At 40.1% G+C, this 60,948-nt stretch overlaps 1 protein-coding gene across 3 annotated transcripts; it reads left to right on the forward strand.

The window, feature by feature from the left end:
• Positions 1–28,915: 28,915 nt before the first annotated feature.
• On the forward strand, positions 28,916–60,733 carry ZNF512 (zinc finger protein 512). Of its 3 annotated transcripts, none has more exons than XM_039238466.1 (14): positions 28,916–29,020; positions 29,571–29,629; positions 39,220–39,404; positions 39,844–39,939; positions 40,230–40,313; positions 40,974–41,098; positions 41,636–41,722; positions 42,107–42,205; positions 42,821–42,988; positions 46,155–46,349; positions 52,419–52,520; positions 53,462–53,524; positions 54,675–54,773; positions 58,723–60,733. In XM_039238466.1, exons 1-14 carry the CDS (start codon positions 28,991–28,993, stop codon positions 59,029–59,031), a joined length of 1,701 nt encoding a protein of 566 aa, XP_039094397.1. In that variant the 5' UTR covers positions 28,916–28,990; the 3' UTR covers positions 59,032–60,733. The 3 variants fall into 3 exon arrangements, with proteins under 3 accessions (XP_039094397.1, XP_039094398.1, XP_039094399.1); XM_039238467.1 differs by having other exon boundaries at positions 39,223–39,404; XM_039238468.1 differs by lacking the exon at positions 52,419–52,520.
• Positions 60,734–60,948: the final 215 nt, after the last annotated feature.

Consider the following 60,948-nt stretch of genomic DNA (forward strand, 5'->3'; position numbering starts at 1 on the left):
AGAATTAGAGCACAGAGGTAGGAGAGAGGTTCTGGATACATTCCTCAATGTACAAGGTGCTAATGTAGGCACAATGAGTACAGCAGTAAGTGGAAGGGGCAAAAATCTTTGCCCTCGGGGAGGTATTATGGTGAAAGTTTGGATGTGGAAAGTAAAGTAGAAAGAGAAGGAAGGGTGTAAGTCTTTTTTTCCTGATTGGACCTCAAATAAAAGTTAACTATCAATATTATCATTGTTTTCCTACAAGGACTTATTTATCTTTGTATCCCCTGTGCCTAGTATACTGCATGGCATTCAGTAATTGCTCCCTATATGTTTATGAAATGAATAAATGACTTCTTACTTTAACCCTGAATGAATGACAAGATGATGGCATTTAGAATGACGTAGAAAACAGAAGAAGTTGTGAGGGTGGTAGCAGACAGAAAATGAATTCTATTACATATGAAGTGCTTGTAAAATTTATGTGGAGCTACTCATCTAGCGGCTCAAATTAATGGTGTAGACCTGTGCTTTGCAATCTGGTATCCACTGACCACATGTTGCCGTTTAAATTTAAGTTAATCAAAATCACATACGATTTACAATTCAGTTCCTTAATTGTCCTGTTGACATCTCACTATCACATGTGGCTAGTGACTATCATATTGGACAGAACAAAAAGAGAATATGTCCATGATCAGAGAAAAAATTCTATTGGACAGCACTAGCCTACATTCCAGATCTCAGAGATAGATATAGTTGTCAAAGTTTTTGACCACCAAGTCTTTTCAGTTTTTTCTCAGAAGCATCCCTCAAATACAACCATCCAGATTATTACTGTCTTAACTAGGACTTCATCTATTTACAGTACGTTAGCTTGTCTCCTACAAACTTTGTCCAACCTAGGGCATAAAGAGACCCTGGCTTTACAAGACAAAAACCACCCACACAAAACTTCCCACAGCAGATTGCGTCACTCTGCCGAAAGTAACTAAATAAACAAACAAAATCTCTCGGCATCCCCTGCCTGCAGCAGCATTTTGCAACCTGTTTTGACCCTCAAACTTCTTTCATTGTCAAAAGTTTGTCAATCCTTTTGGAATTTAAACATCATTTTATCTCTTTTTCATCATATATGGTAAGTGAATTTAGGTAAATAATATTTTGTTTTAAAACAACATGGTTTTGGGGGGGAGGGGGGAGATGGGCATGGAGGAGGGCACTTGTGGGGATGAACACTGGGTGTTATATGGAAACCAATTTGACAATAAACTATTTGTAAAAAAAAATAAATCTCACAATGTGGAAAAAAAACCATGGTTTTTAAAATCACAAAGTTCACTTTAGTATCACCTTTAAGAGAAGAAGAAAAGACAAATGTCCACTTTTCCACCATATAACAAGTGATGCATGATATATAATTGACTTGAACAGGTATGAATTGTTCCACAACAATTAGGTATGAAAAAAGGCAAATATATTTCCTTGTCTATTATCAAGTGTAATCTAGTTTAAGCCTCCTATCACCTAAGTTGGCAAAAAAGTCCAATATCAGTTTTAACTCCACAACTTTTATACCATATAAGAACTTTGGAGTTTGTTTTCTTTTTCTTTTTTTTAATTTTTGTTTATTTAAACAATTTTTTAATGTTTATTTATTTTTGAGAGAGAAAGAGAGAGACAGAGACAGAGCACGAGTGAGGGAGTGGCAGAGAGGGAGACACAGAATCTGAAGCAGGCTTCAAGCTCTGAGCTGTCAGCACAGAGCCTGACACGGGGCTTGAACTCACAAACCATGAGATCATGACCTGAGCTGAAGTCTGACACTTAACAAACTGAGCCACCCAGGCACCCCAAGAACTCTGGAGTTTGTGCCGTTAACCCAAAATGGCAGAGGGTCAGGTGCTTAAACCATGGGAATAAGTGTTGCTTTTTTTCTTTGCCAACTGAAGACAAAAACTGTGGCTCAACTTCTGTGTGCCAAGCTTGGTCACAGAGACCTTGCTAAGGCCCCCCGTATACTACATCTGAGCTCTTAACACCAGAAGGGCTAAATCCCACCAGGCTCAGGGCCTCACTAGTCCAGTGTATTTGTAGCCTTAGTATTGTCTCCATTTCAAGGAGCCAGCTTCCTTTTCTTCTCAACCCTGAAAGCACTAAACACTAAGCCTCTGGCACAATTTAGCTTAAAATCCCCCACAGGTCTAGTCTTATACGAGGAGTGTCTCTTACATTCTTGCAAAAATTTTTTTCAGGATGTGAAATTTAACTCCGTGCCATGGATTAGGAGAACCAAGACCTTAAGAACAAAGGACTAGCTACCCTTCCCCTTTGGTGAAGGGAAACAGCAGTTTCTTTCCCAGAAGGATGTAGCAAGAAAACATAGTGTAAATTACTCAATATCACCTTGCTACGTAATTAATAAAATTTCTTAGTACATATGTATGTAAGAAAAGGCTTTTTTGTCAAATATACTTTTAATTCAGACATAACAATATGCAGCAAAATGCACAGAGTTTGATGAGTTTTGATAAATTTACATATGCATTAACTAGTACCCCAATCAAGCTTATAATATTGCCATAATCATGGAGAGTTCCTCCATGATCTTCTCTAGTCTGTTCTCCTCCCACTCAGAGGCAACCTCTATTCTGATGTCTATGGTCATGGATTAATTTGCCTCTTCTTTAACTTTGTAAAAATAGAATTATACATCTATTGGTAGATGAATGGATCAAGAACATGTGTAGATACACACACAGTGGAATATTATTCAGCCATAACCCGCCCCCCCCGCCCACATCTTGCCATTTGTAGCAATATGGATGGATCTAGAGAGTATAATACCAAGTAAAATAAGTCAGTGAGACTGAGGTGCCTGGGTGGCTCAGTCAGTTAGGCTTCTGACTTCAGCTCAAGTCATAATCTCATGGTCTGTGGGTTCAAGCCCCACCTTAGGCTCTGTGCTGACAGCTCAGAGCCTGGAGCTTGCTTTGGATTCTGTATCATCCTTTCTCTCCCTGCCCCACTCACACTCAGTCTCTCAAACATAAATAAAAACATTTAATAAAAACAAATTTAAAAAACAAGAGAAAATGAAATGGGCTAAAGACAGGAACAGACACTTCTCCAAAGACATCCAGATGGCCAACATCCACATGAAATGATGCTCAACATCACTCATCATCAGGGAAATACAAATCAAAACCACAATGAGACACTACCTCACACCCGTCAGAATGGCTAACATTAACAACTCAGACAACAACTGATGTTGGTGAGGATGCGGAGAAGGAGGATCTCTTTATATATATAAATACACCATGGAGTATTACTTGGCAAGCAAAAAGAATGAAACCTTTCAATCTGCAACTACGTGGATGGAACTAGAGGGTATCATGTTAAGCGAAATTAGTCACATAAAGACAAATATTATATGACTTCACTCATATGAGGACTTTAAGATACAAAACAGATGAACATAAGGGATGGGAAGCAAAAATAATATAAAAACAGGGAGGAGGACAAAACCAAAAGAGACTCTGAAATATGGAGAACAAACAGAAGGTTACTGGAGGGGTTGTGGCGGGGGGGATAGGCTAAATGGGTAAGGGGCTTTAAGGAATCTACTCCTGAAGATTCCTTGTTGCACTATATGCTAACTAACCTGGATGTAAATGTTAAAAATTTTTTAATTAAATAAAAATTTTAAAAAAACAAGAGAAAGACAAATGTCATATGATTTCATTCATAGGTGAAATTTAAGAAACAAAAAAAGTGAACCAAAAAAATGAGAAAGACAAACCAAAAAACAGACTCTTAACTATAGAGAACAAACCCCGAGGGGAGGTAGGGGGATGGGTGAAATAGATGAAGGGTATTAAAAGTATACTACCTTTTTTTTGTTTTAAGACTTTATTTATTTAATTTTAAAGTAATCTCTACACCCAACATGGGGCTTGAACCACAACCCCAAGATCAAGAGTTGTATAGTCAGCCTACAGAGCCAGCCATACACCCTAAGAGTATACTATCTTGATGAGCACTGAGTAATATATGGAAGTGTTGAATCTCTATATTGTACACCTGAAAGTAATATAACACTGTACATTAACTACACTGGACTAAAAATTTTTTAAATAAAAATAAAAAATAGAGTAATATAGTATATATTGTTTTATGTCTGGCTTCTTTTGTTGAACATAATGTTTTTGAGATTCACACATTGTTGACAACAAATTCTTTTTTTTTCTTTTTCTCTTCCTTTCTTCTTCTTTTTTTAATTTGAGAGAGAGAGATTGAGTATGCAAGCAGGGGAAGGGGACAGAGGGAGAGAGAGAGAATCTCAAGCAGGCCTGACACGGGACTAATCCCACAACCCTGGGATCATGACCTGAGCCGAAATCAAGAGTCAGATGCTCAACTGACTGAGTCATCCAGGCACCTCAGAGTTGACTACAAATTTTAAAGTGACATTATATCATGCTTGTTAGTTTGGGAACCCAATGTATAAATAAATGTAGAATGAAATTTAACTGCCTGTTGTGGCATAAAAAATAGACAAAAATTGCCTTTATGACCCAGTGGCTGGCATTCTTACATACTGCATTTCAAAAAGTCAGTTATTTTTTATAATTAAAAATGTATATACCTGTACGATAAGATTAAGTTTCAAGATATGAATTGTAAATGATATATTGTTGTGTGCAACCCTATTTCCAATAGGATAGGAATTGCTTGGCCATATGCTATGTTTAATTAATTAATGAATTTTTAAACTTTATTTATTTTGAGAGAGAGAGAGAGAGAGAGCATGAGCAGGGGAGGAGCAGAGACTCTTGATTTCAGCTCAGGTCACGATCTAGGGTTTGTTGGACTGAGCCCCACGTTGAGCCCCATGCTCTCAGCACAGAGCCCACTTCAGATTCTCTCCCTCCCTCTCTCTCTCTGCCCATCGCTTCCTCACACTGTCTCTCCCTCTCAAAAATAAATATATAAAAAAGTGTTCATATGGGGGCACTTGGGTGGCTCAGTCAGTTAAGTGAGTTATGATTTTGGCTCAGGACATCATCTTCCGGTTTGTGAGATGAAACTACAGGTTGAGCTGTGCTCTGACAGCAAGGAGCCTGCTTGGGATTCTCTCTCCCTCTCTCGCTCTGCCCCTTCTCCCCCCACCCCCCCTCTCTCTCTCAAAAATCAATAAACTTGAAAAAAAAAAAAGATGTTCACATTTGACAGGGAAAACCTGTTGTAAGATGGCCCACAGGACTGATAGGAAACACTTGTCCCTGATTAATGAGGAATGTGGAAGTAGTTGGCTATAAATTGTTCCCTCTGCTAATGCTCTGGGCTCAGAACTATGGAGAATGATCTCCTCTGAGTCCACTGGTGTAAAATAAACCTCCTCCCTTCCAAGATCTCCGAGTGCTGCTTGGTTCTTCTGCCAGGTAATCCAGACCAGATTCTGTAACAATATCGCTTTTTTTGTTTATGATATTAGAGTGATGAATTAAAATGAATTTTTAAAATATTAAGGCAACTGTGAATTCCTGAAATAAACATGACATGTTTGTGATATTGTTCATGATCCTTTATATATATATTGTTAGATTAAATTTTCTGATATTAAGTTTAGGATTTTTGCATCTGTGTTCTTGAAAGAGATTGGTCTGTAATTTTCCTGTCTAGTAATGTCTTTATCAGATTTTAGAATCAAGGTTATTTCAGTTTCCTAAAGTAAAGGGAGACATAACCCTTCTTTTCTACCTCATTAGTATAACCAAAGCATTCCTATCACTCGGGAAACTGTAAGGGTTTTTAAAGCTCTGTGTCAGGAATCTGGGACAAACACCAGATATATTCTTTATTATAACAGCGCGCGCACACACAGAGACACATATACACATGAGAGAAAGAGAGAAAAGAGAAAAGAAGATATTTTGAAGAATTGGCTGATATACTTGCGGGAGCTGACAAATCCAAAATTCTTGGAGCAAGCTAGAAACTCAGGCAGGGTTTCTATATTTTGGTCTTTAAAAAAATTAAATTATCCATCAACAGATGAATGGATCAAGAAGATGTGGTTTATCTATACCATGGAATACTACATGGCAATGAGAAACAATGAAATCTGGCCATGTGTAGCAACATGGATGGACCTTGAGGGTGTTATGCTGAGCGAAATAAGTCAGGCAGAGAAGGACAAATATCATATGTTTGCACGTATAGGAGGATTAGGAGGAACTTGACGGAGGAACAAGGGGGAGAAGAAGGGCGGAAATGGTGGGGGAAAGGGAGAGAGGCAAACCATGAGAGACTCTTGAATGCTGACAAAAACTGAGGACTGATGGATGTGGGGGGGAGGGGGGGATGGGCATGGAGGAGGGCACTTGGGATGAGCACTGAGTGTTATGTAGAAACTAATTTGACAATAAACTATTTGTAAAAAAAAAATTAAATTAAGTTAATTATTTTTAATTGAAATACAGTTGACGCACAGTGTAACATTAGTTTCAGGTGTATAGCATAGTGATTCAACATATGTTTCAATCTTGAGGCAGAATTCTTCCTTTTCAGAAAACCTCGCTGTCTGCTCGAAGACCAACAACTGATCGGAAGATCCTGCCTACATTATGGAGGGTAATCTGCTTTGCTTAAAGTCTACTGATTTTGAGGGTTATTCACATCTAGTGGCTCTTGGCTGGCTCAGTCGGTGGAGGATGTGACTCTTGATCTTGGGATTGTGATTCGAGCCCCATGTTGGGTGTAAAAGATTACTTAAAAATAAAATCTTTTTTTAAATGTTAATCACATCTAAAAATTACTTTCATAGCAACATCTAGACTAGTGTTTGGCCGCAACTGAATACCATAGCCTCGTACATAAAATTAACTACCACAATGTAAAATTAACATAAAACCAACCATCACAACCCTATGTTTTCTTCTCTATAAAACTATAGTTTTAGCTCTCTGGTTAGGTATTTGATACTTTGACTTAATTTTTGTATATAATGTGAAATTGGGTTCAAATTCATTTTTTCACATGTGGCTATTCAGATGTCCTAGCACCATTTGTTGAAAAGACTATTCTTTCCCCATTGAATGGTCTTGATACCCATGAAAGTCAATTGACTGCAAATATGAGGATTTATTTCTATATTCTCAAGTCTATTCCATTGATCTATATGTCTGTCCTTATGCTAGTACAACAATGTTTTGATTATTGTAGCTTTACAGAAAGTTTTAAAATCAGGAAGTATGAGTCCTCTAACTTTGTTCTTCTTTTTCGGGATTGTTTTGGCTATTCAGATTCCTTAGAGTTCCATGTGAATATTAAGAACAACTTTTCCATTTCTACAAAAGAGGACATTGGGATTTTGATAGGATTAAATTGAATCTATAAATTGCTTTAGGAATATTACTATCTGAACAACATTAAATCTTCTAATCCATTATTAAGAGATGTCTTTTCATTTATTTAGGTCTTTAATCTCTTCAATAATGCTTTATAGTTTTCAGCGTACAAGCCTTACATTTCTTGATTAAATTTACTTCTAAGTAAAAAAAAATTATTCCTAAGTATTTTATTCTTCTTGATACTAAAAATGGTATTATTTTCTTAGTTATTTTTCAGATTATCCACTTTTTGTGTATAGAAATACAACTGATTTTTGTGTGCTGATATTGTATTCTGTAACTTTGCTAAATTCATTTATTAGCTCCAGTTGGGGTGTGTGTGTGTGTGTGTGTGTGTGTGTGCGCGCGCTTATGTGTATTTTTTAGGATTTTCTGTAAATAAGATTATGTCATCTGTAAAGAGAGATTGTTGAACTTTTTCCTTTCCAATTTATTTTTTAAAAATTTTTAACGTTTATTTTATTTTTTAAAAAAATTTTTAATGTTTTATTTATTTCTAGGAGAGAGAGAGAGACAGCATGAGCAGGGGAGGGTCAGAGAGAGAGGGAGTCACAGACTCTGAGACAGGCTCCAGGCTCTGAGCTGGCAGTCAGCGCAGAGCCTGATGCGGGGCTCGAACCCACAAACCTCGAGATCATGACCTAAGCGAAAGTTGGACGCTTAACCGACTAAGCCACCCAGGCGCCCCTAACGTTTATTTTTGAGACAGAGACAGAGCACGAGCTGGGGAGGGGCAGAGAGAGAGGGAGACACAGAATCTGAAACAGGCTCCAAGCTCTGAGCTGTCAGCACAGAGCCCGATGCGAAACTCGAACTCACGGACCGCGAGATCATGACCTGAGCCAAAGTCGGAGGCTTAACTGACTGGGCCACCCAGGCGCCCTTTCCTTTCCAATTTAGATGGCTTTTATTTTTCTTATCTAATTGCTCTGGTTAGCTTCCAGTGCAATGTTAAGAAGAAGTAGTGAAAATGAGCATCCTTGTCTGTTCCCCACCTTGAAGGGAAACCTTTCAATCTTTTATTATTGAGAATGATATTAGCTGTGGGTTTTCATAAATGCCCTTTACTATACTGAGGAAGTTTTCTTCTATTCCTGGTTTTGTTGAGTGTTTTCATTTTTTTTTTTTTTTTAAATTTTTTTTAATGTTTTTATTTCTAGGAGAGAGAGAGAGACAGTGTGAGCAGGGGAGGGTCAGAGAGAGAGGGAGTCACAGACTGAAACAGGCTCCAGGCTCTGAGCTGGCAGTCAGCACAGAGCCAGACGCGGGGCACGAACCCACGAACCGCGAGATCATGACCTAAGCGAAAGTCGGACGCTTAACCGACTAAGCCACCCAGGCGCCCCAAGTGTGTTTTCATTTTTTAAAAATTACGAATGGGTGTTGGGTTTTGGCAATGCTTTTTCTCCATCAGTTGAGACTTATCATTCAGTCTCATCATTCAGTTTTCCCCCTTTGTCTTATTAATGTGGTATATCTCATTTATTTACTTTCTTATGTTGAACCACTCTAGAATTCTTGGAAGAAATCTTGCTTTCAACACGTTCATCCAACATTGCTTAGCTAAAAACATTTGGCAGCCCTATGAATAGCATTTTGTAGGCTCTTCTAATACACTCTCAGAGACTGATATCCTGATCGAAAAGGAAGAAATAAAATTTGTTTTATTTGAAATGGTAACAAATGTCATTTCTGCCTTTAAAATGACCTGGAACACCCTTGCAAAAAAACAAACCAAACCAAAACAGAACAACAACAACAAAAAACCCCAGGAGTTTACAAAGTACTGATTGGGAAATTTGGCCCTATAGGATAAAATTAAAATTCCACCATTTGACAAAATCTGGCCTCCACCTACATTTTCAGCTTTGTCTCTCACTACTTAGCAAAAGTGCACCTGACAATCATGACTTTATAATCTTGGTGATGTTCCCACTTGCTTGGAATGCTCTTTCTTTACCTAAACATCTTCTGCTGATTTTTCAAACTCCAGTACAAATGGCAACTTCTTGAGTAATTTCTCCCTTCTCTCCTAGCCAGTTAATCACTGTCCTCTTTATTCCCTAACACTTATATTTCTCTCTCTTTTTTTAGTATTTCTTTTTTGTTTTGTTTAATTATTTATTTTTAAAGAGAGAGAGCATGAACGTGCACACGCACGTGCGCGTACACACACACACACACACACACACACACACACGAAGGGGAGGGGCAGAGAGAGAGGAAGAGAATCCCAAGCAGGCTCTGTGGTGCTAGTGTGGAGCCTGCTGCATGGCTCAGTCTCATGAATCATGAGATCATGACCTGAGCTGAAATCAAGAGTCAGATGCTTAACCAACTGAACTACCCAGGTGCCCCTAACACTTATATTTCTGTTACAACATTTATCACACAATATTATAACTTGGCTGTTTAGATATCTGTTTTCCCTGTTAGCGTGAGTTCCCAGAATAAGGGATTATATTTATCTTTGTTGCCCCAGCACTGGACATAGCCCTAGAACTTAGTAAGTACTCATGAAATGATTCATGAATAAATGAATGGGGTCGTAACTGTTGCTGTGGTTATGGATACCCACTGTATTTGTGTCTATAAGATGGAACATGCTGTCAATAAACCCTCTAACCTAGAACATTTTCTGATTTTATTTTTTCTTTTTATGCCTCTCTAGACTTCAAAGCAGCATAAATTGAAAAAGATCAAGAAATTCACAGGTCAGAAAAATCCTATCCTTTATTATTCACCTCAAGCCTAATGACAAATCAACTATGCATCTGCTTTAAGACTCTAGCCTTTAATAGCAGGTAGAGAAGAAGAGGTTGAAAAGATTACATAAATGAAAGAAATGTGCCCATTCTTTCTAGCCTTTCCAAAGATGCTAGATTATTTCTAGCAATTTCCAAAGAGATATAAACAGCTTTATAATACTGTTTCCTTTCCCAATCGCCTTTTGTGTAAAACTCAAAGTATCAGGAAAGAAATTTGGTGAAATTAGAGAATACAGAAGGAGTAACTATCAAGAGTTTGGTGCAGGAGGTTACACTGGATAGAGACTCTCTTGGAGTAAAAGATATGTGTTACGAATTTTTTCTCCTACTCCAACTCCCTACTACCATGATTATTCATGCTCTTTCCAATGGCTTCCATCTACTACATGGTAAAAGCAGCCTAGTATAGTTTAAAAGAGAAAAACTTGAGACCTAGGTTAAGTCTGAACTCTACCACTAATTAATTTTATGATCCTGGACATGGTTTTACCATTGTCTCCTTATTTATAAAACAAGGGGGTTGAACAAGGTAGTATCAATAATTTTGATGCTGATAGATTCTTTACCCCTACTCCCAGCTTCCCAGTGGGAAGAAAATCTCAGGATGGGTTGCCCTGAAGCTAACCTGACATGGTGAGTAAAGCTGATCTTCAATATCTATTCTTTCTCTCTTCAGCCTACCCTACTGACAAACTCTGTAAAAGTTAGGAATAAGCTAGGACTATTTTACTTCACTCGCTATGATAGCTATTTCCTTTACAAGTTAGTCACTCTTCTTATTGGTTTCCTTACTAGTACCTTAATATCACTTCAACTACACTGATACACTCTGTTATATCCAGTTTTTCAGGACTCCCCATGGGATGCGGCCAGGAATATATACTCTGGTCAATGAATAGAAGTCTTCAACAGATCTTCCAACACCTGGAATGTGCAAGGTGAGGGAAAGTAGTAGTTTCTGGGTGGGGATTGAAGGTGGTATAACCTTTTTTTTTTTTTTTTTTTTTTTTTAAGTAAACTCTTTGGGGCTTGAATTCACAACCCTGAGATCAAGAGTCACATGCTCTACAGACTAAGCCAGCCAGGTGCCCCAAAGGTGGTAAAACTTTTAAGAGGGAGGAAGGAAGGAACTGAAGGAGGGAGGGTAGGAGAGAAGGAAGGAGGGAGGGAAAGAGACAGGGAAACGAGAGATTGCTAGTTGCTTGGTTGGTTAGTTAGTTGGTTGTGTGGTTTTGGCAGTGGGGATAAATTCTGGGTCTAAAGGACATTTAAGAACAACTGGTCTCTGGATAACTTCTGATTGGAATGGAGACAAATGCCTCCCCTTCCTCCTGATAGAGGCATTCTTTCCATAAGTAACTGATGTTAAGGAAAGCAACTTCTTTTGTTGTTGTAGTTCTCCTTCAGGCCAAAATATTTTGCATTGGAAATGGCCATTATTTTTCCCTTTTCCTACCCTTTTCTGCTTCAAAGCAAATGGAAACTTTTCTTTATTTCTTAGATCAAGTCTTTTGGAATTGTGTTTGCGTGAACCACAAGATATGATTTCTTCCTCCACCTCCTCTGTGTTTGTGGCTCAGGACCCTGTTCTACCCTGTTGTGGCTGTAAGAAGACAAAACATTCTACTAACTACAGCATCTCCTCTGGATCACTAAGCAACAACGCCAGCCTGTCACACCTTCCTGTCTTTTCTGAAGGAACAACCTGGCAACTCCGGAGCCATAGTTTACCTATTTTACCCAAGAAACAGCCTTCTGAGTTCAGGAACCAAGACACATCGCTGCCTACTTCTCAGCTCTCAGAGTTTGGGAAATCAAAACTTTTTCAGAATTTGGCAGCTCTTTCACCCTTAAGCTCTCAAAACTCTTCTACCAACTCTGTTTTTGAATCCCCAGCTCTCTGCCACCAAGAGAAAACAGAGAATGAGAGAAGGAGAAAGAGTCACTTGACATTGGATCATGGGCCAAATTCTGTTTCCAGGGAGAGACCAGGATTCTCAGCGTGGGCTCCAGTCCAGCTCTCTCCTTTGGCTAGGTGGGAATTAGAGGGACATATGGCTTGGAAGGTTTGTACTTTGAGAGAACAAACAGTACCTCTGTCTGTGAGGGAATCATGGGCAATGCTGAATGATTTAAGGGAGGCACAAGGAGGAGTTCCTGAACCAGAGAAACCTCAAATCCAGGTATCTAAGCCCATTCATCAAAGAAGTAAACAAAGTATCAGCAACAAATCCCCAAACTATCCATCATTTCAGCTCCATGTGAATATTGGAGTGGAATCTGGATCAAAGAGAACAGAAACAAAAATTTCACAGTCACTTTTCCCAGGTAAGCAGTCACAACCTGGGAATGGCCCCCAAATCCTTGAATCCAGGCCCTTAGTTACATCACTGGGCCCCTCACCTCCCAAAAGTTTAGGAGTTGACATAAATCAAGAGGAAACCACTGTATTGCAGAAGGAGCCAAAACATGTCCTAGAGCTTAGCATAGAGCAGAGAGTCATAGGTCTTCCAGAAAAAAGGATACACTATCATAAGACCCAACTGACTAATGTGGAATTGACCCCAAAGCCACAATATCAAGTTACAGACAGAGTAAAGGTAACTCCATTGGCATTACTTCAAGTCATGGATTCAATGGGGATGATCCCAGAATCACATTCAGAAGTGACAGAATCTGTGGGTTTGTTCCCACAGCCACCAGATGAAGTTGAGAAACCAATGGAAACCATGAAAAAAGTGAGTGTAAGCCCCAAATCATCATATCAAGTCACTGAATCAGTGGAGGTAACACCAAGTCCTCAGTATCAAATTATGGAATTAAAGATGATCTCAAGACCGCAGAATCAAGTCACATCACCAGGAAAGATGAGTCCAAAGGCACAACATGCAGTTGTGGAAACAGTGGAAATGACTATAGGGCCAGAACATGAAGTTACTGAATCAGTGGACATAACCTCAAAGCCACAAAGTCAAGTCATAGAACCACTGAAGTTTCCTCCAGAGCCAGTATGTCAAAAAACAAGATCATTGGAAAGGACCTCCAGTCCATCTCAACAAGTTATGGATTACATGAAAGTAACTCCAGTGGCACTATTACAAGCTATGGATTTCATGGGGATAATTCCACCAGCACAGCCACATGTTATACACTCTGGAGATTTGCAGTCTCAAATTCCAAATTTGACCCCAGGAGCAACTCAACCAGATGGTTTGACTTCTAGCTCTCCTACTACTATTGGTCCACCTGAAGTTGTAGAATCTGTGGGTTTACCCTCAGAGACACCACATAAAGTCACAGAATCAGTAGGGATAGTTCCAATGTCATCACATCAATCCATACATTCTCTAAAGGTAACTCCAGTAACACTGGAGTCACCCATTGGAATGATCATAGCACCACAATCACGAGTTGTAGAAACTCAGGATTTGACCTCAAGGCCAATACCTCAAGTCAAGGAACCTCTTGAGTTGACCCCTAGTTCACGAATTCAAGTGCGAGACCCTGTGGGGATGATTCCACAACCATATCATGAAGGCACAGAAACTATGGCATTAACCCCAGGGCCTCCTCATCAAGTCATGGAATCTTCAAGGTTGATTTCACGGCATCAAACCCTAGAATCTTCAGAGGTGAGCCCAAAGAAAAACCATCAAATTATAGAAAATATGAGGTTGGCCTCTGACACATGGCCACAAATGAAGAAATCTGTAGAGTTAAACCCATCACATCATCAAATAATAGGACCTTTAGGGACAGTCCCAAAGTCACTGGGTCAAAGTACAGTGAGCCAAAAGCCACTGCATCAAGTCACAGAATCTGCAGCAATGACTACCACATCACTACTTCCAAATGTAGACTATTTGGGGGCACAGCCAATGCCACAACTTAAGGTTGTAGATTCTATGAAGTTATCCTCAGGATTGCAAAATGTAAAATCTGAAAAACTAACATTGGGACAAAGATTGCAAAATATAAAATCTACAGATAGAACCACAGGTTTAATCCCACAAAGGGTAAAATATGGAGAGCTGATCCCAACAGTAAATTCTATAGAATTGGTCCCAGAACAGCAGATTGTAAAATCGGATGAGTTGGCCCCCATTCCACAGACAAAAAGTGGACATTCTGTGCAGATAGCCCCAGGGTCTCAGCTTCAAGGTGTGCAATCTATTCAGTTAACCCTAGGAACACAACAACAAAGTGAAAGATCCACTGAGTTAGCCCCAGCACCACAGTTGCAAAATGGGAAATTAAAAGATTTGACCTCCAGTTCACAGTTGCAAGGTCTGGAACATGTTAATTTGGCCCTACCACCAGAGTTTGCAGATATAAAAGGTGTGGAGTTGACCCTAAGACAACTACAGGAAGACAGGAAATCTATGGATTTGGCCCTCAAACCATGGTTACAAGATAAAAGATCTGAGGAGAGAGCCCCAGTACTATTGCTTAAAGATGTGAAAATTCCTCAAATGGTAGAATGTAGAAGGCTGATTCCTGAAACTCAGGTAGAAGATATGAAATATGAGGAGCCAATATCAGGGGCACACATTCAAGCAGTAAAATCTGTAGAGTTGAACCTCAAGCCAAAACATCAAGCCACAGAACCTGAAGGATTGACGCCATGGCATCAAGCTTTAGAATCTCTAGGAATGATTGCAGAGCCAAGATATCCAGGAACAGAAGCAGAGTTGACTTCTAACAATCGTCACTATAGGAAAGAATCTGTGGAGTTGAAACAGTCATCTTCAGGAAATACTCCAGGACCATTGAGTCAAAGTTCAGAATGTATGCAGATGAACTCAGTGGCATTACAAGGTACTCGTGAGACAATGCTCCAAGGTGTAAAGCCCTTGGAGACTCCAGTGTCTCAACACAAAATACAAGAATCTCCAGAGTTGGTACCAGGATCAGAGATGCAAGGTATGAACCCACAAATATTGAACCCAGAGTCCCAAGGTATAAAGTTTGTTCATTTGAATCTAGAACCATATTCAGAACTTATAAACTCTAAGGAGTTGATCTCAGAACCACAATTTCAAAGTGTGAAATATGTGCCATTGACCCCAGAACCACAGCCCAAAAGTACAAAACCTGAGAAGCTGACTCTAGGTCCATTAATGCATGGTAATAAATTTGTGGATTTAACTGTACCACTGGAAGAATCTAGGAGGTTAATTCCTGACACACACTTACATGCAGAATCAAGGAAACTGACCATGGAACCACACTTACAAGCAATGAAATCTGTGGGTCTAACTTCCAGACCATGGCATCAAGACATAGTATCTACAGAGTTAGCTTCTGAGATCTGGCCACATGAGGAGGAGTCTGTGAAGTTAACCCCACAGCAAGTCATAGAAACTGCTGAGATGATGCCCAGGCCATATTTAAAAAAAATTTCAGAGATGGTTCCAGGGCCAGGTTATCAAGACACAGAAGCCAGGAGTTTGACTTCTGAGCCTTTAACACAAAAACAAATAGGTCAAGTTATAGAATCTGCAGGAATGATTCTAAAACCACACCTTCAAGTTACTGAGCCTTCAGAGATACCCCTAAGGTCAGAAAACACAGAAACTATGGGGTTGGCATTGTTTCAAGTTGAAAACACCCAAGAGACAATGCCATATTCTGAAAAAGGATCTCTGGAATTTACTTTAGGACCAGGGATGCAATATGAGAAATCAGAGCCACCACCACAAAGTTTGAAATCTGTGAAGTTAACCCCTGAATCATCCCCATTAGTGGTAGGATCTAAACAGTTTATCACAGGACCAAAACCACATGTTATGGAGTTGACCCCAGGGCCACAGCTCCAGGGGGTAAAGTCTACGCAGTTGGATCCAGAGTCACAATTACAAGACATGAAACATGTTAATTTAATCCAAAAGCCAGCTACTACTAGAATGGTAGAATCTGAGAAGCTGGTACAAGAACCAGTACTACAAAGTATAGTATCAGAGGAATTGACTAAGGAGGCCCAGCCTCAAGGTGTGAAATTGACCCTAGGGCCACATTTGCAAAGTGTCAGATTTTCAGAGTTATCTCAAGGACCACGTCTTCGAGGAGAAAAACCTATATATTTCATTTCAGGGTCTCCACATCATGGTGTGAAAAGTGATGAACTCACCCCTGGCTCCCCAGTGCAAGAAATCAAATTGTCAGATTTTATCCCAGGGCCAAAGCATCAAAGTGTTGTACCCATAAAATTGACTCCAGAACCACAAACTCAAGGTGTGAAATTAGTGGAACAAAACTCAGGACCATGCTTACAAGATGTCAAATTTTCTGATTTGACTTCAGAACCAAGACATCAAGGTTTCAAACATTTGAGATGTATACCAGGAACACAGCTTCAAGATATGAAGTCTAAAGTATTTGTAACAGAATCGTCTTTGCAGTTAAGCCAAAGGTCCTTGGGTGAAAATACAAAATCTCTTCTGTCTACTGAAGGACCACAGTTTCCTAGCATGAAATCTATGAAATTAACCTCAGAACTACAGTTGCAAGGTGTGAAATCTCAGGAACTAAACCTAGGGCCAAGACAGCAAGATGTCAAATTTTCTGAATTGACTTCAGGGCCAAAGCTTCAAGGTGTCAAATTTCGGGAGCAAAGCCCAGGATCTAAGTTTCATGGTGTGAATTCTGTGGAGAAGACTCCAGAGTTAGGGCTTCAAGATTCTAAATTAGCAAAGATGTCGCCAGGGCTGCAGGGTGTAAAACAGGTGGGGCTTAACCCAGGGCCATGGCTACAAGATGTCAAATTTTGTGATCTGACATCAGGAACTCAACCTCAAGGTGTGAAATCTTCAGAGTTAAACTCAGGGCCACAATTACAGTGTGTGAATTTTTTTGAGTTGACCCCAAAGCCAAAAATACAAGGAGTAAGATCTATGAGGTTCACCCCAGGACCTGGAAAGCAAGTGGTCACACCTGAGATGTTAGTACCAGAGACATTACTTCAAGGTGTAAAACATTTAGTGATAGACCAAATGCCAAGATTTGAAGGTAACATTTCTTATAAATTAGTCTCAGAGCCACAGAAGCCATATGCAAAGCCTATGGAGTTGACTCCTGGGTCACAGTTGCCAAGTGTCAAATATTCTGAGTTGACTAGAATACCAGAGTTACAAGGTATAAAATCTCCTAAATTGATCCAAGGACCACAGTCACAAGATATAAAACCTGTGGAGTGGACCCCAATTTCAAAGCTTCGAGGTTTAAAATCTAAGGCACTAATCCCAGAACCAAAGCTAGAAGATGGGAAATCTGAGGACTTAACTCCAGGGCTGCTTTTGGGAGGTATGAAATCTATGCAAATACCAAAGCCCCAACTGGGAGATGTCAAATCTATGGTGTTAATCCCTGGGCCACAGGTGGGAGGTGTGAAGCCAATGGAGCTGACCCCAGGCTCAAAACTTGAAGGTTTAAAATCTGAGTTGTCAATCTCAGAGCCAAGAGATATGAAATCTGTGGCCTTAATTCCAGGACAGTGTCTAAAAGGTATGGAGTCTATATTGCTACCCCCCAGTCCACAGCTGGAAGGCGAGAAATCTGTGGAGATAACCTCAGGGCCCGGAATAGAAGATGCCAAATCTGTGAAAGATACCACAAATACCAAGCTTCAAGGTGAGAAATTTGAGTTGACTATGGGTGCAAGAATTCAAGAATTCAAAACTATGGAGTCAGTCCCAAGAACACAACTCCAAGATGTGAAAACCTTAGAGCTGAAATTTGGGTCAAAGATGCAAGGTGAGAAATCTGTGCCTTTTGTACCAGGGCCATTGCTCCAAGGATCTGAACTGCAAGGTGTGAAACCTGAGGAAGTGACTTTCGAGCAACAGATGCAAGATAAGGAACTTGTTAAGAGTACCCCATGTTTAAAGCATCAAAGTTTAAAATCTGTAGAGGAAACTCCAGATTCAGAGCTGCAATGTATAAAATCTGGGAAGCCGACCCCAAGGCCAAAGAAGTGGGAAGTAAAATCTGGGAATGTGACCAGAAGACCAAAGTTTCAAGGAATAAAATCTGTGGATTTAGTCCCAAGGCAACAGTTTCAAGGGATGGCACTTACAAATTTAACTTCTGGGCCAGAACAGGGTGGCGAGATACCTGTAATCTCACCAAAGCAGCAATGTGTGAATTCAGAGCAATTGAAGAGAGAGTCTAAGTCAGAGGGTGAGATGTCTTTAGAAGTAATTCCAGAGCTAAAATTTAAAGGTGGAAAATTAGTAGACCTCAATTTTGACTTACAATTTGAAGGTATGAAATCATTTGAATTGACTCCAGAATCAAATGTTCAAGGTTTAAAACCTAAAGGGTTCAAACTTGAACCACAGTTGCAAAGCATAGGATCTCCTAAGTTGATCCCAGGACCGCAGCTGCACCAAGTGAAACCCTCAGCATCATCTTCAGAGCCACAACTCTGTGTAAAACCTGTTGAGTTAAAACAAGAGCAAATGCTTGAAAGTATGAGATGTATTCAGTGGATACCAGGACCTAAGTTCCAAGCTGTGAAATCTGTAGAGTTAAATCTTGGGTCAGGATCTCAAGGTGCTAAATCCCCAGGGTTGAAGTCTTCAATACAGTTAAGAGATGTGAAGTCATCTGAATTGACTCTTGGGCCAAAAACTCAAGGTGCAACCTATGCAGAGTTCAACCTTGGACCACAGTTGCAGAATGTGAAAACTCCTGAGTTGCTCCCAGGATCACAGCTGCCAAAAGGGAAGGCTTTGGCATCAACCTCAGAGCCACAGCCTCAAGATATAAAAACTATTGATTTCAATCAAGAGCCACAGCTTGAAAATATGAGATGTGTTCAGTGGATACCAGGACCTAAATTCCAAGCTATGAAGTCTGTAGAGTTAAATCTTGGATTACAGTCTCAAGGTGTCAAGTCTGTAGAGTTGAAACCTTTAATACAGTTAAGAGACATAAAGTCATCTGTGTTAACTTCAAGGCCAAAGCTCCAAGATATACCATCTTTGGCATCACTCCAGGAGCATCAGCCTCAAGGTTTTGATTTGAAATCTTGTCTACAGGTTAGAAATATGAAGTCATGTGACCTGACATCAAGGTCAAAGCTCTGTGGTATAAAATCTATGACACTGAAATCTAGGCTTTCCTTGCATGATAGGAAATCTACTAAATTGACGGCAGGACCAAAGCTCCAAGAAGTGAAACCCTTGCAGTCATCACCAGGAGCACAACTTCAAGGTGTGAAGTCTCTAGTGCTTACACAAGAACCACAGCTTCCTGAGGTGAAATCTGGGGCATTAAGCCAAGGGTCACAGTTACAAAGTGAGAAAAATATAGAGCTGAACTCCCCACTGTGTTTGAAAAGTAAAAAGTCATCTGCATTGACTCTTCAGACAAAGCTTCAAGGTGTGAAATCTGACAATTTCAACTCCAGGTTACAGTGGCAGGGTCTAAAGTCTTCTAAGTTGTCACCTGGGATAAAGTCTCAAGATATGACATTTACTGAGTTAAATCCAAGCTCACAGTTGGAAGGTATAACATTTTCTAAACCGACTGCAGGGACAAAGATTCAAAGCACCAAATCTACAGATTCCAACCGTGGGCCATTGTTACAAGGTGTGAATTCCTCTGAAGGGACCTCAAAGAAAAAGCTTCAAAATGTAAAACATAAAGAAAGCAGCCCCAGTCCCCAGGTGCAAGTTGTGAAATCTTCTGACCTGATCCCCAGATCAAAGCCTCAAAATGTGAAATTGGTGTTCAACCCTGAGCCACAATTTCAAGAAGTGAATTGTTCTAAGTTACTCTCAAAAACAAAGTTCCAAGATGTGGAATCTGCGAAGTTCAAACCTGGGTCACAGCTGAGTGGTGTGAAATCTTCTGAATTGATACTAGGGACAAAGCTTCAAAAAGTGGAGTCAGTGGATTTCAAGTCAGGCCCAGATGTGGAATCTTCTAGGTTGATCATGGGTATAAAGCTTCAAGATGTAAAATCTATGAATTCCAGGTCTGGGCCACACTTGCAGGATGTGAAATCTTTTCAAGTGATCCCAAGGGAAAAGCTTCAAGGAGTGAAATCTGTAGAACTGAAACCTAGTCCAGAGTCACAAGGTGAGAAATCTTCTGATATGACCCTGGGGAGGAAGTTTTCAGGTGTGAAATCAGGCCCAAAGTTACAAGATATGAATTGTTCTGAGCTGATCATGGGTATAAAGTTTCGAGATACAAAATCTACAGGGTCCAGTTCTAGATCACACTTTCAAGGTATGAAATCTTGTGAAATGATCCCAGAGTCAAAGCTTCAAAAAGTGAAATCCTTTGAGTTCAACCATGGTCCAAAACTACAAGGTGGGAAATCTGACTTAACTCAGAAGAGGAAGCTTCCAGATGCGAAATCTGTGGAGTTCAACCCTAGAACACAGAAACAAGGTGAGAAATCTGATTTGATGGTAGAGTGGAGGCTTCAAGATTTGAAATCTGTGGAGTTAAAATCTGTTCCACAGTTACAAGGTGTGACATCTTCTGAGTTAACACCAGAAACAAAGCTTCAAAGTGGAGAATCTGTGGAATTCATCACCAGGCCCACGTGGCAAGATATGAAATCTCTTGAATTGAGTCTAGGTACAAAGGTAAAAGATGCAAAATCTTTGGGGTTCAAGTCAGCCCCACAGTTACAAAATAGGAAATTGTCTATGTTGACACCAGGGGCACACTTTCAAGGTATGAATTCTATGGCACTCAACCCTGGGGCAAAGTTGCAAGGTGTAAAACCTCCTGAGTCCATAAAGCTTCAAATAGTGAAAACTACAGAGGTCAACCATGACCCAGAATCTCAGGTTGCAAAGCCCTCTGAGTTAGCCTTGGAGTCAAAGATTCACAGTGTGGTATCTTCTGAGTTCAGTGCTGGGAAGCAGTGGCAAGAAGAGAAATCTTATAAGTTGAAACCATGGCCAGAACTTCAAAGTGTGAAATTTATGGTATACAATCCTGGACCACATTTGCAACATATAAAATCTTCAGAATTATGTAAAGGGACAAAGCTTCAAGATGTGAAATCTATGGAATTCAATCCTGAGCAACAGTTTCAAAATGTGAAAGCTTCTGAGCTGTGCCAGGGTACAAGGCTTCAAGGTATGCAGTCTTCCCAGTTCAATTCTGGGCCACAGTTACAAGAGATAAAATCTGAGTTGTGCACAGACATGAAGCTTCCATATGAGCAATTTCCAGGACATAAGCCTAAATTACCAGGTGGGAAATGCTCTGAATTGAATCCAGGGCCACAGCTTAAGTGTATAAATTTTATGACATTCAATACCAATTCACAATTGAAAGGTGTAAAATCTTCTGAGTTGAATCCTGGGCCAGAGCCTCAAGGTATAAAATCTAAGTTGTCCTGCTTTGGGCCACATTTGCAAGGTTTGAATTCTTCTGCATTTATTTCAAAACCAGACCTTCAGTGTGTAAATTCTATTGGATGCAACCCTGAGCTACCCTTACAAGGTGTAAACTCTTCTGAATTAACTTCAGTTTCAAAACTTCAAGATATGAAGTCCTCTGAGTTGAATTCAGGGACAGAGATTCCAAGTGAGACATCTGTAGTGTCCAACCCTGGAGCACATTTGCAAGATTTGAAATCTGAACTGATTCCAGGGTCAAAGCTTCTATGTGTAGCACCTATGGGATGCAACCCTGGGCCACAGATGAACTGTGTAAATTCTTCTGAGTTGAATCCAGAGCCAACATTACAATCTGTAAATTCTGTGGGATGCAATGGGCCATCTTTGCAAAGTATACAGTCTTTTGAGTTGACTTCAGGGAAAAAATGTCAAGGTATGGGATCTGAGGTGAATCCAGGGACCAAGAGTTACAGTGAGACATCTGTGGTGTTCAACCCTGAACCACATTTGCAATGTTTGAAATCTGAATTGATTCCAGGACCAAAGTTTCTAGGTGTAGCACCTATGGGATGCAACCTGGGGCCACAGATGAACTGTGTAAATTCTTCTGAGTTGAATTCAGAGGCAAAATTACAATGTGTAAATTCTACAGAGTACAAACTTGGGCCACCTTTGAAAGGTATACAATCTTTTGGGTTGGCTTCAGAGATAAAATGTCAAGGTATGGGATCTTTTGATTTGAATCTGGGATCAGAATTTCAAGGTATACAATCTGTTATGTTCAACCCTGTGCAACATTTACAAAATATGAAATGTGAATTGACTCCAGGGACAAAGTTTCAAGGTATAGCATCACGGGAGTTCAACTGTGGCCCACAGCTGCAAGGTGTGAATTTTTCTGATTTGAATTCGGGATCAGAATTTCAATGCATAAATTCTATAAAGTTTAATCCAGGGCCACAGACGCAAGGCATGAAACCCTCTGAATTGAACACTGGGTTAGAATCTCAAGGTACAAAGTCTATTCTATTCAACCCTGGACAGCATTTGCAAGGTATAAAGTCTGAGTTAATACAAGGGGCAAAGTTTCCAGAAATCCAGTTTTTGGAGAATCACTGTGGGTCACAGCAACAAGTGGTGCAATCAGTGTTCACTGTAGGCTCTCCATTAAATAGTATGAAATCTGTGTTATTTTTACCAGAACCACTGCTTGAAGATATAAAATCTATGAAGATGAGCAAAGAGCCATTGCTTTGTGGTACAAATTCTGTGAAAATGATTTCAGGATCTGAGCTGCAGGACTTGAAATGTGAGATGTTTGCACTAGAGCCATGTTTAAAAAAAATGAAATCTGTGGATTTAAATCCAGGGCCACATCCTAAAGGTATCCTCAATTCTGAGGAGTTGCCCTCACACCTCAGGCAGCATAGTGTGAGATCTGTGGTGTGTTCACCATGTTTTCAAGATGTGAAATCTTTGAGGTCAAACCCATTGCCACAGCCTCAAAGTGCTAATTCTTTAGGGTTGTCATCATGCCTCAGGTCACCACGTGTTAATTCTGAGGTCTTTGCATCAGAGTCATGTTTTCAAGATGTGAAATCTGTAAAGCTGACACCAGGGTCCCAACAGCAAGGTATGAATTACCATGAGTTGACTTCAGGATGGCAAGGTATGAAATCAGTGGTGTTGGCACCAGAGCCAATTAAGAAGTTCATACCAGGACCAATGTTGGCTACTGTTAAATTTTCAAGTTTGTCTCCAGAATCACAGCAACAAGGTGAGAAATCTTTGGAGTTTACTCCAGAACCAAAGTTGCAAAGTATCAAACATGTGAAATTGTCTTCAGCATCTCTGCAACAAGATACAAAGCCTGTAGAGTTACCACCAGGGTCACTGCTTCAAAGAACGAAATCTGAGGAGCTAACTCTAAAAAGAAGATATCCAATCATAGACCTCTCTGAGATAATCCCTAGGCCAGGGCATCAGTTTGTAGAACATGCAGAGATGATCCCAACACCAATGCATCAAGTCCCTACATCTGTGAATTTGATTCCAATACCAATTTATCACATCAGAGAATCTTCAGCAATGGCACAAAGGTTGGCACATCAAGGCAAAGAAACCACAGAAAAATCTGTGGGGTTGACCCCAAAAACAACAAGTAAAGCCATGAAATCTTCAGTAATGCCTCTAGGGCTAGATCTCCAAGTACCAGAATCTATTAATATGACTCCAGTGCTAAGAAATCAAGGTTCTAAATCCTTAGAATTAACCCTAAAGAAAAGCTACCAAATCCCAGAAACTCTAGACTTGCTCTCTCAGTCACGGCCTCAAGTTAAGGATTTGGAGGAATTACATACAAGGCCACTGCAGCAAGTTGTAGGATCTGAAGAGATGACCCCAGAGCCTAAGCATCACACTAAAGAAACTATGGGATTGACCTCCAAAGCAAGGCCAAAAGGGAAGGAATTCCTTGGAATGACCCCAAAGCCAATAAGTAAAACCACTGGATATGCAGAGAGAATTCCAAGGCCCTGTCCTCAAGCACTAGAATCTGTGGAGGTGATCTCTGAGAAAAGTCTGCAAAGGGAAGACTCTGAAGCATTGATTACAAAGTCATTACATCATGTCCCAGAATTTTCAGAGATGACACCAGGACTAGGATATCAAGTTCCTGAATCTATAAGTTTAACTTCTAAGCAATGGCTTCAAAGGGAGGAATCTTTAGAGTTTTCCCCAAAGCAAACAGATCAAGTTGCAGGACATGCAGAATCTGTAGAGCTCATACCTGAGATATGGCAGCAAGGGGATGCATCAATGGGACTAACATGGTCACAGAATCAAAGGATGAAATATTCAGAGATAGGTCCAGGACTACAGCATCGAATTACAGAATTTATGAGGATTAGCCCAAAGCCACTAGATCAAGTCACAGAATCTACAAAGACACAGCTTCAAGTTGCTCAATCAATAGGGGTAACCCCAGTAGTCCCCCCAAAAGTTATCGAATATGTGAAAGTGACTCCTGGGCCACCCCTTCAAGCTGTGAAGTCTGTAGCATTAACACCAGGGCCAATCTCTCAAGTGGTAGACTATCTTGAGTTGACTCCAAAACTGCAAGATGTGAGATCTTCTGAGTTTACCTCAGGGCTATGGTTGCAAAATGTGAAATCTAATAAATCAGCCACAGAGCCAACACACCAAAATTTGGAAACAATGAAGTTGACAGGGTTTCAAATTGTAAAGTCTGTGTTAATTCCAGGGCCGGCACTTCAAATTGTAAAATCAGAGGAATTAGCACCGGGACCAGTTCCTCAGGTTGTAGAACCAATAGGAGTAGCCTTAGGATCAGCAACTGAAGCAATGGATTGTTTGGATTTATTCCCAATGCCACATCTTCAAGGGATGGTAGAACCTGTAGAATTAACTCCAAGGCCAAATACCAAAGTGAAATCTGCAGAATTAATCTCACAGCCAACATCTCCATTTGAGGAACCTACAGTGTTCACTCATGAACAAGGGCTTCAGGCTATCAAATCAATAGGGATAAAAATAGGGCCTTCTCAAACCAGGGAATCTGAGGATTTGAATCTAAGACAGGTGTATCAGAATAGGGAATCTGAGGATTTTACATCAAGAGAGGAGTTACAAATAGGTAATTATTTCTCTAGATTTCTACACAACTCTTCAAACTCGCTTATCTCAAGCTCTGCCAAAACATCTGAATTGGGAAGCCTTTGGGATTTTGAAATGCCGGAAGTATCAAGGGCTTTGGATGTAAAAAACCTTGGAACAGATATTTTGGAGCCTGAAGAGTCCTTTATAGACTCTACTATGATACAATCTTCAATCCTTAGCTTGTCCCTTCATAATCAACCTTCTGATAAAATAACTAATATTATAGAAGCCCCACATTTTGAGATCCCAGGAGTGGGTGTCATATCTAAGGAGGGGACTAATAAGAAGCAGGTGGAAGGGCTAAAGAACTTACCCCAGGGCCTATCCCAACATCCACCACAAAGCTGGAGATCACCATCTAGGACCTTTCAGTCAGGATCAGGAACTCACAGAGGCCTTACCTGGTCTGTCCTGGGCAGACGACAGAATGTCTGGGAGAATCACTCCTGGAGACAGCGACTACCTAGAAAATATCTCTCTAATATGCTAACGCTGGGGAATGTCTTGGGAACCACTATGGAAAGGAAGATTTATTCTCGAACACGTTTAATGGAAAGAGCTACTGCAGATATCTGTCAGTCTATTCAGAATTTATTTGGGGTTCCAGCTGAACTGATGAAATTTTCCCAGAGTTTGCTAGGGAAGGGTCGAGGTACTATTTCTCAGACTTCAGTGCTCAAAAACTACATTCAGAGACATATTTCATGTCACGGTCATGAGCAAAGAATAGCTTTAAGGATGTGGACACGTGGCTCCATGGCCTCTATAATACAGCAGTACTCTGGGACTGGAATGAGAATAAAGAAAATAAATTCAAAGCTCAGTGATAGACCCAAGGAAGTCATTCAGCACATTCCTGCTTCACGTACAGGGGGCTGGCCTCCTGCCCCAGTAAAGTTAGAGTCTTCCCTCAATATAGTTTTCACTAGGAAAGATTCTGTTCCAGTGGAAGTGAGTGAGAACTCACAGAGTAATTCACAGACAAGGATTTTTGAGTCTCAGTACTCTCTCAAGCCAAGTTTTCTTCCCCAGGCCAAGACTGACTTCTCAGAACAGTTCCAGCTGCTACAAGATCTGCAGCTAAAAATAGCAGCAAAACTGTTAAGGAGTCAAATTCCCCCAAATGAACCTCCACCTCTAGCTTCAGGTCTCGTTTTAAAATACCCTATCTGCCTACAGTGTGGCCGATGTGCAGGATTTAGTTGCTGTCATAAATTACAGGGCACTTTTGGGCCTTACCTTCTTATCTATCCACAGCTCCACCTTGTAAGCACTCCTGAAGGCCATGGAGAGATTAGGTTGCATCTTGGCTTTAGGTTGCGAACTGGGAAAAGACCCCAAGTCCCAAAGTATCACAGAAGAGACAGATCTATCACACCAAGGAGTCCTGTGTCACCATCACTAAGGAAAGTTAATGTCTATACTCGAGCTTCCAAGAGTCCTACTTCTACAATAGGTTTCCAGTCTGGATCTTCCCAGGCTCTTGCTCCTCCTGTAAAAGTGCACATCAGGCGAAGGCAGTATAGGAGCCCTGACCAAGTAGGAAAGACAGAAATTAGAGACCCTGAACAATACGAATTTACTCAAGTTCACTCTTTACCAGATAGTGGCTCTGAAAGCGTTCAGGATGAAAAATGGGCTAAAGGAAGAACCCAAAAGATCCATGATTCAAAATATCCAATGAAAAGAACCAAGGGAGGCAGAACACAAAACACAAAGTTCTACACAAATGGTAGAGCCACAACACAGAGTACTTCTAGGGAATTACCAGTCCAGTTAAGAAGGAAGAGGAATGGAATATCTCAGACAGTTACCGCCTCATTAAAAAGACAACCTAAGACATCCTCCCAACCCAAATTTATTCAACTGATTTTTCAAGGCCTAAAGCAAACATTCCAGATGGCACACAGAATTATGACTTTTTTTGGGAAGAAGCCTGAGGACGGGTCAAGACCAGACCACTTGTGGTCAAGCAAAAACCAGCATCCAAAACGAAAAGCCAAAGATTATTGCTCATCAAGAGATATCAAAAGCAACGGGATGCCAGTTATCAAGCTAAAGCCAACAGACCTAACCACTAAGCAGGAGAGTATGTTAAGGGAAGAAACAGAGCAATTCAGATCAGTTCAACAACCAAAACGGGATAGCTCTTTCCAACCCAGACATACCCAACTGCCCAAGCGCATAGTTTCCCAAAGAAGCACCACTTTCAAAACCACTTCAAGCAGACAGCCTCTGGGTGTTGTTCAAAATGACAGTAGCAGCAGAGCTAAGAAAAACTTTGGCAGAAGTGAAATCACTAGCCAGGAAACCAAGAACTCCAAATCAGGAACCAGAGTTCAGGACCAAGGGAGAATTCTACATGATTCACTTAAGAAAAACTTACACAGTCACCTTAAAGAGAAACTCACACCCAAGAAACGAAACCACCAAATATTCTTAAGGCAAAGAACCCCACGTAATTTCTCTGAAAGGAGCCATGGCAGTCCCTCTCAGAGGAGCCATCGCAGTCTCTCTGAAAGAGGCCATCAGAGTCCCTCTGAGAGGAGCCATCGAAGTCCTTCTCAGAGCCATCGCAGTCTCTCCGGAAGAAGCCATCAGAGTCCCTCTGAGAGGAGCCATCGAAGTCCCTCTCAGAGGAGCCATCGCAGTCTGTCCGGAAGGAGCCGTCAGAGTCCGTCTGAGAGGAGCCATCGAAGTCCCTCTCAAAGGAGCCATCACAGTCTGCCTGGAAGGAGCCATCAGAGTCCCTCTGAGAGGAGAGGTTGCAGTCCTTCTCAGAAGAGCCATTGCAGTCTTTCTGAAAGGAACAATCAAAGTCCTTCTCAGAGGAGCCATTGTAGTCTCTCCAAAAGGAGCGATCAGAGTCCTTCTGAGAGGAGATGTCCCTTTCAGAAGATTCATCACAGTCCCTCAGGGAGGAGAGGACACAGACCTTTTGAGAAAAGACAGCACAGACCCTCTAAGAGGGATGGTCATGGTTCCTCAGACAGAACTCATTGCAGTCCTTCTGAGAGGAGCAGACACAGTCAATCTGAGCAGAGCAAACACAGTCATTCTAAGAGGGGTCAACACAGTTTGAGAAAACCCATCACAGTCCCCCTAAGGAGAGACTCAAGCGCAGCTCCCCTAGGGAGAGGCTCAGACATAGTGTGTCTAAAGAATTCAAGGATTGCTCAAACACACAAAACACCCCAAAGCGGGGCAAGTTTAGAGGCCTGAAGCTAACAGATGAGAAGAGATCCGCCCCCATTATTCACTGACCGGCTCAAGTCTTCACCAAGCTGCCCTTTCCTAGCTTTTTTCCTGCTCAGCCACTGCCTCCAATACCTGTGCCCTCAGCAATCAAAGAGCGTCTATGCCACTCTTCCTGGGGGAAGGGAGGGCGGGACTGGGTATGTAATTTCTCTAAGATAAATAAAGGGGCAATAATTGATCTCCATCTACAAAGTCCACTCGTCGTACTGCGTGGGGAATGGAAGGTGGAGGGGACATTGGGTGTCGCGCAGACGGATGGAACGAGAGGGAAGGGTTCTGAGGCCGTGTTGAGGCTCCAAAGCCCACCTACAGCCTCCCGGGGCGGGGTCTCAGAGGAGGGAGGCGCGTCATGTGACTCCGGTCGCAGCCCCCTCGGAAGCTGCCAGGCGGAAGTAGACGTTCAGACCTGGGCCCCGCGGCGCCGACTCCACATCCGGGAGAGAAGAGGAGAGCGGAAGTGGCGTTGGTCTGGCCGGAGCCCTTGGGTGGATTTGTTAGGCGTGGAGAGGGAGTGATGTCTTCCAGGCTCGGTGCAGTACCCGCCGTGAGTTTCTTGGTTTGACCGTTATGTTTTAGGGGTAGCGCTGTCGAGCCCGCAACTCGCGGTCCCTCGCTTTTGTCCCATGCTCAGAGTTGGTTTTATCAGAGTCCATCGTAGGCCCCACCCTTCTAGGGCAGCTCTACCTATCTCCCCTTCCCCCCCCCCCCCCCCCCCCCCCCCCCCCCCCCCCCCCAGTTACCGCTGACGGTTCCTCACCTCCTTGGACTCAGTTCCTCGCCAGATTGCCATTAGTTTCTATTCCTTTTATATCCAGTACCTCCCATATCCGTTGTCCCTCTTTTCGCCTCCCCTTTAGAGCCTCTATCTGGGACAGGGCTTTGAGAATGGGGGAGATGAAGGCTATGGTGTTGTTACCTGCCTTGGCTCGGTAGGAAAACAGGACGACACACTTTTCCAAATAAGTCTTGCTTCCTTCCGTTTGAGGTAGTTGCCCCGGGAGAGCTTCATTTCTTCTGGGCACAGGGGGATTCGTCTTTTTGTGGTCAAGGTTCAGAGGTCCCTAGCATTCACTCATGTGCTTGCGCTTTGCTAGACTCCGGAACCCACATCCTTTAAGCAGCAGAGGAGCACGAAGATCGTGGGAGCTAAGAAGTAAGTGAGGTTTTCTTGGGTCCATTTATAATTGTGTCGCCAGCGCTGTCCAGTGGAACTTGTGTGATGATGAAAATGTTCTGTATCCCCACCGTAAAGGACCATAGCCAAGTATGGCTTTTGAGCACTTGACATGCAGCCACTGTGATTGTGAAACTGCGTTTTAAATTGTATTTAATATTAACTTCAATTTAAATAGCCACCTGTAGCTAGTGGGCCTACCTTGATTGGACGATGCGGGTCTAAACTTAATGTAGGGGAGAAGAACTTAGCTTGCAAAGAAAATCACGAATTATATTAAAAATGGAAGGTATTGCCTGGTGTAGCCTTGCATGTCCTCATACGTCAAATATGTACTCATGAAAACATTGGTGAACGTGAGACGGACTGACAAAAATGCCTGCAAGAAATCCTTTTATTTTCAGACTGCTTGGCTTTAAGACTGGTTTATTATTTTGTAGACTGAATGTGCTAACCTTTTCCATATTTGTTAGTACAAAATAGATTCTTATTAATTAGATACTCACTGAAGGGGTTAATTCATTCAGATAACATTTACTAAGTATCTGTTATGTGCCAGCTGTGTAGTAGGTTTGATATACAGAAAGAAAAACACAGAACTAATCTAAAAGGGAAGATAGGCAAGTACATCAACATGATAGAGGGTAATTAGATATTTTTAAACAGGAATTTAATATAGCATTTGGGGAAGGGGTGATAGTTCAGAAGGGAAGAGTTGCCAGAGCAAATCATTTCCAAACAGACGTGAGAGTCAAGGAGTAGGAAGAAAGAAGGAAAGAAAGAATGAAAGAAAGAAAGAAAGAAAGAAAGAAAGAAAGAAAGGAAGAAAATCAAGGAATATTGCAGTTAGCTAGAAGAAAAAGGTATTTTTCATAGAGAACAGAATATGAATAGATAAAAGCATTTAATGGAATAGCAAGTGGGTAATTGTTAAGAAATATAAAGAATAATAGGGCCTCATCTATTAATCTGAATCAGAATCATAGGAGTTAGGGTGTAGGAATCCTTATTTTTAACCGACTTTCTAGGAGATTGTGAAGTTTGAGAACTGTTGGAGAGAAGTGAGCCTAGAAGAGACTACAGGATGAAGCCCTGAAGAATGTCAGCATTTAAGGATTGGGTAGAATGAATGGTGGCTGCAAAAGAAACTGAGATGAACTAAAATAATTTTCTAATGAAATCTAAGTATTTGCACTTAGAGAATGAACTACAGTCTCTTAAAAATTTTTGGCAGATCAGAGAGGAATTGAAAATAGGTTAAACTTTTCATCCTTGTAATTAGAAGCTGAGATTGAAAAGTAATGCCACAGACAACAAATTATAACGTCACTACAATTATGATCATATTGTTTGAACTTTTTCTTGCCATAGTTATAGTGAGGGAAGCTTGAGATTAATTGGGGTTTTTACAAATAATCAAATACCCTCATTTGACAAATATTGTGAAATACTTGATAACTGGTTTTGGTGAGTCCTTTAAAAGAGGCCTAGAGGGAGGGATCCCTTAACCATATTAACTTAATTCCCAAGATGTTAATCATGCTGATCATGTGAACCATAAATATTTTTTACTGTGCTTGTACTTATTCACGGGAGGGGATATGGGTATATCTGAGTCCTATACTGACAGTAAAGAAATTCCTATGAGGACAGTTTACTAAGAGGAGTCACCTGGGACTTGACTCCTAATGGCTTGTTGATACTATCAAGTCTTTCTAGTAGATATTGTTCCCATTTTTTGGATGGTGGGTTTTAGCCCTAGAGGACTGCCATTTCCTATAAAAAATTTTTTTAATACTTTTATTGGGGTATAATAGAAATATGATATACTGTATATTTAGTTTACATATTTAAAGTATACAGTATGATTAACTTTGACATTTATAAGTAATCATAACGCTGTCACCACAATCAAGATAACATTTCCATTTCTCCCAAAAGTTTTTTTGGGGTCCCTTTGTAATCCAGTCCTTCCTCTACTGCTGTTCCAGACACCACTGACCTTTTTTTCTATCACCATACAGTGGTTTGCATGTTCTAGAATTTTATAGATATGAAATCATACAGTGTGTTTTCTTTTTGCATGATTTCTTTAACTCAAAATAATGATTTTTGAATGAAAACTAGTTTTTATTGCTGAATAGAATTCCATTATGGATATACCATGATTTGTTTAGCCATCTATGTTGATGGACATTTGGCTTATTTTATTTTGGAGATATTAAAATAAAGCTGCTATGAACATCCACGTGCAAGTGTCTGTGTAGAAAAATGTTTTTTCAATCTTGATAAATGCCTAAGATAGAATTTGTTTACTAAGATATACCATTTTAGGTTGGTTGGGCCATATGTCAGGATTATGTTTACCTTTTTAAGAAATTACCTGTTTTCTAAATTGGTGGTATTATTTTATATTCCTGCCAGCAGTGTATGGGAATAAGTCTTAAATTTTGGCCAATTTTATGGGAGTATAGTGGTGTTTCATTGTGATTTTAATTTGCATTTTCCTAATGAATAATGATGTAGAACATCTCTTCATGTGCTTACTAGCCATTCATGTATCTTTTGGGAAGTGCCTGTTCATATGTTTTGCCCACTTAAAAAAGTTGAGCTGTTTGTCTTACTATGGAGTTGTAGTATTTTTAAAAATTCTGTTCTGAATACAGTTGCTTTATCTGATAGATGTGTCTTGAATATTTCCTTCCAGTGTCTTGTTTGCATTTCATTTTTTAATGGTGTCTTTTGAAGACCAAAAAATTTAAATTTATCATTAAAAATGATTAAATGTTACTGTTTTTTCCTTTATGTGTCATGCTTTTTGTATTCTATTGAGAAACTTTGGCATCCCTAATTGCGAAGATTTTCTCGTTTGTTTTTTCTAGAAGTTTTCCAGGTTTTACATTTAGATCTATGACATATTTAGAGTTAATTTTTTGTGCATGATGTGTCATAAGAGTCAATGTTAATTTCTTTTCATTATTTATCCTGTTGTTAAGACTTCCCTTTCCTTGTTCAATTACATTGGCACCTTTGTCAGAAATTATTTGAATATGTATATGTGTGGATCTGTTTCTGGACTCCTTATTCTGTTCCATTGATATACATATCTTTCTTTTTGCCAATACTAAACTGTCTTGATACTATAGGATTAGAGTAAATCTTGAAATCAGATAGGATAAGTCATCAAACTTTATTGTTCTTTTTCAAAAGATTTTTAGCTATTTTAAGTTCTTTGTCTTTTTATATAAATTCTAGAGTCCGTTGGTCAATTTCAGTAAAAAGAAGCATGCTAAAGTATTGATTGGTATTATATTGAATTAGTAGGTCAATTTGGGGAGAATTGCCATTTTCAATATTGAGATTTCTGATTTATGAAGATGGCATATTTTACCATTTATTTAGATCTTTAACTTCTCTCACCAGCATGCTGTAGTTTTCATTACAAAAGTCTTGGTTATCTTTTGTTAGATTTGTTCTTAGGTATCTTATGTGTTTTTTGTGTTAAATGATACTATTTTATAAGTTCATTTCTAGGTGGTTGTTGTTAGTATCTAAGAATATGGTTGATTTTGTGTGTTAACCTTGTGTCCTGCTGCTTGCTTAATTCATTTTTAGTTCTAGAAGTTTTTCTGTCTATTATTTGAGATTTTCTTTGTAAACAAACCTATAATCGCAAGGAGGGACAGTTTTACTTTTCTCCTTTTTGATCTTTATGCCTCCTCCTCCCCTTTAAAAAGGTTAAAAGGGCACCCGGGTGTCTCAGTCGATTAAGCGTCCAACTAGTGATTTCCACTCAGGTCGTGAGCTCACAGGTTCCGGGTACCCAGCCCCAAGTTGGGCTCTGTGCTGACAGCATGAGCCTGCTTGGGATCCTCTCTCTTGCTCTCTCTCTCTCTCTCTCTCTCTCCCTCTCTCCCTGTGCCACCCCTCCCCCCACCCCTTAAAATAAATAAACTTTAACAAATAAAAAATATATATAAAGGGAAAACCCTTATTGTAGTGGTGTTCAGCAGTGGAACCAACCATTCTGGGCTTAGGGTTTTCTTTCTGGGAAATTCTGATGATAAATTAAATTTCTCTAATAGACCTAGAGCTTTTTAGAGTTCCAGTTTCATGTTATGTCAGCCTCGATGTGGGGCTTGACCTCCCAAACTGATATCATGACCTGAGCCAAAATCGAGAGTTGGGTGTTTAACTGGCTGAGCCACCCAGGTGCCACAACAATCTGACTTTAATTGGAGTGTTGAGACCGTAAACATTTATTTGTTTATCCATCTATTTGCCTACTTTTAAAGTTTATTTATTTATTTATTTGAGCAATCTCTACTTCCAACAGCTTGAACTCACAACTCCAAGATCAAGACTGAGCCAGCCAGGTGTCCTGAGACCATAAACATTTAAATTAATTATTGATATGGTTGGATTTAGGTTTGCTATTTTATTATTTGTTCTCTGTATCTTTTTTTTTGTTCCTTTATACCTTATTTACTCTCTGATTTTAGTTTATATATTTGATTTTTGCTGTTTTCTCTATTTTTTTCCTTTCTTTCTCTTATGTGTAGTACTTGCTTTATGATTTACAATATGCATGCCTGTCATTTCATAGGCTATTTAGAGTTAATATACTACTACTTTGTTTAAATGCAGAAGCCTCACAGCCATGTAAATTCCTTAAGCCGCTGTCTGCTGACCATTAAGTTATAGCTGTCATACGTATTACATCTACCTATGTTCAAAACTTTGCCAGCTAATGTTAAACTTTAGTTTTAAAGAGGGTTTTTTTGTTTTTTAAATATGTTTACCCATTTCTTTTGTTCTTTCTTCATTCTTAAAAACTAGATTTCTCTGTAGTATTATTTTCCTTCAGCTGGAATAATTTCCTTTAGCATTTCTCGTAGAGCAAGTCTGCTGACAACAAATTCCCTTTTTTTTTCATCTGAATAAGTATGCCTAAAGACTATTTTCATTGAATATAGAATTTCAGATTAAGACATTTTTTCTCTGAAGATTTTAAGGATGTTACACTGTTTTCTGTTCTCTTTGGTTTCTTTTTTAAGTTTTTAAAAAAATCTTTTTAATGTTTATTTATTTTTGAGAGAGAGAGAGAGAGAGTATGTGTGTGTGTGCACAAGCAGGGGAGAGACAGGGGGAGGTGGCAGAGAATCAGAAGCAGGCTTTGTGCTGACAAGCAGAGAGCCTGATGCAGGGCTCAAGCTCATGAATCATGAGATCATGACCTGAGCTGAAATTTGACGCTTAACTGACTGAGCCACCCGGGCCAGGCGCACCTGTTCTCTTTGGTTTCTATTGAAAGTTCTTTGATCATTCAAATCGTTGTTATATACACACATACACACATATGTATACATATGTATATATACGTATTCAGAAATATGTGTTATTTCTTTCTAGCTGCTTTCTAGATTTTTTTTTTTCAACAGTCGCTTTTGAACATTTTCATTAAAATGTTTCTAGGTGTCTTTTTCTTTGAGTTTATCCTCTTGAGTGTTTATTGAGCTTCTAGAATCTGTAAATTAATGTCTCATTAATTTTGGGTGATTTTCCATCATTATTTTTTTTAAAATGTATTTTTGTGCCACAACCTCTTTTTCCTTTCCTTCTAGGATTATGGCTAGACTTAAGTTAGACCATTTGATGTTCACCCACAGTTTGTTGGGACTCTGTTGACTGTTTTTCAGTCTTTTTTCTCTATGTTCTTCAGGTTGGTTAATTTCTATGGATCTGTCTACAGGTTCACAGGCTCTTTTCTTTGTCATCTCCATTCTATTATTGAGCCTATTTTTAAATTTCAAATATTAAATTTTTAGTTCTAAAATTTCAGTTCTTTTTATTTTATTTTATTATTATTTTTTGGTTTCTGCTTTTCTGCTGATAATTCCTATCTTTTCCTTCACTTCAAGTGTGTTTTCTTTTATTTCATGGAACATACTTATAATAGCTTCTTTAAATCTTTGGTAGTTTTGACATAGATCATTTGGGGTTGGCATTTGTTTGTTACCTGTTCCTTTCAGAATTATTCACATTTTACTGTCTCTTTGTGTATTGAATAATTTTGGAATTTATTCCCAATATTGTAAATATTATTTGTATAGACCTTGGGTCTTTTTAGAATCTTCTGGGGGATTGTTGCTGTTTTTCTTAAAACATTTTTTTTGTGGGGCGCCTGGGTGGCTTAGTCGGTTAAGCGTCCGACTTTCGCTTAGGTCATGATCTCGCGGTTCATGGGTTCGGGCCCCGCGTCGGGCTCTGTGCTGACTGCCAGCTCAGAGCCTGGAGCCTGTTTCAGTCTGTGACTCCCTCTCTCTCTGACCCTCCCCTGCTCACGCTCTCTCTCTCTCCTAGAAATAAATAAAAAAATATTTAAAAAAAAAAAAAAACAAAAACCATTTTTTTTGTGTTTATTTATTTTTGAGAGAGAGACAGAATACAAACGGAGAAGAGGCAGAGAGAAAAAGAGACAGAATCCAAAGCAGGCTCCAGGCTCTGAGCTATTGGCACAGAACCTGATGTGGGGCTTGAACCCACGAACTGTGAGATCATGACCTGAGCTGAAATCGTAAACCTGACTGAGTCATCCAGGCACCCCATCGTTGTTGTTTTCATTTTAGCAAGTAACCTGTTTACCGTTCAGACCATCAGTTCTGTTTTGCTTCTGAGGGCATTGGTTCAATCTTAGTTCCATTCTTTTTTTCTTTTTTAAATTTTTTAATGTTTATTTATTTTTGGGGGGGGAGGGGCAGAGAGAGAGGGAGACACAGAATCTGAAGCAGATTCCAGGCTCTGAGCTGTCAGCACAGGGCCTGATGCGGGGCTTGAATTTATGAACTGTGAGATCATAACCTGAGCCTAGGTTGAACGCTCAACCTACTCAGCTACCCAGGCGCCCCTTAGTTCGGTTCTTCTGAGTCTTTGCTATGATAGTTGAAGTCTGTTTTGAATAGTTCAGGGGTTTGGTGGAGACTTTTTCAGGTGTTTCAAGTCTTGTTTCATTTCTCCAAGTTTTTGATACACTGGTTTGGGTCAGTCTTTTACTAGTAGCTCAGCAGTTGGACTGAGGCTTGTGCAGTTTGTTAAAATCTTATTTCACTTTTTGAGACCTTTGCTAAGCTGATTTGGGTATGCGCCACACATACATGGCTCAGATTAAGCTGTTATTTGTATGAATTCAGACAGAATTATGGAATCACCTTCTTTGCCTATCTCTTTTCCACAGGTCCCTCACACTTTTTAGTCTATAGAGACTCCTTTTCCTGGTTTCTCTTGGAATGTAGGTTGCCCATGCTGCTCTGCACATTGGGCCCACCCTTATTGCAGAGCCACATGTGAGGGAAAAAAAAAAAAAAAAAGAGGAAACACACCCCATGTGAGTCATTTCTCCCAGTTTTGACTCCTCTCCACAACCCACCTGCTTGTCTTTTCAGAATCTAGGATTTTCAGTTGTAATCAGCAGGAGGGATGGGTTGTAGTGGGCTTATGCAGCACGGCAGAATCAGGACTTTGCTGTGTTAAATTTGTAATTTTGGATCTTATGTTCAGAGAAGTGAAAATAATTCTTCCCTGCTCATGGTATACTGACATCATCAACCCCTATTATTTTTGTGTTTTCCTGGTTTCCATTTTCATCTCCTTCCAGAGGCAACCATGTTAGCAAGTTTGACATTTGTCCTTAAATATTTATGAATCTCTGTAAACTAGTACTGTTTACACGTATATTTGTTTTTCTATTAAAATTTTTTTAATGTTTTATTTATTTCTGGGAGAGAGAGAGAGAGAGAGAGCGAGCAGGGGAGGGTCAGAGAGAGAGGGAGACACAGAATCTGAAACAGGCTTCAGGCTCTGAGCTGGCTGTCAGTCCAGAGCCCGACGTGGGGCTCGAACCCAAGAACCGTGAGATCATGACCTGAGCCAGAGTTGGACGCTTAACCGACTGAGCCACCCAGGCACCCCTGGTTTTGTTTTGTTCTGTTTTGTTTTTTGATGTTTATTTATTTTTGAGAGAGAGTGTGAGCAGGGGAATGGCAGAGAGAGATGGTGACATAGAATCCGAAGGAGGCTCTAGGCTCTGAGCCATCAGCACAGAGCCCGATGTGGGGCTTGAACCCACAGGCTCTCGAGATCATGACCTGAGCCAAAGTTAGATACTCAACCGACTGAGCCACCCAGGTGCCCCTTTCGTATATTTGTTTTTAATTTACTGAATTACATTAGATCTTGTTCTGTTTCTGTTTTCATTCAACAGTATGCTTTTCGGTTATGTTCATGTCTGTATGTGTAGAAGTGGTTTATTGCTTTGAATAACTGTGTAGTATTCCATTGTAGGCATATATCACATTTTACTTATATACTTTTTTAAGAATGGTCACCTAGGGGCACCTGGGTGACTCAGTAGGTTAAGTGGCAAACTCTTGATTTCGGCTGAGGTCATGATCTCACGATTCATGAGATTAAGCTCCACATCGGACTCTGCGCTGACAGCACACCTGCGTGGTATTCTCTCTCTCCTTCTCCCTCTCTCTGCCCTTCCTAGGACCTCTTGTATGCCTGTGTGCTCGCTCTTTCTTTCAAAGTAAATAAGTAAACATTTAAAGTGTTATATTGAATCTGCCAACTTATCCCTATTACAAAGCCTTAGTTCAAGTCCTTATCATCTCTTATGTATGCCATTACAATAAACTGCTAACTCTTCTCTTCTCCCTTTATTCACTTTTCCTCCATGGGTCATCTTCTGTATAGCATCCGGAGTGATCTTTGTAAACCATAAACCTAACACATGCCTCACACAGATCTTTAGCTGGAAAAGGATGTTGCAGAGGTTCTTGGACCACAGTTTGAGAACTGCTGCTCCTCTGTGCATTATGAGCCTCCTAAAAGATACTTTGTAATTACTCAGTAATCTTTGTTAACCACATCATGACTGGCTTTGGATTTGGGAACTTGGATCCCAGTATATATCGGGCTTCTCTGGCCAGCCTATCTCAGACAAGACAGCACCTTTTCTTTAACCATGGGAACTAAGAATCATGTTGCCTAAATTAAGACAGGACAGCCCTTACACCAGCTTTAGGGAGGAGGCTAAGGGAGAGGGATGATGGATCAGACTAGAGCCCTATAAACTATTCTTTTCCTCCTTTATTCTCAGAGATACTAGTTACTGTCCCTCTGTCAGAGAAATAGAGATGCCTGGTTATAGGTTTGTTGGATCTTCTGAAGGGTCATAGAACACCCTATTACTTTGACTACTTTCATTTCTTTGATCAATCTAGGAAAGAATGCCTACTTGGAGTGCAGAGTGACCATTAATGTGTACTGCTTTCTCTTATATACTTTTCTCTTACATAGTTTTCTCTTATTATACTGCAATGAAGTATAATAATTTATATGTTGCATTTGGTCAACCGTTGTAATTGTTAGATTACAGTCTAAATCCTGTTTTTATTATCAGGCTTCTTAGTTTTTGCATTGGTAACCAACTTATCTTCTAATGATATAAAATAACCAATAGGCACTTTAATCTATTTGTGGTATATATATTTGTGTCATATTAACAGCAGGACCCAGTGCTCCATAAAGGATAATAGTTTCCAGTACACTATCCCTCACGAGGACTCCTTAAGCGGCTCATCGTCTGCTTCTTCATGTGAGCCAGTGAGTGATTTTCCAGCATCCTTCCGAAAATCTACCTACTGGATGAAGATGAGAAGGGTCAAGCCAGCTGCTGCTTCACGTGTTGAAGGTATCAGTATCTCTGCCTTATTTCAAAGACAGCATTCTCGAGTTAACTGCTGTAAATGGTTCTTAAAGTATTATCATATACGTTTCTCACATCTGTGTCACACACTGTTAAGCTTTGCAAACTGTCCTTTTATTTTAGAGTGAAATTCTTTCTCCTCTAGGTTATATGGGTATCAGCCTTTCCTCTTCAAATGATTTGAACATCTTTCCCATTATACCAATTTCATCCACTGTTGAAGTTTAGAGGCATTTACTATTCATAGGGAGCAATTGATCACTTGGGATGGAGAACAGTTAAAAAAATGAAATAGGGAGGTCAAATGAGGTTTTTTCTTTTCTTTCTTTCTTTTTTTTTTTTTTTTGTGATGACGTTTTGAAGGCCTAGATGTTCACTTGTAAGCCATACTGAGGGTTTTGTTTGTTTTTCTGTGGTATTTCAGGGTCAGGTGGAGTGTCAACCAAAGGAAAAAGGAAACCCAGGCAGGAAGAAGATGAAGACTATCGAGAATTTCCTCAGAAGAAGCATAAGCTTTATGGTAAGGGAGTAACTTTGCTAATTCTTTTCCCTTGGGTGCCTCGGCTTTATTTAGAGGTAAAGGGGAGAGAGCTGAGGTTTTGGCCCTTGGAGCACTGCTGAGCCCTTTGTTTTTTTTTTTTTTTTTTTTGGCAAGGAATGGCTTCCATAATGCCTTTTATTTTTCCTGTCATAACTTAAGGGAGATGGTGGTTGAAGGAGTGGGCCGTAGGGCGTAGAAAAGAGGAGGGAATAGGAACAGATCAAGTAGCTAAGGTGATATGTTGGGCTTCAAGTCTCTGTCTTGTGTAGGGAGGAAGCAACGGCCTAAAACTCAACCTAATCCTAAATCCCAGGCTCGTCGTATTCGGAAGGAACCACCAGCATATGCAGCAGGTATGTTTTCTGTTGGAACCTTTGGGGTATCAAGGTGTCTTACTCTGTTTTTTGTTGTTGGTGGTGGTCATGGAATGATGTAGCAAAGAGTTTCTTTAAGGAGGCAGTTATTAAGGCATGGGTTTGGAGGCCAGTTCAGACCCTCCTTTAAGTTTTGGCTCTTAATTCGTTTTCTGGTCTGCCTTCATCTAGTCAACTTCTGCAAGCTTAAGTTACCTTGTCTCTAAATAGGGATAATGAAGGTAGTCAGAATTTTCTTGGAGATTAAATTAAAAACGTTTAAGAATGTCTCAGGCACACAGGAAACAGCAAATTGGCTATTATGTATCTCAGTATCCCATTATTATATGCTACTGCGAAAATGTTGCCCATAGTCGGTTAAACCTCAGTAAAGCTAGAAAAAGAAAATGTTTCCCACTTCTTTAAGCTGATGGGTTTTTGAGTGGTTCTCAGATGGTTTTTGTCATGGAGGATTGAGTAGGAGTCTCAGAAACTCCTCACTGTCTGAAAAAAAATTTCTAGACAATTATATACAGCCAGAGTCTTTTCCCCAGGAAGGGAAAAAACTATTTTATGATACTTTTACTAAATTCCAGGAATATGCTTTCTGTTTTGAGAGAATTCTGCAGATTATGAAGTGTTTCTTTCTCTCCTTTGTAGGCAGTGTGGAGGAACAGTGGTATCTAGAAATCGTGGATAAAGGCAGTGTCTCCTGTCCGACCTGCCAGGCAGTGGGGAGGAAGACCATAGAGGGCTTAAAGAAACATATGGAAACCTGCAAACAGGTTAGAGATTTTGTGGCATTTCGTAAAGGTTATGACCTCTTCCAGTTCCTTGGACAACTGTCGCTGTGTCGGGTGTGCTGATGAACTGTGGAGAAGCTGCAGCATTGTGTTACAGGGAAAACAGAGGCTTTTGTGTCTGACAGACTTGGATTTGAATCTTCACTTAGCTACCTACTAGTTGTGTCATTTAGCTTTTTATGTGTGGACCTCGGTTTTCTCATTTATGTTATAAATTATAAACATAATTTTGTGTAGTCCCTGAGGGGACAAGAAGAAATAATAACATGCTAAGTGCCCACCCCATTACTTGGCAAATATTGACACTGAGTAAATGGTAATTCTTATCCTTTAAAAAATGAGTTATTTTTAGTTCTTTGCCCTTGAGGATGTGACACAGAGGTGGTGGGGTTTGGAGATTCATGGACTGTTGGGTTTGGGAAATAAAGGAGACACAGACGAGAGCATCTGGATAAGACTTTGTTACATTCTGTTTCTCTGTTGAATAGCCTGACACTGAGCAGTATTTCTTCCTTGTAGGAATTGTTTACTTGTCATCATTGTGGGAAACAACTTCGTTCACTGGCGGGGATGAAGTATCACGTGATGGCAAATCATAATAGCTTGGTAAGAGTATCTTCTGTCCTGTATGAGCCTGCATGTGTTTGGAAGTCTTAGATGAGTGCAGATAACCCAGTGGAGGTGGCTAAGGCTTTGGGGCTTTATAACATTTTAGATAGAAGAATGAAACCTTTGCGGTGGGTATTTGTGTGTTTAGGTTAGCCCCAAAGCTTCGTCTCCTGGAAGGTAGAGGCTCTGAGCTCTTATTTGCATTACATTTGCTTCCTTGTCTGTCTAGGAGAAGATGGAAAAAGCCAGGAGTCAGATAACTAAGCTTCATGGGCATCGGCTTAGGTGCTAGTCCAGTCCTTGATTCTCCTATGATACATTTTTTTTCTGTATCTGTCTTTTCCATGAATCATCCGCTTGTTTGCTTCTCTTGCTTTCCAGCCCATTTTGAAGGCCGGAGATGAAATAGACGAACCAAGTGAGAGAGAACGGCTCCGAACGGTTCTGAAGAGACTGGGAAAGCTCAGGTGCATGCGCGAGGTAAGCTCCCAGGGACAGCGTCTCCTTCTGTCTGGAGTCTTGTGTCAGCATCTTTCTGTTCTTTCCTTCCATTTCTCCTTCTCTCTCGTAGACCTAGTTCTGTGTCATCTTACAGTGTAAGAGTGGCTCTTGCTTTTCCAGGTGTTTTGAATTCATTAATAGCTCTTTATTTTCTTTCACTTCTCCACAAACTTACTTTCCCCTCCTTTCTCTTTGTTCAAAGGAGTTTCTTTACCATCCTTCTTTAGTGTGATGAAAAGGATCTTAGTATTCTCTCTGTGAGGAGCTTTGCCATTGCTGGGTGTTTGATACTGGGGTGGAGTCGAGTCACAGACCAGAGAAGAAGCTCTGTGACAGAGGAGACACACAGGTCCAGTTTCCTGAATGCTGACTAAACTGATGGACTGTCACGGTTGGTGGTAGACAGGACAGCCGTTAGGTCAGGCACAAGGGCCAAGGAAGAGTTGTGCCAATGGGAAGTGCTGGAGAGGGTCTAGTGATACCAGAGGATCTATTTATATGCCATGGTGGTTGAGTGCTTTGTGGCTGTTGAGAGATTGAGAAATCATGTCAAAAGATGTAAGATTATAGTTCAGGCCTTTCTCCTGTGTTCAGAGTTGCTCTAGTAGCTTCACCAGCATCATGGGATATCTGTACCATGTCAGAAAATGTGGCAAAGGGGCTGCAGAGCTGGAGGAGATGACCCTGAAATGTCACCACTGTGGAAAGCCATATAAATCGAAGGCTGGACTTGCGTATCATCTGAGGTCAGAGCATGGGCCTGTGAGTACTGATTACTTTCCAGACCCTGTTTGGGGATCTATTTTTTGGGGACTCCTTACCCCGACATCTTCCCATACATCCTCAGTTCCTCATTTGTATCCCCTTATAATCTTTGAATGCTTTTATTTTCCCTTCCTTGTTTTTCCTTGGTTCTCTTATTTCTGCCTTTTGAACATAATTAATTTAGAGAAATCAGAGTTCGGTGTGTAATCTGTGCAGAAGCAAACTCATTATTGTATTTTTAAAGCTTAAGGCATTCTGCTTTAGCTAGAAATTTTGTGGAAATCTCTGTCCAGCTGGTTCTTCCATCCCAATTTTTTTGTCTTGACTTTTTTCCCCTTGTTACATTTCTAGGCTTCCCCTACCTCATTTTTTTAGAGTTCAGTTTCAAGGTATAATTTACATATGATAATTAATATTCACTTTTTTGTTTTTTAATTTTTTATATATATTTTTAGTGTTTATTTTTTGAGAGAGACAGAGTGCGAGTGGGGGAGGGGCAGAGAGAGAGAGGGAGACACAGAATCTGAAGCAGGCTCTAGGCTCTGAGCTGTCAGGACAGGGCCTGATGGGAGGCTTGAACCCACGAAACGTGAGAGCATGACCTGAGCTGAGGTCAGACGTTTAACTGACTGGGCCATCCAGGCACCCCAATATTCACCCTTTTTAGTGTACAGTTATGAGTTTTGACAAATACATAGTCACATAGTCACTACCACAGTCAAGATCTGGAATGATTTGACCACTGATTTATTTTCTGTCCCTATAGTTTTGCTTTTTTCACAATGTCCTATAAATGGAGTCATACAATATATAGCCTTTTGAGTCTGGCTTCTTTCACTTAACATAATACATTTGAGATTCATCCATGTGTTGCATGTATCATTAATTTATTTCTTTTTATTTCTGTCTAGGATTCCATTGTATGGATGTTTCACAGTTTCTTTATCCATTCACCAGTTGAAGAACATTTGGGTTGTTCCCATATTTTGGCAGTTATGAATAAAGCTACTATAAAGATTCACATAAAAGGCTTTTGTGTGAAAATAAATTTAATTTTTCTTGGGTGAATATTTAAGAATGGGATTGCTAGGTCATGTGATAAATGTACATTTAACTTTATAAGAAACTGCCAAACTCTTTTTCAGAGTGGCTGCACCATTTTGCCTTCTCGCTAATAAAATATGAGAATTCCAGTTGCTTTGTATCCTTGTTAGGACTTGCTATTAGTTTCATTTTTTTCTTAGCCCCATTCTATTAGATATGCAGTGGTATTTCACTGAAGTTTAAATTTGCATCTCCCTAGTGATTAATGATATTGACCGTCTTTTCATTTGCTTATTGGCAATGTCAGTTGTCAGTGAAGTGTCCTCTTTAGTGAAGTGGCCATTGAAATCCTTTATTATTGGAGTTTTGTTATCTTTCTATGAAGTTTTGAAAATATTCTGAGTTTTTTATATTTTTTGGACAGAAGTCCTTTATCAGATACACGTTTTGCAAATATTTTCTCCCAGTCTGTAGCTTGTTTTTTCATTTTTTTATAGTGTTTTAAATTTTTTTATAAATTTATTTATCTTGAGAGGGAGAGAGAGCACAGAAGCTGGGGAGGGGAGAGGGAGAGAGAGAATCCCAAGCAGGTTCTGCTCAGTGTGGAGCTTGATGCGGGGCTTGATCTCACAACTGTGAGATCATGACCTGAGCTGATATCAAGAGTCAGATACTCAACCGACTGAGACACCCAGGCACCCCAATAGTGTTTTTCAAAGAGCAGAGCTCTTAAGTTCAATTTATCATTTTTCCTTTTATGGGTAATGTTTTTTTTTTTGTTGTTGTTGTTGTTTCTAAGATCTCTTTGCCCAGCTCAGTTTTCTTTTCTTTTCTTTTTTTAAATGCTTTTATTTAATTTTGAGAGAGACAGAGAGAGAGAGGGAGACACAGAATCTGTAACAGGCTCCAGGCTCTGAGCTGTCAGCTCAAAGAGCCCGATACGGGGCTCGAACTCCTGAACTGCGAGATCACGAACTGAGCCAAAGTCAGACGCTTAACCAACTGAGGCACCCAGGCACACCCCCCCAACCCAGTTTTCTATTGGTGCTATAAAAAATCACAAGGGGCGCCTGTGTTGCTCAGTCAGTTGAATGATTTTGGCTCAGGTCATGATCTCACGGTTCTTGGGTTCTATCCCTGCGTCTGAGCTGTCAGCCCAGAGCTTGGAGCCTGCTTTGGATTCTGTGTCTCCCTCTCTCTCTGCCCCTTCCCCACTCACACTCTGTCTCTCAAAAATAAAGTAAAACGTTAAAAAAATCACAAAATTAATGGCCTAAACAACTGCTGTATTAGCTCAGTGTATTAGGCCTGAAGTCCAGGTATAGCAACAGCTCAGCTGGCTCCCCTGTGTAGAACCTCACCAGGCTGGCATCAAAGTGCCAGTAGGACTATTCCTTTTTGGAGGCTCAAGGGGAGAATCCATTTTGAGGCTCGTTAAAATTAAGACTTGAGTTCTATGCAGTTAGTTGTGGGCCCTCATTTCCTTGCTTGCTGTAGGCCAGGAGTTGTTCTCAGGTTCTGAAGGCCAGCTACGTTCCCTGGCTCGTGGTCCCTTCCTCTTCAAGTCAGCAGCAGTATTGAGTCTCTCATGCTCTGAATCTCTCCTGCCTTTTCTTCTGTCACACCTCTCTTCCTTACAGTCAACTGATTCTGGACTTTAGTTAGATCTACGAAGTACCTTCATATCCACACATGGATTAGTGTTTGAATAACTGATGACTGTAGCCTCACCACGGTGACACATCAAAAAACCATCACATCCAGGATTACAAAAATTATCTCCCTTCGTTCTCCTAGAAGTTTAGTAGTTAAATGGGTTACATTCAATTCATTTTGAGTTAATTTTTGTATGTAGTATGAGATAGGGATGGGTTGAGGTTCATGTCTTTGTACGTGGCTATGTCTTGACCTTTAACTACTTATTAAACCAGAACAGATTTTACCCTAAGAAGTGTTTTATACCAGCAAAATACGTATTAAGGTGGTGGAGCTTTATGCTAGTGGTTAGCAAGCTAGTGAATAGCTTTTGATACTTAGAGCAGGAAGGATAGCTCTTAATCATTGGCTTTGGTGGAAGCCATGTCTCAGGCCTGTGTTTTGCTATGTCTCATTCTTGCAGATCTCATTCTTTCCAGAGTCAGGACAGCCAGAGTGCTTAAAGGAGATGAGCCTGGAGCCAAAGAGTGGGGGTCGAGTTCAGAGGCGTTCTGCCAAGATAGCTGTGTACCACCTGCAGGAACTGGCTTCTGCTGAACTGGCCAAGGAATGGCCTAAGAGGAAGGTGCTTCAGGATTTGGTACCTGACGATCGGAAGGTAAAGTAGAATCTTGTGTTAATGTTGAACCATGTCTGATGTTGTGCTTACTACATATAGAAAAGTAAATGGACTTGAGTACATGATAAACAGTATTTTGCTTCTTACTCCTCAGAAATGGAGTATGTCTGATCCAGCTTGAGTGTTTGGATTCATGTGGGTCCTAGAGAGACAGTCTGTTTTCAGAAGTTCCTTAAGGAAGCCTCTTAATTTTGAACTGCTTCTGGAGGGAACCTGAACTTCCAGATTAGTCTTTTTTATTAGTCTTTGTGTTTCCACTTTCTTAGTTTGTATGTAGTAGTTTATATTTAGTTTAGATAAATGCTTTCAGTTTGTTTTTCTAGCAACAGAACTCTTTTCCCCACCCACTCTTTTTTTCCAAATGAAAATTTATATAAAACAGTATGTAGAGTAACTTAAAATGGAGTCACTATGGCACCTAGGTGGCTCAGCCGGTTGTGTCTGACTTTGGCTTGGGTCATGATCTCACAGTCTGTGAGTTTGAGCCCCATATTGGGCTCTGTGCTGACAGCATAGAGCCTGGAGCCTGTTTCAGATTCTGTGTCTCTCCTCCTCTCTCTGCCCCTCTCCTGCTCATGCTCTGTCTCTCTCTCAAAAATAAACATTAAAAAAAATAAAAATGGAGTTGCTCTGCATTAACTAGAGGTAGTACTTGGCCTTCTTGATACTTCCATGGCCCCAAGTGTACTTTTGAGGGTTACAGAACCCAGCTTGGAAGGCTTTGGCTTAAAATAGATCATAGACCAAAGGAACGTTATTTGGCCAAGAGGAGACAAGGAGTATATGACTATAGGGTGTCATGGGAAGGGCTTTGGAAGATATACAAATAAGGACGAAGGTTAGAGCTAAGGACCTATTACTGGTATCAAGAAGCATAGATTAGATTTGGCCTAGGGCTCTGACTCATGAGGAGAATGTCATATACTGTAAGAAAATATCAATTCCTAGAAGTTGATACCTTTTATTTGGTAAACATCAGCCCTCCTGGTGTCCAAGGAGTTGGACCCTGTTCTTGAATATCAGAGCATCCTTTTTTGGTTCATAGTCACTGCTACTTTTTTCCTGTCACAAACTCAAGTACATGGTTATCTAAATTCAGTTTAAATGTGAATTTTGTACAGTGACATGTATCTTATGATATGTAGTCCATTTGCTTTCACTGTGCATGTTCTGTGGCAGGGATTTTGACATAAATATTTGTTAGCTGATTGATAAGGTTTGATAGTCTTATCTAGTAGATATTTTCCTAAAATCATCAGTTTTATAGTTTGATGCTGTCTGTGTATGTGAAAGCTATTATTATTTTGCTTTTTTTAAACTAAAATTTTAATTTGAATAGAAAATTTATTCTTGTTGTTCAAAAGTCAAAATGATAATAAACATTGAGATATCTCACTCTCACCCCATCCTTGTGCTAGCCTGTTTCCATGGTAACCATTCTTACTGGTTTCTCGTGTGTCCTTCCAGTGTTTCTTAATGCAAACACAAGCAATATGGTCTAGGAAAAACTCTTGTGTTTTCTTTTGCTCTCATACTAGTACACACTTAACAACACTTCTGACACAGATGTGTGGAGTTTTTCCCCACACAGACTAATTTTCTAACACCACCTGCGTGTCCTACAATTTAATTCAGTACTGACACTGTCTACCTGGAGTTAGTGTCAGGTCCGACAAGGTGAGGGCTCAGCCTCACAGGACTGCTCCAGTTTCAGGTGCCTGTCACAAGCCTTCCAGGTTGTCGTCTGTATATCTGACTGATTGGGCTATAAATTGGGGTTCCCATGACCCCCTCCTTGGTTTTGGTAATTTGCTAGCATGGCTCACAGAACTCAGGGCAACATGTTTACTGGTTTGTTGTAAGGATATAATAAAACTTGGAAATGAACAACCAGATGACGAGTTACATAGAGCGAGGGCTGGAAGAGTCTCCAGCACAGAAGCTTCTATCCCTGTGGAGTTAGAGGCGCATCACCCTCTTGGCACATATATATGCTCTCTGAACCCCATAATTTTGGGATTTTTATAGAGCCTTCATCACAGAGGCATGATTGATTAACTCTATTTCTAGCCCCTTTTACTCTCTAGAGAATGGGGAATAGGTCTGAAAGTTCTAAGCTGCTAATCAAGGCTTGGTTTTTCTGGTGACTAGTCCACCCAGGAGCGTACCAAGAATTACCTCAACAGAACAAAAAAGACTCCTATCACCCAGGAAATTTCAAGGGACTTATGAACTCTGTACCAAATACTGGTATTACTCAGAAATTTAGGAGTTTTAGGAACTCTCTGACAGGAACCAGGGTCAAAGACAGTATTAGCAGGAACTGAGGGCAGAGACCAATAAATATTTTTTATTATTTCACGAATATATATTTCTTTTTAAAAAAATGTTTCCATTTGTTTTGAGAGAGAGAGCACACAAAGCAGAGGAAGGGCAGAGAGGGGGAGAGACAGAATCCGAGATAGGGCTCGAACTCATGAATTGTGAGCCCATGACCCAAGCTGAAATCAAGAGTCAGAAACTTAACTGACTGAGCCACCAAGGCGCCCCCCTGTATTCCTTTTTCAAAATTCTTTTTATTTTGAAATAATTTTAGACTTACAGAGCCATTGCAAACAGAGTTCCCATATGCTCTTTACTTGGCTTCCCCTAATGCCAACATCTTACATAACCAATAACATAGGATCCCATCAAGATCTCATATTTAATTCTCTTTACTGTGTCTCCTTAGTCTCCTCTCATCTGTTATAATTCTTCTGTCTTTTTTGATCTTTTGTGCTCTTGACACTTTTGAAGAGGACAGGCTGGTTATTTTGTAGAATATCCCTAATACAAATTTGTCTAGTGTTTTCTCAAGATTAAATTGAAGGTTCATGTTTTTGTGAAGAATACCATTGAAGCAGTGTTCATCCTTCTCAGCGTACCATATTAGGATGTATATGATGGTGATGTGTCTTTCTACTGATGATAACTTTGATCACTTGATTAGGGTGTATTGTCCAGTTTTCTTCAAGGCAAAATTACAGTTTTCCCCTTTGTAATTAGTGAATATTTTGTTGGGAGATTGACACTGTGCAGCTACGCTGTGTCCTACGTACTTCTGCCCATTTACTGTAGCATCCATCACTGATTCTTGCCTGCATCGGTTATTATTATGGTTGTTTGCCTAATGATGGTTTGTGTTTCCATGATTTCTTCCATAAATTATTACTTGGAATTCTACTGTGAGAAAAAAATGTCCTTTTTTTCTATTAACCTATTTATACCAATATGGACACATGGGTATTTTACTGTAGGATTATAATCCATTGCTATTCGTATTCATTTTGTGGCTCAAATTTTTCCAGATTTGGCCACCAAGAGCTCTTTGAAGTGGGCACCTATGTCTTTTTGACATGCCTCTGTCATTTTTTTGAGTACTTTTTTACTCTTTGACACCATAATATGCTGTAGTCATGTATTCCCTTCCCCAGCCCTGGAATCAACCATTTCTCTAAAGAATGCTGGTTTCTTTTATTAGAGAATATGTTTAAAAACCAAGATTTGAATGCTGGGTAAACTCATTCCTGCTGGGATGTCATTGCTTTCGGCCCTCTTGGTGGATAGAGCTAGGATATATATGTATGTATATTCATAGATGAATAAACATTCTGTGTTCTTTTCTGTGTCTGTTTGTATACATATTTAAAGCCATGATACCTTCAGTTCCGATCCAACACCACAATTTCATTCTTGCTTTCCTCTGTGCTTATTTGTAATTCCTTTCTCCAACAGTAAGAAAACCCAGGTCTCATTGTCTGTAATATATTTACTTATTTGTTTAATCCTAGTATAACATAGTTTCACAGTTGTTGATCCATACCCCTGTAAAAACAGCTTTATTAGCTATAGAACAGTATTTGCAAATAGTTCTTTTCATCTTTAGCCTTACAGTATAGTCAAAATATTATTTTTTTTAAGTTTATTTATTTATTTTGAGAGAGAGTGAGTGAGGGAGTAGGGGAGGGGCAGAGAGAGAGGGAGAAAGAGAGAATCCCAAGCAGGCTCTGCACTAACGTGGACCATGAGATCATGACCTGAGCCAAAGTTGGATGCTCAACCGACCAAGCTACCCAGGTGCCCCTCAAAGTATTATTTTACAGTTATTTAGATTGGCTTTCTCCCTCACTCCCTTCATTATGTTTCTCATTTTTAATCCTTAGGTTCATGTGTTACTATTTTTACATTTTGAATCCCCCCTATATCCTGTTTAATTGAAACTAGTCATGTATCTTGGGGGGGGTTGTGAAACAGTACCAAAGGTATTCTTAGAGAGTGGTCACTGCCCTCTTCCCAGCTTTCCCATTCCTAGTGCCCTTTTATTTCCTATTCCCACCCTGCTCCCTGCAAAGATAACCACACTCAGTTTCTGGTTTATACTCCCTGTAGTTTTATGGGGTGGAGGATCATATACATGCGTATTTTCCCTGTCTTTTTTTTTTTTTTTTCTTACATAGAACCTTTTTTGTAATTTGCTTTATTTAATTTAAAAGTGTATCCTGGAAATCACTCCATATGTGTTCATAGAGATTATCCTCATTTCTTTTTTATAGCTGTGTAATTATGATAGTTTATTATATGAATATAATAGTTTATGTAAATTTTCTTCTATCACTATAAAAGGATTTTAGATGGACCCATATATGCTAGCTGCAGAGGAGAGGAGTTGCTTATAAATAAAGCCAGCTCTGTGCTCTGATTCCTCTTAGAGATTTGACAGAGTTTCTTTAGGTTGCCTTCCTTATTTCCCCTTAACCTCTGTGGGTTTTGGTTCTGTTTTTCTGTCTTAGAGCATCAGCTTCTTTTCAGAGACTTCCATTTTCCAAGCAGGAGGATTTTCCAAGCTATATTTCACTGGAAATATAGCTACTACTTGTGGTGGACTTTGTAAGAACTGATTCTACAGGTGCTTGCTGTCTCTCTTCTGAAAACTACAGTAGTTGTAAGAACAGACAACTTAGGGGCACCCGGCTGGCTCAGTTGGTGGAGCACGTGACTCTGGATCTTGGGGTTGTGAGTTTGAGCCCCACATTGGGTGTACAAAGTACTTAAATAAATAAATCTAAAGAAGAGAGAGAGAGAGAGAGAGACTAACTTGGGTCAGAGCATGTGAAGGCAAGTGTGAGGAATAATTTTGCTTAGGCAGTGTAAGTAAAGATCATGTGTTCCATCCCTGAGTTCTCTCACATCTTCGTTTTAGGTTGAACCTTAAGTTCTTTGTTTGAATTTTTAAAAATGTTCATTTATTTTTGAGAGAGAGAGAGACAGAGCGTGAGCAGGGGAGGGGCAGACAGGGAGAGAGACACAGAATCTGAAGCAGGCTTCAGGCCCTGAGCTGTCAGCACAGAGCACAATATGGGGCTTGAACTCACAAACCACAAGATCATGACCTGAGCCAAAGTCGGATGCTCAATTGACTGAGCCACCCAGGTGCCCCTGAATTTTTTAAATACCAAAAATTAACATGACACCTTTGAAGAAAAAGGACAAATGCAAATAGGCAGGGAAAAAACATTAAAGTCACTCAGAATTCTACCACCCAGAGACGACTACTGTTATATCATTTTGATGTATAGCCTTCTAGCTTTTTCCCCATTTATGTGTATTTCTGTTGCCTATGTTATATGTGTGTGTATATGTACCATATGTCTGAGTATACATGTATTTTACAGTACATATTTGTATTTTTGTCTTTTTGTAATCAGTATTTTAACTGTGTAAATGCTCTGTCACTAGCTTTTTAAAACTGTAGATGAAGTGCTGTATCTGAAAGTCTCCTGCCCTCTGTTAAAAATCAAAACTATTCTAAGATTAAAAAATAGACAGTTATACTTACCAGTTACAGATAAATTTGTACTTAAAGGTTCTTACATACTACAATATTTTTTGCACATGAAAATATGTTTGTCAGACTCCAGAATTACATAACCTAAAGAGTTGGGTGTGGAACTTTTGGGGTATTTTGGTTGGAAGTTGGATTCCTCCAATAAAATATTTCTTGTCTTGTAGTTAAAATATACTCGCCCTGGGCTCCCTACCTTCAGCCAGGAAGTACTACACAAATGGAAGTCAGATATCAAGAAATATCATCGCATTCAGTGCCCTAACCAGGTGGTTCTTTCTCATTCATTTATTCAGTAAATGTTTATCAAGTTTATCAAACTACTGTCTCAGTTACTGATTCCTTCATGACGAAGATCTGAACCTTAGTGGCTTAAAACATCAGTTGTTTTATTTGTTCAGAGTTCTGTAAATCAGGAATTCTGTTGGGGCTCAGAGAGCATTCTTCTGCTGTACATGGCATCAGCTGGGATCGCTCATGGGTTGTATCCAGCTGCAAGCTCACATGGGACCTGGATGTCCAAGATGGCTTCTGTGCAGCTAATTGAGCTGGGAACTTGGCTCTCCACATGGCCTCTCTGCCATGAGGTTGTAATGGGTTACCTGCAGGGTACATGGCAACTGACTTCTTAGAGTGTTCCAATAACACAAAGATGAAAGCTGCAGATCTCTCAGGCCAGCTTCAGAATTTGTTCAGCAATATTTCCATGGCATTCTATTGGTCAGAGGAATCACAGGGTTAACTCAGATTCAAAGGGAAGGTGAGAATAGACTCCACTTCTTACAGGGAAGAGTGGCAGAGAATTTTCATTATTTCTGTAATCTACCACAACTGTATATGCAGTACTTTGGGAAGGAGGAAATCTACCAGAAATAGGAGACATATTTGTACTGAAGAAGGCAGATTTAAACAAAAAAACTGAGCATGCAATTTTCTGTTTCTCTAAGAGTCAGAGAAAAAGTATCAAGGAAGGGAATATCTTAAGCTTTTCTGAACAGCTTCTCCACCCTTTTTTTTTTTTTTAAACCTTTCTGTGGTTTTCCTTTTTACTTTTGTGGCTTGTGTGTGAATTTTTTTCTGTTTGGTTTGTAGTGCAATTTATTGGGCTTCTTCCTCTAACTGTAGGGTTGGTCAGTGTGAATGGCCAGATTGCTAAGAGAAGGATATGGTTTGGTATAGTCTTCACATTATTTCTTCTTCTCTTTTTCAGGGTTGTGAGGCTGTCTACAGTAGTGTATCAGGCCTTAAGGCTCACCTGGGCTCTTGTACCTTGGTTTGTAACTTTTTGAATGCTTTATCTTAATGTGACCTCTAAAATAAAAGTCTGCCATGGAAGAGAACTCACTTTAGATGAACGGCTAGTCACCCTGTTTGCTGTTACGTTCAGAGGCTTTGTTTAGTCTTTTATGTCCTAAAGATTCTTGATCTGATATTGGATAGGATGCCAGCATATGACCAAGACACAGAAAAAGCCAATATAGCCTTAAGTCTTATCAATTGAAAAAGTTGGAGAAAAATATTAGTAGTTTTGAGTCTTTATCAGGGATTTAACTTCTACTTTGAGCCTCTCTTGCCCTGGGCCTGCCCTGTGTTATTGGGCCTTATACTTTCTAGAATTAATTTACATATGCTTGTCTGGATCGATGAAGATCCTCTAATCAGATCTGAATTATAGCCTCTGGGGATGGGAAGTAGACTCCATCCCGGGGTGACAGGCAAACAGCCATTCACCTCACTGAATCTTTTCTGTGTTGGCCCAGGTACCCTACAACTCACAGGCATGGGGACGGCTGCCATTTTTAATTCCATTCAGAAATATGTCCTCACACAAAATGAGCACCATGGACACTCAGAGCCTTAGGAAGGGAGAGAAAGCTCAGTTCAAGGCAGCAAGGGAGTGTAGACATCCAAACCAGATCTGTCCACAAATGCTTAGGAGTTTGTCATCATGATCTTAGTTTCTGAGTCATTAAACCAGGCGTTATGGATGATACACCTCCACTTCTGGATTTCCCAGGCACTCTTTGGAGCAGTGGAGTATAGTGGGAAGAATTACACATTGGTGCCTTTGGTGAACTTCAAGAGTCTGATCATTTGGGAAGAGGAACCAGGAGAATCTGGAAGTGAAGTGACAGAAACAAGGGAAGATAGAAAAGTGTGATGAGTTATATAATAAAAGTAGGCATACTTTAGATTGTGTTGAGGGGGTTGGGGTATTACATATAGAATTATATTAGGATAGATTTCCAGTGGTGATAGTTTGCCTAAATCTGGCTTCCCCAAATATATTGCTGTATTGGTTTTTCTTCCTTCTTCCTTTTGCTGAAGTAAAATCCCCTCTTCTCTATCGATCCCCACACACGGTCCAGGTATGTGTTCCTGAATTTACCAGTAATTCCCTTTTCTTTCTCTCTTGAAAACAGGGCAACTTTGTGGCTGGAAAATACAAGTGTCTTCTGTGTCAAAAAGAATTTGTGTCAGAGAGTGGTGTCAAGTATCACATCAACTCTGTCCATGCTGAGGTGAGGCCCCTGCTTTCCCATCATGTTTTTGTAATCCTGTGGAACCCATACACGTACCGCTAGAAAGGTGGAGTTTGTGTGTTGTTATGGGCTATGACTGCCAAGGAAAGTAACTTCAAAGCGGTTACCGGAGACACGGAGTTAAAATACTTTGTAAAATTAGATGCATAATTGTATTTTTCTATGAAAGCATTTGCAGTCAGTATAAGTCTGAGCATCCCTGAGCTCTTCTGATTCTTTTAAATTCGGTTAAAATCAGGCATGTGGGCACCAGGCTGAGTTTCCACCTTTGGAATTCTTGTTTCCTAGCAATCTCTATACTTCTGTTTTCTAGTACTTTAATTAATGTCATTGGGCAACCTGTTTTTAAGGTTGTTTAAAATACTGCAAAGAAACAACTGTGAAGGACATTAGTGAGACAGCTGGAGTCATTGGACTATGACTCTATTAAATAATCGTACTGAGTCAATGTTAATGTTCCCAAGTGTGATCATTGTATTGTAGTTTTGCAGGGGAATGCCCTGTTCTTAGGCAGATATATGCTGTGGTTTTTAGGAATGAAATATGTCTGAAAATAAATTGCAAATGGAAGAAGGAAGAAAGAAAGGGAAGAGAGGTTAACGATGGTAAATCTAGGATTCATTGAACTTTTATAACTTTTCTGAAGGTTTGTACGTTTTGAAAATTGAAAAATAAATTGTTTAAAAATGCTTTAAAGTTTAGGGGCACCTAGGTGGCTCAGTTGATTGAGCATCCGACTTCAGCTTGGGTCATGATCTCACAGTCTGTGAGTTTGAGCCCCACGTTGGGCTCTGGGCTGACAGCTTAGAGCCTGGAGCCTGCTTCAGATTCTTTGTCTCTCCCTCTCTCTCTGCCCCTCTCCTGCTCATGCTCTGTCTCTCTCTCTCAAAAATAAACATTTTTAAAAAAAATTTAAAAAATGCTTTAAAGTTCAGAAAGTCAAGGCTTTTCTCTTAGGGAAAGTTTTTAGTAATCTAGGTAAGTAGAGACGTTGTCTCCTGTGTAATTAAATACCTGTATTGCAAAACCTAAAGGAGTAAAGTGTGCATTCTCTCGGAATATCTGACCGCAGAAACTGTTGTTGCCTGATAAGGAAAAATAGCAAGCACCTTCAGCTGTTCTCTGCCCTCACATTTAATATTTCTTAACAATGTGGGCTATAGTTAGTGTCATCAAATGTGGTTCTTGTTGTTTTACCAGTTTAAGCTTTGGGAGGCCCTTTCCATATCTGAGCTTTCTTCTGGAATGCAGTCCTATCTTCTTTACAATAATAGTGTACCTTTTTATGTTTCAGGAAGTACTTAAAAGATAATTATCTCAGGGTGCCTGGGTGGCTCAGTTGGTTAAGTACCTGATTCTTGATTTCACCTCAGGTCTTGATCTCATGGTTTGTGGGATTGAGCCTCGCGTCAGGTTCTGTGCTGACAGCTCAGAGCCTGGAGCCTGCTTCGGATTCTGTGTCTCCTTGCTCTCTCCCCCTCCCCCACTTGTGCACTTGCTCGCTCTCTTTCTCTCTCAAAAATAAACATTAAAAAAAAGATAATTATCTGCTGACAAAATCTGCCTTTATGTAGTTAACCTGTTTTCTCCAGATTCTTCTTAAAAGTTGGAACCAACAAACTTCACTTAGTTTGGGGCTTGTTCTCTGAGCATTTGTTCAATGAGTTGTTCCTGTGTTTATGAATTCACTGTGGTGGTAAAACATTTTTATTTTGTCCCTTCCTTTCTGCCTCACATGTTCTTACACTACTTATTTTTAAAACAGGAATTTTCACATACGTGAAAATGGACAGAATAGTATAATAAATAGCTTTAACAGATTGGCCAACAAGTTTATGGCCAATCTTGTTTTCATTTATAACCACACCTACTTCTCTTGTTCCTTATAGACTTACTTTTTTTGGGGGGGTTATTTATTTTCAGACTGTGCATGCATGTGTGCACAAGCAGGGGAGGGGCAGAGAGAGAGAGAGAGGGAGAGAGAGAGAGCAAGCCAAACAGGCTCCATACTGTCAGCACAGAGCCTGATCCCACCATCCTTGAGATCATGACCTGAGCCAGAATCAATTGTCAAGTGCTTAACTGACTGTGCCACCCAGGTACCCCTTAAAGGCTTATTTTGAACAAATGTCACATACCATGTCAACTCTCACTGCTTCTTTCATTGTGTCTAAAATATAGGGGCTTTAAAAAATATATTACCGCAACCATCATTACACCTAAAGAAATTAGCAATTATTTTTTAATATCATTATATATCTAGTTATTATTTAAATTATTTAAATTTTCCTGATTGCCTCATAATTTCTTTTTCAGAGTTGACTTGTTGAAATCAGGAGCAAAAAAAAAAAAAAAAGTTCCATATACTGTATGTTTTAATCTAGAGTGCTATCCAGTAGAAATGTAATGTGAGTCATGTATGGAATTTAAAATTTTCTAGTAACGACATTTGAAAGTATAAAGAAAAACAGGTGCTGTTAATGTTGATTATTTTATTTAATCCAGTATATCTAAAATATTATTATTATTATTTTTAAATGTTTTATTTATTTCTAGGAGAGAGAGAGAGAGAGAGAGACAGCGTGAGCAGGGGAGGGTCAGAAAGAGAGGGAGTCACAGACTGAAACAGGCTCCAGGCTCTGAGCTGGCAGTCAGCACAGAGCCAGAAGCGGGGCTCAAACCCACGAACCGCAAGATCATGACCTAAGAGAAAGTCGGACGCTTAACCGACTAAGCCACCCAGGCGCCCCTAAAATATTATTTTTTGAACATGTAGTCAGTAAAAAATTATTGAGATACTTTACATTTTTTCATACTAAGTCTTTGAAATTTAATGTATATTTGTTATATATTGAAAGCATATCTCAATTTGGATTAGTCATTTTTCAAGAGCTTATTAGATACACGTGGCTACTGACTATCTCATTGGACAATGCAGGTCTAGAAGTTTCCCCTTTCTTTCCCCCCATCCCAATGTTATTTGTTGAAGAAATGGGGTCATTTGTCACATATGTTTATGCACATTTTGGATTTTGGTGATTACATTCCTGTGGTGGTGGTCCTCTAGCTGAGTATTTCCAATAAATTGGTTGTTAGACCAGATCAGATCACTTGATTTATTTATTTATTATTTATGTTTTATTTATTTCTGAGAGAGAGAGAGAGAGAGAGACAGCGTGAGCAGGGGAGGGTCGGAGAGAGAGGGAGACACAGAAGCTGAAACAGCTCCAGGCTCTGAGCTAGCTGTCAGCACAGAGCCTGATGCAGGGCTCGAACCCACGAACTATGAGATCATGACCTGGGCTGAAGTTGGACGCCTAACTAACTGAGCCACCCAGGCACCCCCAGATACTTGATTTAGACTGAAGTCTTCTTTCTTTCTCTCTTGCTTGCTTGCTTTCTTTCTTTCTTTTCTTTTTTTTTTTTTTTTTTTTTTTGTGTAAGAACATTTCATAATTGGATTCCATGTTCCTTAACTCTTAAGTTTTTAAACTGAGTCTTAGAGAAGTTAAGTAATTTCCCTATGGTCACAGAGACAGAAAAAGAGTTGGGAATTGCATCCAGCCAGCCTGGCTGCAAATACTATCATAAAAATCATGAAATAAAAATCTCCTATGACCCAATGCTTTATATCTCATGGGGGTTTTACCAAGGAGAGAGATGGGTGGGATGATGCTAGGTGATCAGACTTCGTGGATCACTTATTGAAGTACCCCAAATCATGTCTTACATAATTAATGCTTCTAACAACTGCTCATGATGAATGTCTCCAGTTTCAAGTCCAGAATTCAAAGCTATGTTTCCCTGTTTCTTCCTTTCTGTGTTCTGCCCTAACCATGCCTTTTAGAGATTCTTCCCACACCCATTCTTTATGTTCTCTACTGTGTATTGACTGGATGATGTTTCCATTTTCCATTTGCCTCTGTAGGACTGGTTCGTTGTAAACCCAACCACAACCAAAAGCTTTGAAAAGCTAATGAAGATAAAGCAGCGGCAGCAAGAAGAAGAAAAGCGGAGGCAGCAGCACAGGAGCAGAAGGTCACTGCGAAGGCTGCAGCAGTCTGGCATCGAGCTTCCTGAGACAGAGCTGAGTCTTAGAGTAGGGAAGGATCAGAGGAGGAGTAACGAGGAATTGCTAGTGTCGACCTCCTGTAAGGAACCGGAGCAGGAGCCAGTGCCAGCACAGTTCCAGAAAGTAAAGGCCGCAAAGACTAATCATAAACGAGGAAGGAAGTAGGCAGGCAGTGTGAAAGCTCCTAAGAGAGCAGACGTGATGCCGTTGTCATGGGGCCTGTGCTGGGAGGACTGAGTCACGGGGCCTGAGTGAGGAGGAATGCACTCTCTCAGCTCTTTGCGTAAGGCTGTGACTTTCTCAGCTCCTTCCTCCTGTGTAAATTTCACTGTTCTCCCTATTTATTCACTTTGACTCACCCCCACCCTCACCCCCTTTTTGGTAGGTTTTCCTACTATTCCTCATTGGAGTCCTCTTGTTTTTCTCTGATCTTGCCCAAAGAGTTCCCTCTTAAGGCCAACTGTGGGCCCCTCTTGCCCTGTACAAAACTGAGAAATCTGTTTGGTTGTCCTTTTCCTTCTGGGGCTGTAGAATGTTCTTGGAAGCTCCATTGATTTAGTAGTCATTCCACCATCTCGCTTATAAAACAATTCCAAATTAATTTTTTAAAACCATACTGATTAATCATTCTGTATTTGTGATATAACAATCCTAGAAGCTAGAACTGTTGTCACTCATGTAATAAGCTTATCTTGTTGTCTTGGGAAGCAGATTTTATGGAGGCTGTTTGTTCTCTCAATATGGTTTTAGGGTTGGAAGTAAGCAAATGGATGTAGGATGAAAAAGCTAGAACCTCACTACACTGATTTTACTGGGAAATGTTTTGTTTATCCCATGTAGCAGAGACTGACTAGACCCACAGGCATGAAAAGCAGCCCAGACTTTAAAATGTTGCAAACATTAAAATGATTGGAAAGAAGGAAGTAGAAGAAGCAATAAATACTGCCTCATCTTTCCCGGGGCTTGAGGCCTCATCGGTTGCTATGATCAGTGCCCTCCTAAAGCTTGTTTTCTCCCCCAGTTTTAAGGATTGAGAAATACCACATTGCACTTGATGTTTTGACACCGAATCCTAGTGTTCCTGGTGATGCCACTAAGATTGGTAGCCCAGCTACACACTCCTTCTCCCCTGACTTGACCTTACCTGTTAGTCTATGCCGTGCTAAGTCTTTATTCTCCCTTTAGCCATCCTCTGTCTCTTGGAATTTTCTGAGAATATTGTCCTCTATCCTCTTTTATATGTGGAGTTCTATCCTCTTTGTATCTTGAGACTTTGTCACCAGATGTAGATATTTATCTGGAGTTGGAAAGAAAAATTCCTTTTCTGTACCTCATGCCAGCTGCTAATGTCTAGTGGGCTACTTCTCTTTGAGGCTGGCTTTCTCTGGAACATTGTTTAGAGCAGCTCTGTTGTTGTGTTTCCAGATTCTCTTCCCCTTTTCCGTAAATATTGGTCTTATATATTCTTGCCAATTTTTGTGGCATATGCCACATGAAAAGCAAGGGCCCTTAACCCCGATATGGATAAATACTACCTTTTCAAATTCTGAAAGGCTGTTACTACTGTTTAACTCTGTATTCTGTGCTGCTCCACATAGCTTTAAAATGTGGGCTTTTGTGAAGACCACTTTCGAACAAGGGAGCAATGAAACCAGATTTGGATACTGCCAGAATAGATAGTTGTAAAACAAGTGAAGGACATGGTAATGTCCACTCTACATTTTCATTGGCAGTTGCACTCTTAAAACCGTTTCGGTAGATGAGGATTGTCAGGGAGGAGAAATGAAGAAGCTATATTAATTTCTGGTGAGTAAGACTTGGGGAATGTTGGGCAATGACAAAAGAAATAAATGACTGTCGGTTAGAATGATGTTTCCGGTTCATTGACTCCAACCTACTTGACTCCTTGCTGACACAGTGTATGGGGGTAAGATGACGGCTGGACATGGGAGTGGGTTTGAAATAAGTTCCAAATTCAGTGTCTTGGTAGTTCTTTAGCTCCTGAAGTCTGCTGGCTAATGAGTAAATTTTGAGATCAAAGTGAATTAGTATAGGAAACTTATCCAGTCTCATCCAGGGCCC

The sequence above is a fragment of the Hyaena hyaena genome, unplaced genomic scaffold (assembly GCF_003009895.1).
Source record: "Hyaena hyaena isolate Hyena2069 unplaced genomic scaffold, ASM300989v1 scaffold_140, whole genome shotgun sequence".
Lineage (NCBI taxonomy): Eukaryota > Metazoa > Chordata > Mammalia > Carnivora > Hyaenidae > Hyaena > Hyaena hyaena.

Excerpts from the sequence above, each read along its gene's own strand:
- ZNF512 (XM_039238466.1), top strand. The coding sequence starts at position 28,991 with ATGTCTTCCAGGCTCGGTGCAGTACCCGCC. Across the intron at positions 42,206-42,820 it reads AGCTCAGGTGCATGCGCGAG|AGTTGCTCTAGTAGCTTCAC; the intron begins GTAAGCTCCCAG and ends TCCTGTGTTCAG. Across the intron at positions 46,350-52,418 it reads TGGTACCTGACGATCGGAAG|TTAAAATATACTCGCCCTGG; the intron begins GTAAAGTAGAAT and ends CTTGTCTTGTAG.